Raw genomic sequence first — 72,089 nt, 5'->3', positions numbered from 1 at the left:
ACGAACATTGTGATTCAAACTCTTTGTTACAAGAATACTTTGCGGAACTTTGTGAAGCAAACATTTTTTTTATGGAACTTTTAAGAATCAAACAGTGGAAACCATTAACAGCAAGGCAAACAGTAAATCAAGGACTTGCACAAATTACATGCTGTATTTTGATGTAAAAGTACAGTATTTGTTTTATAAAAGATTCTGGAAATATGGGAAAAGTGAGTCTGCTATTGGGAATTTAGGCTTTAGTTATATTAAGATGAATGTTTGATATTGGTAATTCTGATAACGGTATTTGTTTAATGTTTTAGAAGCTTTAGAGTAATAGAAAGCACATCCCAGAGCAGTAACACATTCCAAACCTGGAAACTAGAGACCAGGATCCAAGAGGTACTTTTAGAAGAGAATTTCTAATAAATAAAGGGATAGTCAGGAACCCAGTTAGGAATAGGTTGTACTTATCTGTTCTTTGTTTACGTTTCATTAGGCACCAGTTTCTACAGAAGTCAGAAAGGGCCGCAGATTTGTGCAGCACTTCAACAGTGGAAACGCAAGAACGGTGTTGTCTCTTTATTTTATTTTATCCACTTCCCCCCTTCCCTTGAGCTTCTGTTCTTAGTGCACTGTTTTAAAAAACTAGTGTGCTGGAACAAGCAGTTTCAGGGTGGGGTCGGATTGTCTTCAACCTCCATCAGAACTGAACAAGGACTCAGGTGAGCTGGGCTTTGACAGAAGCACAAGCCTTAAAAAAAAAAAAAAAAGAATTCAGTTCTGGTGGACGATGAATACCGGGGAAGAAATAGAGGGCATTGACGTCACGGATATGCCGCAGGCCCTAAATGAGGACTTGGCTCATAATGAATCAGTGTCTGGCATCTTGCAACATATGCAAGAGGAAATAGAGAGATTAAAGATGGAGAATACCTCTTTAAAACAGGATTTAAGCAGGTATAAATTTAGGGGATCTCAGTGGAACACAGCTTTTACGCCTTTGTTTAAAACCTCCTCAGAGACAGGGGCGCCATCAAAACATACAACTTTGCCTCCCCCAGTTGAGGTCACTGTTAATGTTCCTAATGCTGTGCCCTTAGCAGCACCTGAACGTTTTCATGGAGATAGTAACAAATTCCATGTTTTTATCAATCAATGTCAATTACACTTCGTTTGTAAGCCACAACAGTTCCCTACTGATGCTACGAAAGTGGCATTCGTCTTGTCTTATTTGGGTGGCACAGCAGCCAATTGGTCAATTCCTTTCGTGGAGAGAGATGATCCCATCCTCCATAATTGGAATCAATTTAAACGCACCATGACTAGCCTTTTTGCAAAACACACTTTCATGCAGGCAAGTGATAATGAGCTTTTAAATCTTAAACAAGGTAACAAGGATTTATTGACCTATCTCACTAGTTTTAATCGTTTACTCACCGAGACACAGTGGGCAGAAGAAAAGCGTGTCTCCCTTTTTTATAAAGGTTTGAGAGACGAGTTAAAAGACGCGCTGGCTCATATCATTGATTTGCCAGAAGACTATTCAGACTTTGTAGATTTAGTTGTGAAATTAGAACATAGACTAGGAGAAAGAAAGGGAGATAAATACAAACTGGAATCACGGTTAACTTTTATTAGACACGAGAAGAAAGACCCAGATAATAAACTCCCTGAACCTGAGCCTATGCAAATAGGGACACTCAGAGGTCCACTCACATCAGAGGAAAAAGAAAGAAGGAGAAAACTTCAATTATGTTTATATTGTGGAAGGGCAGGTCACTTTGCCAGAGAATGTCCAGTAAAGCCTAAAAATCCACGAAAGGGTGCTGTTTCCTCCACCTCCTCAACTGAATCGGGAAACGATTAAGCTCGACAAGGGGAGAGGTTACTTGTTCGAGAAAACATCTTAATCAAACCTCTAATGCTGCAGCCTTCATGGTACCGCACATACCTAGACATTTCATAATTCAGGTCGCTTTAATTGTTACTACCCAAGTGAGGCATTCTCTCCCTGTCCTACTGGACTCAGGCGCGACAGGAAATTTTGTGGATAATAAGTTAGCTGAAAACTTAGGACTTCCTATGTGCCTAAAGCCTTGTCCAGAAGCAGTATGTGCAGTGGATGGGTCAGAATTGACCTCTGGATTAATCACAAAACAAACAAGTCCACTTGTTATGGTCTGTCAGAAAGGGCACACAGAGGTGATTAGCTTTGATCTGATAGATACTCCTAATTTTGGTCTGATTCTCGGGGTACCCTGGTTAACAACTCATAACCCAAAAATTGATTGGGTGAATAGAACTGTTACTTTGGATTCCTCTTTCTGTAGAACCAATTGTTATCAAGAAGCAGGTACAGAACAGAGCACAGTATTACACTGTGCTAGTGTTACACAAGATGAACCAAGTCTCCCTCCTGAATATTCTGACTTTAAAGACGTCTTTGATCCAGTAAAGGCTAGTGTGCTGCCCCCACATCGGTCTTATGACTGTCGTATAGATCTTATCCCAGGGGCCCCTTTACCTAATAACAGAGTATATGCTTTGACTGACGAAGAAACCAAATACTTAAGAACCTACCTAGATGACCTACTACAGTCTGGGTTCATCCGTCATTCCACATCTCCGGTGTCATCTCCACTCTTTTTTATCCCGAAGCCGGATAAATCGCTGCGCGCGTGTATCGATTATAGAGGACTAAATAAGGCTACAATAAAGAATAAATATCCTCTTCCTCTAATACCTGTGTTGTAGGATCAATTAAGACATTCTACTGTATACACTAAACTAGATCTGCGGGGAGCTTACCACCTGGTCCGAGTAAAAGAGGGGGATGAGTGGAAGACAGCTTTCAAGACAAAGTTTGGTTTATTTGAGTACACAGTAATGCCCTTTGGGTTATGTAATGCCCCTGCGGCCTTTCCGTTCTTTATAAATGAGGTCCTACATGAATTCCTGGACGTTTGTGTCATAGTATACATAGACGACATCCTCATTTACTCTAAGAACTCAGAAGAACATACCCAACATGTTTGTGCAGTATTATCAAAGTTAAAAGAAAATCATCTTTTTGCTAAGTTAGAAAAGTGTACTTTTAATGTCAGCAAGGTGGACTTCTTAGGATACTGCCTGTCACCTCAAGGAATAACTATGGATGTAAAGAAAATCAGTGCTATTGCTGATTGGCCAGAACCATCCTCTGTAAAAGATATTCAGCAATTTCTGGGTTTCGCCAATTTTTATAGGAGGTTTATTGCACATTTTGCAGACATTGCGGCCCCAATAACTACCTTGTTGCGGAAAGGGCAACGATTTCTTTGGACTGATGAGGCGGCACACGCCTTTCAACTCCTAAAACAAAAGTTCACTTCAGCCCCAATTCTGAAACATCCTGATCCTGACTTGCCCTTTTTTGTTGAAGCGGATGCTTCACAAGTAGCTTTAGGAGGAGTTCTCTCTCAACGAGATGCAGTAGATGGCCAGTTACATCCTATAGCCTTCTATTCCAAAAAGTTATTACCAGCTGAACAAAATTACACTGTGGCTGAAAGGGAACTACTAGCTATCAAAGTAGCCTTTTCAGAATGGAGGCACCATTTAATGGGAGCCAAGTACCCAGTTACAATCTTTTCTGACCATAGGAACCTACAGTTTTTTGAATCACTTAAAGCACTAACACCACGTCAGATGCGCTGGTTAAATTTTTTTAGCACATTTGACTTTGTAATAACCTATAGACCAGGTGCACAACAAATTCAATCTGATGTGTTATCTAGATACGGACATACCTCAGACATGAAACAAGATAAAATAGGAGAACCCATTATTCCTCCCCAAAAGTTTTTGGCACCAGTACAACAGAAGGATTTCATCACAGATCTATATAATGCACACATGCAAATAGCACCTCAGGATTGGTTAAAGAATTCCCATAACACAATGCAACGAGGTTTATTGTATCACGACATCATGCTGTTAGTGCCCACCTCTGAATTACAAACACAGGTGATAATTTGGCATCACGCCTCACCGTTGGCAGGTCATCCTGGTTGGGTAAAAACCCTGGAAAATGTGCAAAAACACTTTTGGTGGGACACTATAAGAAAGGACATTAAGCAATTTGTCACTACCTGTCCAATTTGTGCAAGACATAAATCTTCTCATAAGGCCCCTGACGGCTTGTTAATACCAATGCCAACACCCAAACAACCTTGGCACACTGTGAGCGTAGACTTTATTGTAGGTTTACCACCTGTAAAATCTTTCACAACAGTGTTGGTTATAGTGGATTTTTTATCTAAAATGGCACATTTTGTACCATTACGGAAATTACCCACGGCGGCAGAATTTGCCAATATTTTTATAAGGGAAATTGTGCGTTTACATGGTTTGCCAAGCAAAGTGGTGTCAGACCGAGGGAGCCAGTTCAACTCTAAATTTTGGAAAAAATTATGTAAAAAACTGAAAATAGATGTGGCATTATCCACTGCTTTCCACCCAGAGACAGATGGACAGACTGAACGACTGAACCAAACCTTACTTCAAACGCTACGTTGTTTATTGGCTGATTATTCTAGTGAATGGTTGGAAGCTCTCCCTGTAGCGGAGTTTGTTTATAATAATACTGAGCATTCAGCTCTACTTTGCTCACCATTCTATTTCTTGCAGGGGTATCATCCAAGAGCTATACCCATTTTGTTAGAAGATTCTCTGTTACCTACAGTAACGGATAGACTAACAAGGTTAGGTGACATACAAGACAAAGCCAGGAAACATTTATTAAAGTACAAGGAAAGCATGAAAAGACAAGCAGACAAACACAGATCTGAGGCCCCAATGTATAAAATCGGTGACAAGGTATGGCTCTCCACAAAGAACCTAAACATAGAGGGATCCCGAAAGCTGCAACCACGTTTCATTGGACCCTTTAGTATAACTGCCATTGTAAACCCGGTAACAGTAAAATTAGATTTACCAAAAGAATATCCAGTACATACTACATTCCATGTGTCCTTGCTTAAGCCGTACAATCCAAAAACCCGACCTGAACCACCACCTCCACCCATTCCAATTAAGGGAAATCTAGAATATGAAGTGAAAAGCATAAAAGACTCAAAAAGAATTAGTGGACGTCTGTTTTATTTAGTAGAATGGAAAGGATATGATGAATCTGAGAATTCATGGGAACCAGCATCATATGTACATGCTCCACAGCTGATTAGACGGTTTTATTTAAAAAATCCAGGAAAACCCCGTCCTGTAGGAGGGCCTTTGAGGGGGGCAACTGTTAGGGTTTGTGCACAGCAAAGAGCATGTCCCCTCTCACTGCACTAGTGGGTTCTGTAATAGCTCCCTTTTAAACTTACTATTGAAAGCCTTTCTTGTTATCTCACCTTCCCCCCCCCCCAGGCTTCTGTGTATGTTGTTTAATGTGCTGTTTTGTTTACACATTGGGCCTTGCTTTTACCAAGGCTTCTTTAAAACACTCCTCTCTAGGCCATGTGTTAATTCAACTCATTTGCATAATAACTGAAACTCTGCACACCTTTCAAGAACATGTGCAGCATGTGAGGACCACACCCAGCTCTTCAAACCACACCCAGCTCTGCACACCTTTCAAAAACATGTGCAGCATGTGAGGACCACACCCAGCCCTGTCTATAAAAGGCAGCCCCGAGCCTCACCCAGTGCTTGTGCTCGTCTACCTCCCGCTTACCTGAGAACAGATCCCTCGGCGCTGGCACTCCTGCTCTCTACAGACTTTCATTGGCTTCAATGGGCGCAGCTGCTGGCTCTTCCTTCTTCCGGTTTCCGGTTCCTCCTTGCCTCAGCCTCTCTCCTACAAGCAACCTGCAAAAGAGAAAGAAGACAAGGTTAGACTGATCAGTATCTCTTGCCAGCAACAAGTAAGTGCAAAACTTTTTATTACCTGAAAGAACTTTGACAACAATTTCTGGATTCGTGTATAGACAATTTGAAACAAGATACCTTCCACGAACATTGTGATTCAAACTCTTTGTTACAAGAATACTTTGCGGAACTTTGTGAAGCAAACATTTTTTTTATGGAACTTTTAAGAATCAAACAGTGGAAACCATTAACAGCAAGGCAAACAGTAAATCAAGGACTTGCACAAATTACATGCTGTATTTTGATGTAAAAGTACAGTATTTGTTTTATAAAAGATTCTGGAAATATGGGAAAAGTGAGTCTGATATTGGGAATTTAGGCTTTAGTTATATTAAGATGAATGTTTGATATTGGTAATTCTGATAATGGTATTTGTTTAATGTTTTAGAAGCTTTAGAGTAATAGAAAGCACATCCCAGAGCAGTAACACATTCCAAACCTGGAAACTAGAGACCAGGATCCAAGAGGTACCTTTAGAAGAGAATTTCTAATAAATAAAGGGATAGTCAGGAACCCAGTTAGGAATAGGTTGTACTTATCTGTTCTTTGTTTATGTTTCATTAGGCACCAGTTTCTACAGAAGTCAGAAAGGGCCGCAGATTTGTGCAGCACTTCAACAGTGGAAACGCAAGAACGGTGTTGTCTCTTTATTTTATTTTATCCACTTCCCCCCTTCCCTTGAGCTTCTGTTCTTAGTGCACTGTTTTAAAAAACTAGTGTGCTGGAACAAGCAGTTTCAGGGTGGGGTCGGATTGTCTTCAACCTCCATCAGAACTGAACAAGGACTCAGGTGAGCTGGGCTTTGACACCCAGCCCTAGGGGCGCATAGGGCACACCTTAGGGATGACTTATATGTAAAAATAAGGTAGTTTAAGACTTTGGAACTACTTTTAATTCCAAAGTCGAATTTGCATGTAACTTCAATTTAAAAGCACCCAGCAAGGCAGGCCTGACTCTAAAATGACACTAGGCACCTCAGCAGTGCACCTATGGGGGTACAACCTATGCCGAGGTCCCTAAATCTACATGCCCTACCATGTACTAGGGACTTATAGGTAGGTTAATTTTGCCAATTATAATTAGCCTAATTTGCATATCCACTTTAGACAGAGCACTGGCCCTGGGTCTGGTAAGCAAGACCCAGGGCACAGCCAAGAGTAAGTAACCACCAATATCTTTCCAAAAGGTTTGGGGGTGACCAGGGCAAAAAGGAGGACTTTTCTACATCTAGTAACAGGTTCCTTTTAATACACTGTGGCAATATGTGTTGGTATCACAATCAATGTTCTGTTGTGTTAAGAGATGTGATTTCAGCACTGATGTGACACCTGGACATCTACAACCACTTCCCCAGATATGAGGATTTAGCTAATGTGGAGGCTGTATTCTATGGAGTGGCAAGGATACCACATGCTGAGGGAGCCATTGAGGGCACTCATATTGCTTTAGTACCACCACTTAACAGGAAACAAGTTTACCCCAATAGAAAGAACCTCCATTCGATCAATGTGCAAGTTGTCTGCTTGGCTGTTCTGTACATTTCCAACATCTGTGCCCGCTTCCTTGGATCTGGTCATGATTCCTTTGTCATGTGGAACAGCACCATACCCTAGCTGATGTCTAAACTGCAACCCGAGAGGGCCTGGCTTGTTGGTAAGTATGATGTGAGCTAACTTTGTGAAGGTGATGTGAGGTATCATTAGCAGGAACTGTGTGACTTACTGTTGCACCTCTGACTGTCTTCCGTCTAGGAGGTGCAGCCTATCCCAACCGGCCATGCTTCATTGAGGCCCATGGAAGGACAAGTTGGCTAGTGGAACAGGCTTTTGGGCTCCTGAAGGCCAGATTCTATTGTCTGGAGAAAGTTGGAGGAGCCCTCCTCTACCTGCCCAGGAAGGCCTGTCTGATCACTGTGGCCTGCTGTTTGTTCCACAACCTAGCCCTGCGACAGAATATACCTTATATTGCAGAGGACAGAGAGCCTGGAATGCTATTGGGTGAAGAACATGGAATGCAAAATGATGATGAAGCACTGGAACCATCTGATAGGGTTACTGGGAGGTCCACCACCATAGCTATTGAACTCTATGTGTTGCTTGGAGGCCAGGGAATGCACCTTCCCTCCTGTGTGCACAAGGTGGTTCCTACTGCATTCACCCTGTCTACTATTCTGGACCACTTTTCCCTTTTCTGACTGAACGTTGTATTTTGGACTTGGGGTCCAAACAATTGTGGTTCTACTCTTCTGATTTCATCCACCATGACTGTCAACTCTGCCTCAGAAAAAAATGTTTTTGGGCAGTGACATGTTCCCAGGATAAAGTGACAGTGCAACAAAAGAGTGAATAAAGGGGTGATACAAATAGGGTGCTGGCAAGGTATGTGGTGAGCAGTAATAGGCATATGATTGGAAAAACAGCTTGCCTTTTCTCAGCAAGCTGTGCTGGATGAGTGTCTGTGCTGCAGTGGAGTGGCAAAGGACCATGGTCTGGAATGGGGTGTATTTTATAGCGTGATTGTCAGGTGTTTCTACTTAGCAGTTGGTCATCAGGTGTGTTGTATTTGTCTCAGTGCATTGGCCACTGTTCAGATGCAATGCTGTGCGCATGCCACGGCAATCAACCGCCGTCAGCAGCAGCTGTCGAGGGACCACCAGTGCCACTGTGTTTTTGTGATCTGGCCGATGGGAACACACTGCACTGACAGCGACAGAGTACTTATGGCCAACATTGCAGTCTACTGCTTTGCTGACAGGCCAACCTCAGTGTCCACGGTTGGGATTTCGAGCACCATGCACTGTAATTGGGCGTGCAGGAGACGCTAACTCTGTGGTGTACTTGCGACCACCGTTGCAGAAGACTGGTAGTCCAACTGCCAAAGTCGTAATCAGGCCCTATATGTAAAAATAAAAAAAAATATTTTAATAACTTTTTTTAAATTTAAAAGTAAGTGTAACTTTATTTAAAAATAAATTAATTAATATAAATTCATTGTACACAGAGTTTGGAAATGTATAATACATAATAAATAAATATAAACATTGTACTTGAGGTAGGAATATTTTTAAAGAAATCTATTGCAAAATAATTGCAATTTAATTTAATGTATTTAAACTAGTTAAATGTTTATTTCAAAAGTTAATGGTTTGTGCATTTTTTATTTTGTTCTGCATTAAAAATAAATATATAAATTACATTTATTTTAACTAATATTCATTATAAAATTATTAATTATAAGTCGTAAATTTGACTTCACCCCGTGGTTTTACATGGTTGGGACAAATAAATCTACACTCTGTAGTAAATTTACATTTACGCTTGTAAATGATGAATAGTCAAAAGTAGCAAATTCACTACTAATTGTAGGGTTACATTTAGACATATATATTTACTCACATGTAAAGTAACATTTGTGTAAAACCCCCAGTGTTATTATTCCAGTAGGCACTGTGACAGACTGTCATTAGAATGTACTGTACTTTTCTGTTCCAAACAAGGAATGTACCAACATGCTGCAACAAAAGAGCAACTGTATATCATCCGACTTACCCCTCAAACATAATACTTTTTCAGAGAGCACCATAAGGGAATGTACCCTTTGTGTATGGGATGCCAGACTTACTTAAGTAATGTCATTCTTTGATTCCTCAATGATGGCAAACATGAATGTATACACGATTCTGAAGTGAACAGGTGATGATGACTGATGAATGCATCATGTAAGGCACTGTTAGCTGAACATGTGGTGGCAGATACTTCTAAACACACATTGTTTATATAGGATCTAACAATGAACCTACTACATTGTCAGACTAGTCAAGGCATTTAGTCAGATACTTCTGGAAGCTTGTGTCTGACTTGAGAGAAGTAGACATGGCTGTATATCTCCTCTGCATTTAGAAATAAAATGCACATTGTTTACACATTACCTAACAATGAACCTAATAAATTGACATATTAGTCAAGACATCTAGTCAGACACTGTCTAGGATATTTGTCTGTCATAAGAGAAGTGGACATGGGCATACACCCCATGTATAAGGCAATCCTCAAAAGTTACAGTCTCCACTCAAAGGAGAAATGTAAAACGTTTTATTCACAAAGCAAGTTTCAAAACAAACAAACAAATGTGTTTCAGCATGTGCTTTCTTCAGAGTCAATGACTGTATCTCACAAAGAATGTTAAGTAACTCATTTCTTTGGTACATCACAGTCATTAAAATAAATGAAGGGCAATACTTTTATCACAAACTAAATGCTGAATAACGTGGCACATTCACATGATATACACAATCTAAACTAAACAACAGAAAATATAATCTTTCATACATTTGAGTAATAAAACTAAAAATTCATAATACAGCCCTGAATTGGCTTTTTGAACTGCTACCCATTCTCACTTTCCTTTAAGAAGTAATGAAGCCCTAAATGGGCATTTAACACCACAGAATTCCAATGACAGTCAGCAACTTGCTTATGGACAGACTGTGACAATTCATGATGTATCACTAAAAATATTACAATTATAAAGTATACATGATTACAAATATACTGCAATCTCCTCATCATGAGTCTCCTTTGTGTGCAGGTCTGCAGATCTATTATGTATCGTGACTCAAGCCTCCTTAGTCTTAAAATTTCATCACCTCCTCTCTCTTCATGTGGGACAAGGTCAATGCAAAATAACTTTAACAAATTATTATTGCTTTGAAGTAATAGCTCAAAGTGTCTGGCTATTGGATATGCAGCATCCCAATTAGTAATTGCCCTCATGTGTTCTAAGATCCGTTTTTTTGTAGGATGTTTAGTATTCCCTATAAATTTCAACTCAGAGGGACACTGCAGGCAATAGATGGTATACAGTGTATTACAGTTCAAAGATTTCTATATCTTCTCAGGTTTACTGCATCCTGGCACAGTGTATTCCAGGACATTGTCACCATATTTACATGCTTTGCATCTCCTACAAGGGTAAAAGCCCTGAATAGCTGTCAGATTTGTTTTACCACTATCCTGCTTAAGATGACTCTGTACTATCTGATCTGATCTTTAAGTAATCCCCCTCTTCCAAAAGTTACCATGGGATGGTCTATAAGTCAATATATATGTATATATATATATATATATATATATATATATATATATATATACACACCCTGGTGGCCTCTAGGTAGTTATAGTGACCATGTTTCTATAGAAAAATAGTTTTTTGACTTGCCTATACCTTTGGCACCGTTTGACAAATCATCACAAGATTTTCCAAATACAGTGTTGCGGTGATTCTTGTTGCACACAGAAAGTTTTGGGGTGATCTGTCAAGCGGGGCCTAAGAAAAAAGAGGCTCCCATGTTAATTCCCGTAGGATTCTCCAGACACGTTTACAGCCCGACCCACTGGACAGAATTACATCAAATTTGGCAGAACGCTAGGTGTTGGTGCACAGATGAAGCTTTTGCTTATTTGGAGTAAATCCATTCAGTAGTTTGTGAGAAATGTAGGGAAATTCAATGTGTGCCCCTCCTCAAACAAGCACATCAGCCCCCCAGTGATGAGGTTCTGCGATCAAAATCTGTCCAGGGAGGATGGCTGTGTGCTCCCTCCCTCAAACAAGCATGCCAGGCCCCTGGGGATGGGGGCAAAAGAGTGGCCCCAGGCAATTCAGTCAGCAGGGTCTAACAAGGCTTGGGGAGGGGCCACATGGCCCCATTCCCTTTAGTTAAATAAGGTGGCCCAGTGGATGGGGTCCATTGTGTCGATCAGCTCGGGGAGGGGCCCAAACATCCCTCCTCCCCTTTAATAAAGAAAATGTCCTTGAGGGATGGGGCACCGAGGTCCAGGCCCTATGGCCACCCCTCACTGCACATGGCCAAATGCTATGTGAAGCTTGGGGTTGGTTGTATGGAGGGGGTTGGCTGCATCAATTATGTCATATAAGATGTTGCCAGTGGTATAATGAATCATGTCATCGAACATGTCATGAGTGATGTCAAATATGCGGTCATAAGCAGTGCATGGTGGGGGCGCAGGTTATAGTTAGTGCTGCTAAATATAACTGGTGAATTTCTGTGTTTTTTGTTCAAAGCACTGAAGTTGTCACTGACAAATTCACTGAACTATAGTGTTATTTAACCTTTTTAGGCATTATGTGAGTTGAACTGATATTATTATTAAAAGTTCAGGCAATATGAAATTCAAATGTGCAATGTAGATAACAGATAACAAAGATTGAGTGGGGCACTTGTGATTTTTAATTAATAGAATATGCCCCCTAGTGGTGTAATTATGGACATGATGCAGTAGGTGAATTAAGTTGCTGCTGCTCTTATGATTTGATTGATGGATCATCCACCAGTGGTGAAATTCATTGTTCAGTTGACGGGCCTTCAATGTCATTGTGAATTATGAAAATTACATTAAAATGAGCCAAATTGAGGGTACAGGACTGATGTAGCATAATATATTCAGACCATAGCATGCACCCATTCAGGCATAATTTTGTAATGAAAGAATAATCTGGCTATATGACATTAACAAATCAACTCTTACTAAAAAAACATTTTTTTTAAACAATTGGGGATTTAGCCCACTAGGGCATACTTGTGTGACATTGTGTCAGTAGCATGCTATGTGAGACAAAGGGAAAACTCACTAATTTGTCATTATTACTTTGCTTTTTTCATGTTTTGTTTTAAATTTGAAAGCAAATTTGGTGGACAGGACCAGGATACATTATTAATTTTGGGGTGATTTGAGTTTTAATATTGAATGCAAAGGAATAATTGGGATGTTGATGGAAAGTCTTTCTTCTATGACGATAATTGTGTAAGCTGTATAAAATATCAACAAAGATGGCGTAGCATGTATATATATATATATGTATATATATATATATATATATATATATATTATCCACCTCACCCTTGAAAATGGAGGCTATCTCTGGGCTATCCGTTATGGGTTCCGGTAACCCACAACATCCCTATATGAACTCCATAGCGTGAAGAAGAGTCCGGAATTCGTGGCATTGCAAAATTAGTTTAATATACAAATAGTATTATGGCATTCATACCAACATGTTTCAGTCATTGCCTTGTTCACAGTAACACATAAAACCATCTTATGCACACATATATTGAGGTTGTCACCATAAATGACGGGCCATCCTAAAAACAGTGTTAAAACCAGTATTCTTGTGGCTGCCATATTGGAACATTGCTGCTAGCATATATTGCAATTCATTAACTACTACTGAAATCACAGAATTCCTTATACACCATCTAAAATGCTAGGTATTTTAATATATTTTCATGATACATGAAATATAAGTATAAAAAAATATTGAATCGTAAAAACCACGTATTCCATTCCAAATGAGAACAAAATACAAGCACAATCCTGCCCCAGTTGGCTGATGTAATCATCCACAACGTCACAATACCCCCTATATGCACATATTTACCAATTGTATACCTCTTTGCTAGAAACTCAATAATTAGATAAATAAAACCTAGCTAGGTATCCAGATGAACTACCAATCCCTTATGAATCACATACCCCTCATAAAGTTATGTAAGAGACACATCAATATATGCACTAGGGGGTAAAAGATGTTACAATCATAAAAACACTGTGGATAAACATGGCCCAAATACTTATAAAACAACCATTAAATATTTTTAAAAAATCATAAAACACATTCGTAATAAAAGAACAAAGACAAATTATTGAATCCATAACAACCCCAAATTATAACCATAAAATGCCAATAACATATAATGGCTAAGCCACCTAAAGTGACTAATGCATGAAATGCTCTAAAGTGCCCAAATTACAAACTGCTACTGCAAATGTACGGCTAATTCTTCATTTGAATTCAGTTCCCTTGAAATAAGGGTCACAAAATCAATAATATGTCTCGACTCCAATACTCTCAAACTCAATTCTCTGTCTCCTTCTCGCATATCTTTTCTCACCTGATCTATCACCACAAATTTCAGTAACCTTTCATCTCCCCATGCACTTCATGAAAATGTCTGGCAACAGGATAATTGTGATCATTGTGGTGAATGGCTCTTCTACGTTCTAGAATCATCTTCCTTGCCCGTTGGATGGCACTACCAACATACAACTTTTCACAGGGACAGATCAAACAGTATATGCAAAAATCAGTGTTACAATTGAAGATACCTCTGATACAGAAATGATTATTCCCCGGTCCTATCGGTAAACTTTTACAGTTGTCACTATTAGAGCAGGCCTTACATTGCAAACAACATACAAACCCCAGACTCATCATGTTGCGAACAGAACTGTCACAGGAAATCATGTTCCGACTAAGAATATCTCATAAAGATTTACTTTTTCTGAACATAATTTGCAGTACATCATGTAGATATTTCATCAGTACAGATTCTGTTTGGAGGATATGCCAGCTCCTATGCAATATCTGGCAAACATCTTGTTATTTATTAGAAAATGTAGTGATGAATCTAATTGTATCATCCCATAATGTCTTCTTGTTTGAGACATTATAGAGCAAACTATCCCTTGTGGTAATTTTCACTTTCTCTACTGCCTGGGATATCACTTGCTTGCTGTAACCTCTTTCTTTAAACCTGTTGCACTTAATACTGCATTCCTGTTCATGATTCTCCACATTACTACATATCCGCCTTGCACGTAGCACCTCCCCATAGAGGATACTGTGTACAAGGCTGGATGGATGAGCGCTGTGAGCGCTCAGTAAGCTGTTCCCTCCTGTTTTCTTCCTAAATAGTCTGGTACTAAGGCATTCTCCCTTCACCATCACCTCCACATCTAGGAATTCTAAACAAATCTCACTGAAGTTTGCACTGAAGTGCAGGTTATAATCATTGTTGTATCAACAAAGGGAGGGACTGGGAGATTAGTTGGTCCAGTGTACAGTCTCCCAATTAACTGAACATACAAAAAAGGTGTACACTGTTCCAAATGGAAACATATAATCACTAGGGGAACATTAAAGTTCAGGAGCAAGAGCCCTCACACATCCGAGAGGATGTCATGCTTCATCATCGGGTAGCTCCTCGTCAGACCGGCGCTGCAATGTCTGACGGGCTCCCCATAAGGGGGCTCTTTGCCGGAGATCTTTTAGGTAGCAGCCGTGGTAGCGGACACTACAAGACCTGGTGTTGCGGTCAGGCGCTAATCCTGGCAGGAGAGTGAAAGCTAAAATTGGTTCCCAGTCTTAATAGGAGTGAGTCAATTTAATTAATCAATGGAATAAGAGCGGGACCAAGATTAAAAACAGAAGGAAAGTGTAAAATGAGGAATAATGCTCAACCACTTTCTGCATGGTGCTGGAGCTTAAGGAGATTATCGTGGGGCTCCTAGGACATGGTCAACATGTTTCGCGTACAGTGGTCTAACAAGATCCTATGACGCTTCCTCAGGACCAATACATAATAAGCTTTTCGGGAGAGCACTTCAGGGTAGGTTCCCCTGCAGACTGCCGTCATCCACAAATAGTGACTGCTTTCGGCATGCTACTTCCCAAGGGGCCCCCCATGTACCAAGGGACGGGTGACCATTAGAGGTTTCTGACAATTAGTGAACTTCAATGTAAGTGACTATATGATTTGTTTGACATTTTTGCAAACTTTCGGTAATATAGACAAGAGAAGTCTTTGGGGCTGGGGCGCGAGATGCAGGGACGTCTCGACGGGGGGGAGATGGTCTTCGCAGGAACTTCAGTTGCATATCAACTGCCTGGAGTTATTGGCGGGGTCATTTGCGATAAAGACCTTGTCGCCCAAGAGAGTTTCGTGTTCTATTCTCCTTCGGATGGACAATGTGGCTGCAGTCAGGTATATCAACAAGCTGGGGGGAACACGTTCGCCTTTCCTGGCGGAGATAGCCAAAGATTTTTGGCATTACTGTCTGGAACATCACCTACAAGTGAAAGCGGAGTATCTGCCGGGTCAGATCAATGTGGTAGCGGATTGGCACTCTCGCTATCTCACGGACTACAGCGACTGGAGGCTTCTGCCTCAGCTGTTTCAGTTGACTCAACAACTGTGGGGTCAATGCAGAGTGGATCTCTTTGCCTCTCGCCTAAACAAGCAACTTCCACTGTTTTTCAGTTGGAGGCCGGATCCGTTGGCGATGGTGACGGATGCCTTTCTTCAGGACAGGTCAGGTTCCCTCAACTATTCATTTCCTCCGTTTGCCATGATTCCGAGGGTGGCGTTGCAAATCAAACACCAGAAGGCAGAGGTGATTTTGATCACTCCGCTCTGGAAGGCACAACCATGGTTCCCGCTGCTGCTGGCACTTGTGTGCGACTATCCTCTTCTTTTGCCTTGGTCGCCGGACATGCTTCCGGGACCGCAGGGCGAAAGACACCCTCTAGTTCTGGACAGGAAGCTGCAGCTGATGGCCTGGAGGCTTTCAGGCAACAGTGGCACTTGCCAGGCCTTTCGCAATCAGCTCGAAAATTCATCAGTGTGGCTTGGGCGCCCTCCACTAGAAAGACGTATCTCTCTGCTTGGAGAGCATGGAGAGGTTGGTGCCTGGAACGGTCTTTGGATCCCGTGGCAGCCGAGCTTGCCCACATTGTGAATTTTTTATTGCAGAAAGCCGACGATGGATTATCTTACAGGTCAGTAAATAATTTTCGCTCGGCTATTTCGGCTGGCCATGTTAAAGTGGATGGTGTTTCGGTAGGTATGCATCCTTTGGTTGTTAAGTTATTAAAAGGAGTCAGGGTTTCTAAGCCCCCTTCCTCTAAGTATACTTCCCTTTGGGATGTGAATCTGGTTCTTCATCTCTTTGAGAGTTAGGCAGAGAATTCTGACCTTTCTAGAAAGCAGTTGTCGGCGAAACTGGCTATGCTGCTGTGCCTAGCAGCTTGTCGACGTTCTTCAGATGTGGTAGCCTTGGATCTTGCAGGTAGAGTTTTTACACCGGACCGTGTCTCTTTTTCCATTTCTAGAAGAACAAAAACTATGTTGTCCTGTATAGACTACTTTGCTTTTTCCTTTTCTAGGAAATTGTGTGTTGTTGCTTGCCTAAAGGAATACGAACAACGGACTAGATCTCTCAGACAAAATTTGACAGGTCAATTATTGATTTCTCTTTGCAAACCTTTCAAACCTGTATCTACAGCTACCATTGCTAGATGGTTGCGCTTTGTCATGGCTCAAGCAGGTATTGATACGCAGTTATTTGGTGCACACTCTGTTCAGGGCGCCATGGCTTCAAAAGCTGTAGGTTTGGGTATGTCGGTGCTGGACATTATGAAATCAGCAGATTGGTCTTCAGATTCCATGTTCAAGCTATTTTATTATAAACCTGTGGGTGATTTTGCATCCAGTGTGTTTCAGGCAGCTTTGAACTAGCATAATCTGAGCCTCTGGTCCTGACATAGAATGAAAAATTTGCTAGCTTTCGTGCCAAGAATTTTCAATTCTATTAAGGACACGGAGGCGAAGATTATCCCGCCCTAGGATTGTGTTGTTTAAGCAATCATTTTCTCGTTAATGCAGTTTCCTGTTAAGATGTGTTGTCATGTTCCCTCCCAAATTTATCCTACGGTTAAGTAGATATACTTATTGATGCTAAAGATATTTTGGTTGTTGTTATCCTTTTCTCGTTATTATTATGATCTTTCTTGTTTATCTAGGATCGGACCAGAAAGGAGAGTAGGACACGGTACTCCCGGAAGCTCGCTGGCTTGTTCTTCTGGTGGAATGTTATCATCAGCTTAAATGTTCTCAGGCGTTCATCAAGTTCGACTTAGGAGTTCTTACAATCCAGTTTGTGTCGCAAAGAAAGAGGAAGTCCTGAAACGTTGATGGACCCTAATATGAGTAAAAGACTGTTGATTGGTGGACATTTGTTGCATTGCTTGTTGGGAAATGTAGTTTGTGTTTTGATTGGCTGCTGATATTTGAGTAGTAAAGAAAGAGAAGCATAATCTTCGCCTCCGTGTCCTTAATAGAATTGAAAATTCTTGGCGCGAAAGCTAGCAAATGTTTCATTCTTTGATAACATCTCTTTCAAAAATGTCTATGGCATCGCAGTGCATTGTTGGTAAAAAGCTTGATTTAGGTTTGAATGGGCCAGGACATTTTTTATCAACCTCAAAATCCAATGTGTCAAGATTGATAAAAGGATCTTCGTGGGCTCCTACATCTTCACACATCCATCATCCAAGAGAGGCCGGTCCCTTCACACACACTATGACATACCTGTCATCTGAGTCAGAGGTCTGTGCGGAGAGGCCAGTCTCTCCCTACACCCTACCACACACACCTGCCACATAAGAGATAGGTCTCAGTAGAGAGGATGTTCCACCCACATACCATTATTTTCCTTCAATTTTGTTGCGATTCCTTGGAACTCTCGTGATGGTAGCTCACAAGCTTCAGGGGATAAGCCTACTGCATGGACACATGCAATCTTGCCAGAGGTTCGTGAGACATGAGGGGAAATTACTGAGTGTGCCACAAAGGTGCTTTGCAGTCCTGCAAGAGTTTTGCTAGATTGCATGGAGGAAAGAAAAAAAGGGCAAAGGCTCAACCAATAGTTACCATTCTTATTGTATGCTTGAAGAAATGCTGTAAAGTGTTTGGGTGAAGAACCAGGGATTGAGCTATCTGTTGCAATGTAAGGATCACTCTGTGATATAAGATGAAGTTTATTCTGGAACCACCAACCGGAGCAGGCAGCTTGGTCTAAAGGCTCACATCAACTGCCAGGAACTGCCAACTCCAGAATTGCACCTCATGCCAAAGGAACCATATGGTTGACAAGGTTCCTCGTGACATACTAAACATTCTGAGAGCCTAATACAATGTTAATGTATTACAAGGTAGAACATAACACACCCCCTCCCTACAACAATAAGCATTTAGAGAAGTACATAAATTGTTAAAAGAAAACAATAATTATATTAAAATTACACAATTAAAATAAAACTAAATAGAATGGATTCAAGGTACATAGTCCTTCAGCCATTGTGGTTTAGATCGAACTCTAGATTCCCTACCCAACTCAGTAGGAACTCTGGAATCAACAGGATAATGCGAAGACCTGTCGGTTCCATCACGAGATGGATTCTTATCGCCAACAGGACCCCTCCACTTTGCAATATGGGATATGCTCCACACATCACCATTCTCTAAAACGACAACATTTCTTCTCACTTCTTTGACACGAAATGGACCAACAAATCCAGATCTTCCTTTCTTCCCAAATCCAGGATTTGTTACCAATACCATCTCACCCACAGTCCATTTAACTCCAGTAGCCCCATGTTTAGAGTCATACCTAGATTTATACTTTTGCTGATACAACATTCTGCATTCAAGCCCCACGTCAAACCTTTCACCACTCTGTTCTACCAACCTGAAATCAGTCTTCATCCATGCAGGATTCATTTTGGTACACCCAACTCTGCCACTCAAAAACTTAAATGGGGAAATCTCAGTAATGGTATTGGAGGTATTACAATGTGCCCACCATATCTCTCTGAGAAGGTCAGACAAAGGAGCTCTGGTCTCAACAGCCTCTTGAACACAAAATGTCACCATCCTTTTCATGCGTTCTGAGAGACCATTGGCTCGAGGTAAATACAAAGCCGTCCTCAAATGCACAATAGTCAGAGATTTCAATAAATCTTGCATTTCCAGGGACGTCAATTGCACCCCATTATCTGTGACCAAGTGACTAGGTACACCTTCACGAGAGAACTCCTCCTTGAGAAACTCAATCACAGTCCCTATATTCAAGGTACTGACACATTTTGTCACAACCCACTTTGAAGCATAGTCAACCAAAAGGATGACATAGTGTTCATTAGCAGGTAACAGCTGGAATGGAACCATAAAGTCTAACCCTAGTTTCAACCATGGCTTATCAGGTACTTCCACAGGAGAAAGTGGGGCCTGAACCACAGTCTTGCTCTTGTCACTGCGTGCACAAGAAACACAATCTTTCACCACTGCTTGCACTTCATGATCCAAACCTGGCCACCAGTACACTTCTCTCAACCTAGATTTGGTTAGACTCCTGCCCATGTGGCCCTCATGAGCTAAACTGATTATTTTGTTTCTCACATCTAAGGGAGAAATAGTCTTAGTACCCCTGAATAACTCATTACCATGGACACAAAGTTCCTTCCTTACATTCCAAAACCCTTTCAAAGGATCTGGAACACAATTAAAGTCCGGCCAACCCCTCACAATAAATTCTTCAAGCACTTTCCAATCCGTGTCTTGTTCCAATACACTCTTCCATTCTTCTTCAGAAATGGCTGTTTCTCTCACCCAATTAATCACACAGCCATCCTCCACTTCATCCTCCCTATCAATCGAAGCTTGTGACAAAAAAATCTGCCAATGTGTTCTTTGAACCCAGTATGTACTCCACTTGGAAATTAAACTCCAACAAACCCTCAACCCATCTTTTAATCCTAGGAGTTAATTCCTCACACTTCCTTGAGGAAAAGATCTGCACAAGAGTCCTATGGTCTGTTCTCACAGAAAAGGGTAAACCCCATAAGTAAAATTTGAAATGCTTAATTCCCCATGAACACGCAAGAGCCTCTCTCTCTATGACAGAATAGTTCTGTTCTGCCCCCTTGAGAGACCGGGAAGCAAAAGCAATTACCCTCTCCTCGTTATCCACTCTCTGGGTCAAAACAGCCGCCAAGCCTTTAATGCTAGCATCAGTGTACAAGATAGTTTTTGCAAATACATTAAAATGCCCCAAGGTAGGCATCTTACCAATACTATTCTTAATAAAAGCAAAGTCAGATACACAATCCCTTGACCAGTTAAATTAATTTCCCTTCTTTAAAAGTGTTCTCAGGGGCCGAGTTATGCTTGAGAAGTTTGCAATAAACTTAGAGTAATACTCAGCTAAGCCTAAAAAGCACCTGACTACATCCTTATCGTTAAGTTCATGAGCTTGGATAATTGAGTCAACCAACTCTAATTAGGTTTAATCCCTTCACCAGAGACAGTGTGACCCAAATAATCCACAGCTGTGACTCTGAACTTGCATTTCTCTTTCTTCACTGTTAATCCGAACAGAGCCAATTTATCCAACACCCCTCTCAGAATTCTGGCATGGTCACTCACGGTCTCACCATGAACCAAAAAATCATCCTGGAAGGACAAAATCCCAGAAATACCTTCTAAAACTTTCTTCATGATGCGCTGGAAGCAAGCAGCCGCCGAAGCTAGCCTGAACAGCATTCTTAGAAATTGGTAAGCTCCCAGGGGTGTTACAAATGGTGTTAAATGTCTAGACTCCGGATGCAAGACGATCTGGTGGTAAGATGAGGACAGGTCTAAAACACTAAAAAACCTGGAACCTCCCAACCCAGACAACTCTTCTGAGATGTTAGGTAAAAGTTGGCGGTCCACCCTTATGTGTTTATTGAGATCTCTAAGGTCAACACACATGCAAATCTGTTTTCCGCCCTCCTTGGGTGCCAAGACAATTGGAGCCAACCATTCAGATGATTCAATCTCCTCAATCACACCTGCAGTCAGTAGCCTGTTCAATTCTTTTTTGAGGGGCTCAATCATTAATTTGGGAACCCTTCTCACCTTATGTACTGAATGAATCGCATTACTTTTAAGCACAATCTTATGCTCAAAACCCTCCAAACATCCCAAACTATCACTAAAAACTGTGGGAAATTCCTCAAAAATGCCCAGGATTGCGTTTCCATCATTCACTACCATGACTTGACAATCTGAATTAAGGTCCAGCCTGATACCCATGTCTCGTTGATGGCGCCAACCTAAAAGATTATCCTCTCGTTTTGCAACATAGACCTTACCAACTGTAGTTTTGTTCTGAAATTGAATTTTCATGATCTTGTATCCTATTACATCAATCTTAGTGCCCCCATAACTCACAGGATTGATATCAGGTCTGATTAAAGAATTATATCCTTCACCAAATATCGCCTGCCATTTTTTATCGCCCACCATGGTATAAGGACAACCCGAGTCCGCTAAAACCTTGATGACTCTGTTGTCCAACGTAACAGAAAATTCAGGCATAATGATTGGCCCCTCATCTATAGCCCCAATACCTCCCGTAACTTGGTTGATGTCAGATTTCACACAAAATATAATTTTGCCTAAATTTTCTGTAACTGAATCTACATTCCATTGTTTGTCACCCTTACATACACTCGCATAATGACCTTTCTTCCCACACCTCCTACATACAGAATTCTTAGCATAACAGTTTGAACTGTTCGCTGTATGCCCAGGATTGCCACAACGATAACACCGTACCCCAGTGTTATCCTTCCCTTTCTCCTTCGAAGAGACAGACATTTTATTGTCAGTGCTTATTTTTAGAACCTCATCGTGGACATGAGGTGTCCATCTCAGGATTAGAAGTACTACCTATGTCATGATCATTAATTTCCTTAGTCCAGTTGTTGGTACTTTCCATCCCTTCAACTATGGCAATAGCTTCCCTCAAGTCAGGATTCTTAGTTAAGAATTTCTCCTGCACTCGTCTGCTGTTGGTACAACATACCAGTTGGTCTCAGATGAGGGAATCAGTAATGTCACCAAAATCACAAGTACTTGCCAGTGTGCGTGAGGCAGCAATGAAGTTCCCACACTTTCTGTTTTAGCCTGAGTCCTAGCAAAAAACCTATGTCTTTCTAGAACAAAATTAAGCTTAGAATCAAAATGTTCTGCTAACTTCCTTACAGACATTTCATGCACATCCCTTGGATCCCCTTCAGCACCACTAATTGGTAAAGATTCAAGACTATCATATATATTTCTGCCCTCCACCCCCAAATTATGTAGAAGGACACCTTGTTTCCTCGCTGGAGAAAACTTCTCTCCACCAATTGCTATCAGGTAGGAATCAAATAAATGTTTCCAGCGTTTCCATGGAAGACTAGGTTCACCTTTATCAGTCAGGAAGGCAGGTGGTTGAGACATTGCAGTTGTGGCCATTTCAAAAGAACGTGAAAAGGATACACAAAGGAAAAACAAATACTCGTCCAAGATGGCTGTTTAGAAACAGGAAATATCCATGTGACCGATGACACAGTTCTGATGTTTTAATATGCGAAAACCTGCCACAGTAACATTAAGAGGAACAAGAAATGCATGTGTACACCGAGAAATTCACCCAAAATGGTGGCCAAAAGATGCAGACTAGTTGTTCCTAAACAGGAAGTGTGTGACTCATGACACGGTTCCTATGTTCCAAGAACTCCTTAAAAGTAAGAGATGCGCGTCGCAAATCATGAAAGGAGTTCACCCAAGATGGCGGAGATCAGGTACAGACTAGTATTCTTGAACCGGAAATGTGTACGCAATCGATGACACAGTTCCGATGTTCTGATGCGCGCACTCAGCGCGAGGCAAGAATGACACGTGGATTAAAATCTGAAAGAATGCCACACGCGTGTGAATTGCTCCGCTGGCAATAGGCAAAAAAAAATGCCGAAAGGGCCCCCAGGGGATAGGTCAGTACCAAAGCCACAGCAGACCGAAAGGCTGCTTCCCAAAGCAAAATGAACGGCGCAGCCAAGCAGAAGGAAATCTCACCGTTGAGATCCAGGGGTGCTTCGGTAAGAAATCGGACATGCTATCTCCATATAACATCGGAGGGCATCGGAGGCCAGCAGGTGCAGTAGAAAACAGCTTCGTGGTGCCAGTGCCATCAACAGGACCGCCTGGCCTGCAAAGAAAAGGTAAGTTCAAGTATCGTGGGTTCCAGGAGAGGTTGGTGGTGACGCCTGTCTCCTGCCAGGCAACTCGTCGCAGTGTTGCAATGAAAGGATCACTCTGTGATATAAGATGAAGTTTATTCAGGAACCACCAAGCGGAGCAGGCAGCTTGGTCCAAAGGCTTACATCAACTGTCAGGAACTTCCAACTCCAGAATTCCATCACATGCCAAAGGAACCATACGGTTGACAAGGTTCCTTGTGACATACTAAACATTCTGAGATCCTAATACAATGTTAATGTATTACAAGGCAGAACATAAAACTATCCCTGTTCTTATTCTTTGTGATTTGGAGGAGAAGGAAGACTGTTTGCTCAGCAGAAATGACAAAATTAGGGATTGAGACAGACCTGTGTCTTCAGCTGTATCTAAGAAACTGCTCTGGGTTCAGGTAATGAGAATTTACTTTATGAACTTTGTTGAGAAGTGTAAGTAAGTGCACTACTGTTGATAAATGTATTCTGTACATTCTTTACTGAGTCAAAAACTGTTTGTAGAGGTGCACGTTTATTAATATAGGTTTTGAGAAGTAGACTGCAGAATGTGGAGAGATATCACGAAGTATTGGCTGTTGTGTTACAAAATAAAATGTACACTCTGTATGTAGTCGTAAGTAAAATGGCAGTGTTTCTGAAATTATAAACAAAGCATCCGCAATCTGTTAATACAAGGCCTGGTGTTTTATGAATTTTACTGTGTACATATTTTACTGCTATAAGATGATTGAATAGAGACATTGCCATTTGTAGAGTAAAACACCGTGTTCACTGTTAGGAAAGGTGTGCAAAGAGGAATGTGTTACTTTACACATTGTTATGAAATCATGTTTGAATGCATGTTATAATTTAATTGTGGCTACAAACTGCAGTGTTTGAGGCTGTGGAGGTTTTAAACAGAAAGTAACATGAAGTTAGTGATACTGCACATATATTTATGTGAGCTGGGTGAAAAATGTAGAAATCTTCAGACAATGTAGTGATGCATCTTTGCTATCACTTACTGATCAGTATGTAACTTTATATTTTTTATTATTTTATCTTTTTTAGGGAGACAATGGAAAACTGAAGCTCTGAAAAACAGAAGTGCCATGCCACACAATACATGGAGGAGTAAAACAAAAAATCTTTACTTTGGAGTAAACGTAAGCAGCAAAAAAGTGTTTTATTTACATAAGGATGGTTAGAATCTGCTTAAGTAGTGAGTACCTGGGAGAGTTTTTATCTGACAGTTGAAGAAATGTGTAGGTCTCTAAGGGCTGCAACATGTCTTATGCCACCCTCACTTAGTACATGCACACGGCCTCACAGCTTGTGTTGTGCTGGTGGGGAGAAAATGACTAAGTCAACATGGCACTCCCCTCAGAGAGCCATGCCAACCTCACACTGCCTGTGGCATAGGTAAGTCACCCCTCTAGCAGGCCTTACAACCCAGGGTGCACCATACCACAGGTGAGGGCATATGTGCATGAGCACTGTGCCACTACAGTGTCTAAGCAAAACCTTAGACATTGTAAGTGCAGGGTAGCCTTAAGAGTATATGGTCTGGGAGTTTGTCAAACAAGAACTCCACAGTTCCATATTGGCTACACTGAAAACGGGGAAGTTTGGCATCAAACTTCTCAGCACAATAAATGCACACTGATGCCAGTGTGCAATTTATTGAAACATACACCCAGAGGGCATCTTAGAGATGCCCCCTGAATACCAATCCAACTTCTAGTGTAGGCTGACCAGCCCCTGCCAGCCTGCCACACACCAAACAATGTTGCTGGCCACATGGGGAGAGTGCCTTTGTCACTCTGTGGCCAGGAACAAAGGCTGTACTGGGTGGAGGTGCTTCACACCTCCCCCTGCAGGAACTGTAACACCTGGCAGTGAGCCTCAAAGGCCCACCCCTTTTGTTACAGCGCCCCAGGGCATCCCAGCTAGTAGAGATACCCGCCCCTCCGGCCACTGCCCCCACTTTTGGTGGCTAGGCTGGAGGAGATAATGAGAAAAACAAGGAGTCACCCACCAGTCAGGACAGCCCCTAAGGTGTCCTGAGCTGAGGTGACCCCTACCTTGAGAAATCCTCCATCTTGAGTTTGGAGGATTCCCCCAATAGGATTAGGGATGTGACCCCCCTCCCCATAGGGAGGAGGCACAAAGACGGTGTAGCCACCCTCAAGGACAGTAGCCAATGGCTACTGCCCCCCCAGACCTAAACACACCCCTAAATTCAGTATTTAGGGGCTCCCCAGATCCCAGGAAAGGAGATTCCTGCAACCTGAAGAAACAGGAAGGACTGCTGGCCTACAAGCCTGCAGAGAAGGAGGAAGATAACAACTGCTTTGGCCCAAGTCCTAACGGCCTGTCATCAACTTCGAAAACCTGCTCCAGCGATGCATCAGACAGGGACCATAGAACTCTGAAGCCTCAGAGGACTGCCCTGGACTAAAGGACCAAGAAACTCCTGTGAACAGCGGCCCTGTTCAAAACCAGCTTTGCAACAAAGAAGCAACTTTCAAAGACTGCACGTTTTCCGCCGGAGGCGTGAGACTTCACACTCTGCACCTGACGCCCCAGGCTCGAGATCCAGAGAACAAACACCTCAGAGAGGACTCCCCGGCGACTGCGAGCCCATGAGTAACCAGAGACGACCCCTCTGAGCCCCCACAGCGACGCCTGCAGAGAAAATCCAGAGGCTCCCCCTGACCGCGACTGCCTGTAACAAGGAACCCTACGCCTGGAACTAAAACTGCACCCGCAGCCCACAGGACCTGAAGGAACCGAACCTCAGTGCTGGAGTGACCCCCAGGTGACCCTCTGCCTTGCCCAGTTGGTGGCTGTCCCGAGAAGCCCCCCGACCATGCCTGCACCGCTAGAGTGACCCCCGGGTCCCTCCATTGTTTCCTCACTGAAACCCGAAGCCTGCTTTGCACACTGCACCCGGCCGTCCCTGTGCCACTGAGGGTATGTTTTGTGTGCCTATTTGTGTCCCCCGCAGTGCTCTACAAAACCCCCCTGGTCAGCCCCCCGAGGACGCAGGTACTTACCTGCTGGCAGACTGGAACCAGAGTACCCCTGTTCTCCATAGGCGCCTATGTGTTTTGGGCACCTCTTTGACCTCTGCACCTGACAGGCCCTGAGCTGCTGGTGTGGTAACTTTGGGGTTGCCTTGAACCCCCAACGATGTGCTGCCTATGCCCCAGGACTGAGACTTGTAAGTGTTTTACTTACCTCCTAATCTAACCTATACTTACCTCCCCCAAGAACTGTTGATTTTTGCAGTGTCCACTTTGAAAATAGCTTATTGCCATTTTTACAAAGACTGTATGTGATATTGCTTTTATTCAAAGTTCCTAAAGTATCTAAGTGAAGTACCTTGTATTTAAAGTGTGTAATGTAAATCTTGAACCTGTGGTTCTTAAAATAAACTAAGAAAATATATTTTTCAACATAAAAACCTATTGGCATGGAGTAAGTCTTTGAGTGTGTGTTCCTCATTTATTGCCTGTGTGTGTACAACAAATGGAAGGAGAGGGAAGGAAAAATGTAAATTGTTTGTAAAGTTTGTTGTTTTGTTCTTACTGCTGTTGTTGTAGCTTAATGTTGTTACTATTTGTTATTTTGTTAATTTTTTAAATAAAATGTTTGAAGTTACTACTGATTTCTTTCCTTAACAGCCTTTAAAGGTTTGGAAATTATTGCAGTCCTATAATGTTGACTTATCGTGGCAGTCCATTCTTCAAGAACTGTAACTGTTCTGTCATATGTATATGTAGGTTTAAGGTACTATAGAGAGATTAGTGACTCTTCCCACTGTAGAATAAATATTTTTTTTACAAGAAACAGTTTTAGGCACAGAGACAAATGCATTCTCATGGTATACTATGCACTGCTGTCTGCTGGTGGAGAGGGCAGTTATTTTGCACATCTAAGTATATATGTTTGTCATGAAGGAGAGAAGTTTCAGCCCAGAACTCTGTCTGTGTGTGCACTGTACTACAAATGCATGTCCCCCTAAGGAGATGTCTGAGCGGGTGTTGCCAAGATGGCGGCCAAAGCGGACGCTTTGTAAAGATCTCCGCTCGTGGCCCACCAACTATTCGGCACTCATCCGGCCCTGTGGGGCCCTGGCACCCACTGTAAGCGCGTGGTGTCCCCCCGCGTGACGAGGGGGGGGCCTGAGGACAATCGGAAACAGGTGGATCGCCCTCGGGAGGGAGCAGAACCTTCAGGCGGTGCTGCGTGTCGGCGCGCCCTCCGCGCGGCCTCCTGTGCAGCTACGGGACTCGGCCGAGCAAGGGAGGCTGCCACCTGAGTTGGTGGGGACGACGAGACTGACAGGGCCCTGTTCGGAGCCAGAGGGGCCCAGTGGATGCGGATGCGGCCCTCGCCCTTGAGTGTGGTGGGCTCAGGGCTGCTCACTGGAGATCGGGCCGGCTGGCCCCTAAGCACGCATGGCGGCCGCTCCTTGACGGGACATTTTTGAAGAGGGACGTTTCCTGACATATGAAGGCTGGCGTGCGCTCACAACCTGGGACAGGGTTGGTTCATAGCATACAGTGCGTTTAACTTATCCTGGATATATAAAACACTACTTGCTTGTCCTGAGGAGGTACAGACTCAGGTGAAGGCTAGGTGGGACACGGTTCTGTCCACGCCACTGACACAGTGTGCATGGATTACAGCACTCACTTCGACACACAAAGTATCACATAATTCTCGATTCCGGTACACGCAATTCAATTATTTACAGCAACCTTATTTATCCCCACACCGGCTTAAACGTATGTTCCCACAAGTTACCCTGGAATGCCCAAGATGTGGGGATCCGGATGCCACTTTCTTTCATATACGTGGGATTGTCCCCTGGTGCTGCACGCATGGCATGATGTTACCTTACCATGAAAAGTATGCTGACAATATTGCTGAAAATGTTAGTTGCAACCACTAAGAGGCTGAATATTCTCAGCCCAAACATTGTTGCAGTGGTTATTTTTTAAGTATTTTTAAATATATTCTTATTTTTAAAAAAACTAGAAATTCACTGAAAAAAAAACAAAGGTTAAAGTAACATTATAGTTAGGTGTCATAAAAATATGAGTTTTGAATTAAAAAAACCTTAGAAATTCACTGAAAAATTAAAGGTTAAGGTAACTTTGTAGTAAGGTAAACTTCTCAGTCACGACGTAATCTTTTGAACTAAAAAAACACAGAAATTCACCAGTTATAGTTAGCAAAACTAACTATAACTTGCCCCTACCATGCACTGCTTAACACCTCAAATATGACATCACTCATGACATGTTCAATGACGTCATTTTTTACATTACTGATAACATCTCAAATGAAGTCATTGATGACCACTGATGATGCAGTAAACAGACTGTAATAGGCTATTTAAACACCGTATAGGGCAACACCATGGAAACTTCACAAGCCAAGGCCCTTGAGTGAGGTGAATACCTCAAAGACCCCAATACATTATGCAATCAAGCACTATAGATGTGCTACTCATAGACATATGAGGCCCTTTATGATGTTTAAATAGACTATGAGGCTACTATACCCAAAGCAGCAGAGCCTGGTGCTGAAATTACGTTATTGTAATTGGGAAATGCCTTTCATTTATTTGTCTCATTAATGTCAGGCAGCTATGTATATGTGCAAGTTGTTCACTACATAAAATGATCAATGTTGCAAATGTTGTGATGACATTAGAAATAATTTGTACAGATATGTGCTTTGGTTATAATTTAAGTTTTTATGTGTTTCAAGCACATTATTTATGTGATTTAAAATATACCACTGATATTAAAATCATATTGCAATGTTTACTTTACCAGTCTATCATGGCGACCATTGACTGTAGTATGTGGATCCAGGAACCTCCATTACAGCCTGTTTTCTGTGTTTACTGGACCTCACTCTATATATTTACTGATACCAGCATCTTCTGTAAACTTTGCCAGTAAGCAATGGGAGCAATCCTTGAAATGTGTTGGAAATCCATGCTGTTGCCTAAATAAACACTTTGCATTGTTGCCACATAAGAGCTTGTGCCTCCGTGTTTCTTTTGGATGCCGTTTATAGATTATGGTGCTTCCCATGCCCATCAGCACAAGCTGCTGTTCTAAGCAATTTGGAGGTCTGTGGACAAGCCATTGTTGGGTTTTTATATATATAGGACCTAGTTTTCATTGGAAAAGCATTTTTTTACCAATAACTTTGACGCCCCTTGACGAATCCTCACCAAATTTTTTTAATTATTAAGACAGTCAGTTCAGCTGCTGTCTTGAAGGTTATGTGGTGATCCGTCAAGCAGGGGGAGTGTCCCAAAATGCATTAACCCCATGCATTTTTGGCAGGAAGCCAGATCTTGCTGTGCAGATCATGTTTTTTTCATTTGGTGCAAATCCGTTCAGTAGTTTCTGAATTATTAATAACAGGGAGTGCAGAATTATTAGGCAAATGAGTATTTTGACCACATCATCCTCTTTATGCATGTTGTCTGACTCCAAGCTGTATAGGCTCGAAAGCCTACTACCAATTAAGCATATTAGGTGATGTGCATCTCTGTAATGAGAAGGGGTGTGGTCTAATGACATCAACACCCTATATTAGGTGTGCATAATTATTAGGCAACTTCCTTTCCTTTGGCAAAATGGGTCAAAAGAAGGACTTGACAGGCTCAGAAAAGTCAAAAATAGTGAGATATCTTGCAGAGGGATGCAGCACTCTTAAAATTGCAAAGCTTCTGAAGCGTGATCATCGAACAATCAAGCGTTTCATTCAAAATAGTCAACAGGGTCGCAAGAAGCGTGTGGAAAAACCACGGCGCAAAATAACTGCCCATGAACTGAGAAAAGTCAAGCGTGCAGCTGCCACGATGCCACTTGCCACCAGTTTGGCCATATTTCAGAGCTGCAACATCACTGGAGTGCCCAAAAGCACAAGGTGTGCAATACTCAGAGACATGGCCAAGGTAAGAAAGGCTGAAAGACGACCACCACTGAACAAGACACACAAGCTGAAACGTCAAGACTGGGCCAAGAAATATCTCAAGACTGATTTTTCTAAGGTTTTATGGACTGATGAAATGAGAGTGAGTCTTGATGGGCCAGATGGATGGGCCCGTGGCTGGATTGGTAAAGGGCAGAGAGCTCCAGTCCGACTCAGACGCCAGCAAGGTGGAGGTGGAGTACTAGTTTGGGCTGGTATCATCAAAGATGAGCTTGTGGGGCCTTTTCGGGTTGAGGATGGAGTCAAGCTCAACTCCCAGTCCTACTGCCAGTTCCTGGAAGACACCTTCTTCAAGCAGTGGTACAGGAAGAAGTCTGCATCCTTCAAGAAAAACATGATTTTCATGCAGGACAATGCTCCATCACACGCGTCCAAGTACTCCACAGCGTGGCTGGCAAGAAAGGGTATAAAACAAGGAAATCTAATGACATGGCCTCCTTGTTCACCTGATCTGAACCCCATTGAGAACCTGTGGTCCATCATCAAATGTGAGATTTACAAGGAGGGAAAACAGTACACCTCTCTGAACAGTGTCTGGGAGGCTGTGGTTGCTGCTGCACGCAATGTTGATGGTGAACAGATCAAAACACTGACAGAATCCATGGATGGCAGGCTTTTGAGTGTCCTTGCAAAGAAAGGTGGCTATATTGGTCACTGATTTGTTTTTGTTTTGTTTTTGAATGTCAGAAATGTATATTTGTGAATGTTGAGATGTTATATTGGTTTCACTGGTAATAATAAATAATTGAAATGGGTATATATTTTTTTTTGTTAAGTTGCCTAATAATTATGCACAGTAATAGTCACCTGCACACACAGATATCCCCCTAACATAGCTAAAACTAAAAACAAACTAAAAACTACTTCCAAAAATATTCAGCTTTGATATTAATGAGTTTTTTGGGTTCATTGAGAACATGGTTGTTGTTCAATAATAAAATTAATCCTCAAAAATACAACTTGCCTAATAATTCTGCACTCCCTGAAAGAAAATAAATATTGATATGTAGGAATGTTGAGCCTCAGCAGATCCAACCGTTCCGTGTTGGTATTTGATTTGCTGCCAACACTTCAACCAGGAAGTGTCGGCAGCCATTTTGGGACTTGAGACCCAAAAATAAAAACATTGAAAAAAAGAAGAGGGGCAAGGTAGGAATACCCTAACACCCTAGCCTTGGTGCTGGGATCGTCCAGGGACCCAGTCAGGGCAAGTAAAGCATTTTCTTAATTTTCACCAAAAATCATGGAGGATGCGTGAATTTGGCGAAAATTGAAAAAAAAATCAAGTACGGTCTCCCTCTCTTGTTCAAAATGCAGTCCCTGGGTGGGCCAGGTCCTGGGTTCTGGTGGCAATGTAAAAAAAAGAAGGAGGTTGTGAAAGAGGCCCCCCCTACAGCTCTTTTTCATCCCTGGGACCACCACCTCCCCAGGGGTTTATTGTAGTATTGGTGGGAGGCCATGCGGACCTCCTTCCATTAGGCTCATATAAGCCCTGGGGACCACCACTTCCCCAGGGCTTTATTCTACATTTTGAAGGAGGCAGTGCGCCCCCTCTCTCCTGAAGCTTAATCATCCCTCGGGGACCATCACCTCCCCAGGGCTATATTCTAATTAGGGCTGGGCCGCACAGATCACAGGTATATTAATAAAAGTGGAAGGGGGTGGCATGGCCCCCCTCCTAGGCCATATACAACCCCTGGGACCACCAACACCCCCCGACCGGTCTATATACAAGAAAGGAGGGGGTCACAAAGCCCCCTTACTGGATCCATTATTGGCCCACCATTCAGGGCCAACTCCTCCTATCCCCCGGGGTGCCCAACTTCAGGAGATAGCTTTTGCTTGGCAGGAGCTGTGACTGCTCCCAACAAGAGAGTGCAAACTAACTCTGCTCTCAGCAAGCAAGAGCTGTCAAACTACTCCCACTTGCTGGGAGTGGAGTTTTCTTCTTTTTCCTTGACCACTGTCATGCAGGCAGGGAAACAGATGAAAGATTGCTCCCACATCAGGGGACCTGCATATTTAGCAGTTCCCTATGTGCTGGAAAAATGCTGGCTCCCGCAGGAGGTGGTTAGATGACTGAGACCACAGGCCCTTCAGGGTCCCCGTGGTCCTGATCAAATCGCACTGGGTTCCCAGGATGGGAGCAGGGAACCCAGGCACTAGTGGGCAGGCCCTGGGGAATTGGGTCCTTAAAGTAACTATGATTTGCATCCTCGCCATGCACTGCTAATTACCCCACACATTACAACACTCATGCCATCTTTGTTAATATCATTGATTATACAAATGTAACACTTCCAGTAAAAGAATTGAGGAGCAGACTGTGCATGGCAAGGGCGCGAGCTATAGTTACCTTAGGGTATGAGTTACAGTTACTTGACCTAACCATAACCATAACTGCTGAATTTCTATAGTTTTGTGCTAGTAAAATCTGAACCGAACTATAACGTTCCTCCTAACTTTGTTTTTTAAGTGAATATGTATATACATATATATATATAATAAATAAATATATATATGTGTATATATATATATATATATATATATATATATATATATATATATATATATATATATATATACCATGAATATGAATCGACTCATCAAACAGGAGACATAGCACAGCAACACATGCAATCCACAGAAGAAGAACACTTTCTATGTGCAATGACTAACAGCCAGGATGATTCTTAACAGCCTCCAACTGTGAATGTCGTTTCAGCCAAGGTGTTTTCAAGACCCTCCTGTGCAATGGAGGTGGGGATCATGTATATGCTGCTAGGGGTATACCCTGAGCATATTGTGTGCCTCCAATTGAGCCCAGTTTACTGCACTCCATGGTTTGCTGGATTGGAACCCCCACTGCACTTTGTGCCTGTAATGTTTACCCAGATGTACAGATGTGCTGCATTTTACAGCTGGGTTTCCCATCTCTCACAAAGCTGAGGACATTTTCATAAAATCCATCCCTGGTGACTTCTACTTCCCCTGTGTAGAATTTGTGAATCCTCTCGTCTCTTGCCTCAGCCACTTTGGAGGCTTCTTGGTTGAGATAAGCAGCACATGAAGGTGGATTTTTCTCTGGTGCACAGATGTCTCAGGAATGCCCCCACTTCCTTTTCCTGTATGTCATTTTTTTGTTTGGTCCTCCACTATGTAATTCTACATTGCTCAATCATATAGGGAAAGAGAAAGTAAAGGGGACAACATTGCTTGGTCCATGAATGGCACTGTAGGAGTACCACAAAATACTTTCTGATGAAATTACAGACTCAAAAGAACTAACTGTAGAATGTGAAAAATAAGTTAAGAATGTCAAATTGTACATGCCTCTTGTGTTTTTCTCTGCAAGCTTCACATGGAGGTGCCCTGATGTGTGTGGAAATTACAAGTATGAGTGACCAATGCATGTGTTTATATGATTAAATGTATGAAAAAATAGGTGAGTGTATAGTGTGTAAATGCATATTACAATATCAAGTTTGGTTTCGGTATCATAGTCATGCAACATTGGTTTCTTGAGACTCACCCAGTCTGTAAATTCATCAGAAAGTATTTTGTGGTACCGCTACAGTGCCATTTATGCACCCAGAAATGTTGTTTACTTTACTGGTACACTCCTCTGGTGGTGTATTTCATTGCCTTCCATAAGCACCCTGATTGGCTTTCCAAGGAGATGTCTAATTTGTTCCCCATGACTCTCTGGAAATATCCAGCGAACAGGAGGTGGACTACACCCAGTTTTTGACTTTGCCTTAGATTTTAGCTTTCGCCTGAGACAATGCACGCAATGTCATTACCATCATTTACCATTAGTTGGCTTACACGTCACTCTAATTTTCTTGTTTCTCCTTATATGCTGCATCCACTCTTCATATCTTTCTGTCTGCTGTGGAACATGGATTAAGTACAGCTTCCTGTCTGTGGCCAGTGTTCTTCCACTGGATATGCGCTTATAGAAGTTATTTTTTTATTTTTACACTAGCACTGCATTAGAGTGCATGTGTTTGGAGACCTTCTCTACCCATCCATTACCTCCCGCCCCTCCCCCATCCATATTACTTGATCCCAGGTCACGAAGATGGGTTATTGTCTAGCCCTCTGCACCATGGCCTATGTGATGCTAATAGCAAAGAGACAGACGTCCATCAATACTTGAAACATTTTTAAAAGGAAACACAAAAAACACACTTCTTTAAACAAACAAAAATGCAAACACATTTTGGGGCTATAGTAATTTCTGGCTACTTTAGCAAACTGCAGGATAAAAGGTAAGTGTGCTTCCTAAGCCAGGTAGCATTGGTCAAATCACAGTGTATTCATGGTTAACCACTGTTGTCTTCCAAGACGTTGGCCCGCTGTCTCTGCTTCACCCGGCGACCTACTGCCCTCTGCCAGACAGAATTGTGATGGAGCACAGCACAGGAAACCTTTCACATTCCCTATAATTTAGGATAATCCCAGTATTTCATTAATTCAGCATGAACATAGCATAAACCGTTCCATATTAGGTTTCATTTCATATCAATATGGATGACTTCAAGAGAGACAGCTAGTGGAAAAAAAGTTGAAATATTCAGGTGTGTTTCTTGTGTATACAGAGTGTATCGGTTCGCAAAAATTACTTTTTTGTTTTTTATTTGGAAAGGTTCTAGATAAATTAACATACACAGGAGCAGATTACGAGTTTGGCGGCCTTGTGACTGTCATGTTGGCGGTCTGACCACCATCACTCTGGCAGAGCAGACTGCTGTATTATGAGTTTGGCATTCGAGGAACTATAAGACAGCCAGCGGTCTACTGCCACCACCAAGCAACACAGACCGCCGTGGTCTTCTGAGGCACCAGACATATTAAGAGATTGCCCACCACCAATGTGATCGCCGTGTTCCAACCACCACGGATCAGCAGGCGCAAACAAGCAGTTTAAAGGGAAACACTCATCTGCACACAGTAACACACGTCCAGAGCTGCCATGGAGCCATTCTTAAACGTCATGCAGCTGCTCATGCTTGCCGATAGACAACAAATTCAACACCAACGACACCAACCGTAAGTACATACACCTGCCTGCATTATTAACATGTATAACAAAATTGTAATGCTACCAAACACATTATGGTGGGGGGGGCTCGAAGGCCCGCAGCTACACCTATCATGCAAGACACACACACTCCCAAACTGCAATACAGACACCCACACATTCATAACATGCACATTTCAGCAAGCACACACACACTGCATGGCAATACCATACATATATTCATGACTACACAGGATGAGGGACACTGAAGGTCACACAACATACACACACAGCAACAACAACACAACTAATGCACATATACAAATACATTCCACAAACTCACACTCAACACTGGCCAGGGACTGGCCATACAAACAACACACATATACATCCATCTGCCATGGCACACGCACAACACCATCATCAAACAACATTGCAATCAACACACACAACAAACACACTCATATCACAATGGACCAACAATGCCATGCCCAATGCACACAGAGACAAATAGACAAAAGGCACAAAGCACACCTTCATAATAACACCTGCACAGCTGCGATGGGAGCAGCAGGACCATACTTGGAAGGATGGTGCAATGGGACACACATCATGCTGAACAAGGCCTCAAACAACATGTGCACAGCAGCCGGCCACAATTGAATCTCAGGGACAAGCAATACCAATATCACTTGTCATGCACAGTTACATCGTAGGGGAAGGGCAAGGCAACAAAGCACACACAATTCACACTCCATGAGACATACCCCTACACCAACCAGCTGTGAGGGACACACACCTAAATATACTCATGCACACTCAAATGCAAAGCAAACTACCACAAATCAACACACTCCAGGTCTGCACTGACAAAACTCAAGAACACACACACCACATGTAGACAATAGCCATATCAAGGGACAAGTCATACACCATACATACCCACATCACACAACACAAAAAGAAGCACATACCACCACAAACACAACACAATGCAAATACTCCAAATTTCAATCTACATACACATACCCATAGCACAACACACACCCTACCCTTGGGGGACAACAGCACAGCACACAAACTCACACACCTTAAAAACACACCACATGGAGCAGCTAGCAGCACAAACACACACAACTACAGGCATACAATCAATGTCAGCCAGGAAGAACAGAAACCTAGGGAAGGAAATGCAGGGCAAAGGTGTATCCTAAAGTCCAAGGCCATAGACCAGTCCATAATAAATAAGGCCCAAAAGGCACAATCCTGCACCTCTAACTCAACTCTTGACTGCCAAGTAACCTCCACGGGTAGAGGCATCAAGGGGCGTTGCAGACACCTCAGGGATTACCGGTCAGGGTTGGGTTTGGGGGGGTTGGGTTTGGTCTTGGGAAGAGGGGAACCTTCTTGGGAGGGGTCGACTTCATCTTGGCAGGGGGAGCGGCATGGGTGCTTGAAGGGAGGCAGGGGAGGCCTTGGAGGTGAGAGGGATGGCCTTGGGGAGGGAAACAGACCTTTCCGGAGTGGCACAGGGAGGAGAATAGGGTTAGCTTGCTCACAGAGGAAACATATCTTTGATACACGGGTTGGTCATCAAAAGTGGGTCGGGATTTGGAGGTTGAAGGAGGGGTTGTCTGACATGGTGGTGTGGATGTTTTGGGTGCATGTTTGAGGTGTGCTTGTGTGTGGTTGGTGTCTGTTGGGTGGGTGAATGCGGCTGTTTATGTGTTTGGGGCTGAGGGGGGTGGAGGTGCTGGTGGATGCTGTGGTGGGTGGGTGTCCGTTGGGTTGGTGACTGCCGGTATGGTGGATGTGCTACTTGTAGGCGTCTCTGTGGTTGTGGTATCAGTGGGTATGATAAGTATGGTGGCTGGATCAGTGACTGTTGATGTGGTATCTGTAGGTATGCCAGATGTTGTGTGTATGATGCTAGAGGTAGGGGGAGGTCAATGGAAGTTGTGACTGTTGATGTGTCTACAGGTGGATGATGTTTGTGTGCATGCCAGTGATGTATTTTGTGGTGCTTATGTTTGTGTGCTAGCCTGGCCTGTTGAGTTGGATGTCTGAGTGCTTTGGGTGAGTCAGGGAAGGGTGGATTTGGACTGGGAAGAGGTTGGTGGAGGGGGGACGGAAGACAAGGGGTGACTGGCTGCCATCAGTGTGGAGGCCAGAGCCTGAAATGATCCCTGTAGGCCAGAGATTGCACTGTGAATGCCCTCCAGGAATGCATTGATTTGCTGGATCTAGCTTGCCAGTCCCTGGATGACATTCACATTGGCTATCTGACCCACAGAAATCTACCCCAGGAGGTCAGTAGCTTCCTCACTGAGGGGAGCAGGAATAACAGAGGCTGAGGTAGAGGTGCCTCTGACAAAGGAGACGCCCACCCTATTGGGTGAGCAGGCACAGCCAACTGGGTGGGGAGCAACAGGGAGGGTGGTGATAGAATAGGGGGTGGCAAACAAAGATGGTACCAGGGTCGTCCCTGATGGGTCTGCCACCACTAGGGAGTGGTCACTGGAGGGGGAATCCGATGATGTAGAGCCAGATCCAGCTCCCCGTGGCACTCCCTTCGCCCTCAGGGCCACTGGATCCCTTGCTGTCGATGGTATTGTGACCTGAGGTCCCATGGCTAGATGCTTCCCCACTTGGTTTGGCCTAGCCTCCTTGGTATGCTGGTGCAGATGCTGCAAAAAGAAAGTGAACTAAGGTCATAACATGTACAGGATGACACATCAATCACAACTCTGAGAGACAAAGCATACCATCATGTCAACTTGCCCACCGCATGAAGTGACAGCAAAGTGGCACCATCATGTGCCAACACAAAACCATGCATACCATTTGGAATCACAAAGGTAACACATGAGCAAATCTTCATCTCAAATAACTACAATAACGGATTAAGTCTAGCTACCACAGTAACCATAACACAACTAGGTGACCACTCCACATCATGCTTGTGCCACATGCAGCCCACCACGCGGAACCAGCAGCCAACATTTGGATACCATTGTAAGGTGTTCTACCAAATACACTGACACAAGCCTATGCACCCATTTAACTTGCAAATATGATGTCTCAACAATAAGTGATGTTGGTAAGGAAAGGCAGACAATACTGTTTCAAACATGCCATTCCTGGATTAGGTGACATGGAAACATCCATGTCACTATGGACACCTCACAATTATGTACAGCTCCACAAGTCACACCTTTCCAAAATGAGTGAAGGAGGTAGTAGCAAGGTCACCCAGATGTGTACCACATGTTGTTTTGCATGGAACAACAATGAAGTCAGGTCCCAAACCTTATGGAGAGAAGTTTCCAGAATACATTCATGAATGGTCCTGTCAGGCCCAGGATATCCCCCACCAATGTCTCAGACCCATTGCGATGTTTACTTCTGAGTGTGGTTGTAGTAGACAACTGTACCATGCAGGAAGCAGGGGCACAGACTTTGCAATCACTATCAGGAGGATACCAATTTTTTATATAATCAGAAGCAACATCACTACCCACATTTCAGACATGACAAGCATGGCATCTGTCCATGGATTAATCCCTGACCCCAAACACATGTCATGCAAACATCACTGCAAATTAATCCATGATGCATCCATACAGTCAGAGCACAATTCCATAACACACAGGTGCTGTGGATCTACAACCATCACACCACATCAAGGGTACAAACTATCAACAAGTGGATCAACACACTGCCTCTACCTGTCATGTCCATCATAGCTACTGCAGTTACACATGACTAATGACATACTATGGGGCATGAATGTTTCAGTCTGACTACATATGATGGTGACACAGGGGGCATCACAGTAACTGGATAACCACTGCAGATGTATCATTACGACAACAGGACCCTATGAACATATATGTATGAGTTTTTTGGCATCATCCCATCTGCATGGCTAGTACATGCCTACATGTACTGCATAGGTGGAAATGGAACACATGCAGACAAGTAGGCACAAGGTATGTTTGCTACATTGATGACACATCGCCCATGACAATGCACATCCCCTACTTACTGAGGGAAAGTAGTTTGCTACAGCTGCCAAGATTTGGCCATGTAAGTCATGTCACATTTATGATTGACAACCATGCATCACAGACTGCTGTGCAGCACCAGCACCCAAAATACAATGGAGAAACACTTGCACCTGGTTTACGGATGTCAACCAACACATATCCCCAGACACATGACAGAGGACAGTGATCCACATCCTACTTACCAATAATTGAACACTTATCACAGACATATCTGCTCCATGCTGGGCAATTCGACCGAGGGTTCAATAGTTTAGTCCTAGGTCCCAGCTAGAAAAAGATGAGCACACCAGTTGGAAACACATGGCCTGTCTACTCCAATTTGATCCCAGAAGACATCTGACACATGCCACATTGTCAGGGGGAGCAGTCTGTCCCTTACTCAATCACCTGCTAAAGGTTTAAGCATGATTTTTCCATGTACTCACCCACTTGTGGCTGCTGTGCTGCCATCAAATGCCCATCCAAGGGTGGACAGGCCACCACCAAAATGCAGACATTTAGGGGGGTCATGGTCTGACGGTCACCCGTCCTCGTTGGGAGGACATCCCCAGCTGGACCTCTGCGGTGTTTGAAGCCAAACGTCTCAGGTCCTCCTACCTCTTCCAACAGTGGGCGCCCCACCAGCTGTTAATCCCCAGGGTCCACACCTACTTGGTGATGGCTCTCCAAATCTCCTTCTTCTGATGGGTGTTGACTTGCATGAATGTAAATGACAAGATAGAATATAATGTCCACAAGTACCATATAAAATGGTTGAGTCACGTACATGTCAGTGTACCTAGATAATGACATCCTGTCCTGACCATCTTGGCACATAGCTTGCACTGGACACAGGGACAAGGCTACATACACTCCCCAATAGGGTGCACTACACACACGCCAGCTCAGGCCCTGCACTGACCAGGTAGAAAAACAGTGAATTTTTGGGTCAGGAGCTAATCACATTACATTGACAAGTAACGCAATGGAATATATCTCACAAAGTGGCAAGTGACAGGTAAAGACACTGCAAACAATGCACAAAAACATCCACTATCTCTAAATGTCACCCGCTACATACAGTCCTGACATGTCACAGTAAGCCTACATATAGAACCATTGTGCTTCAACCTCATTGAAGGGAGTAACATGTTGAGCACAAAAGAGGCAAGCCTGTCCATGGGTAGACATGTGCAGATACAGATGCAGGCACCTGCTAATTTTGGTGGTTGTGGTCTATGTGTCACATCAGCTTTAAGGTACACATATCCTCAAATGTGTTCACAAAATCTATAGTACTGAAAGAAAAACCTGCCCATGCATTGTACATGTTCCCCTTCATAACCATAACCACAAAGTCCAATATCATGGCACATCATTCAAGAACACCCTGCCTGCAGATATGTAATATCCAAAATAAAAGGCACCTGCTCTGGACACATCAGAGCTGGATGAAAGAAACAACAGGGCTGTGGGATCAAGGGATTTGTCAAGGCTACGTGACACACCTTGTCAGAGATGATACGAACACATCAGTCACAGATGTTGACCCTGCCCCTGATGCAATGCCCATACTAATCAGTGGACATGGGCTCAAGAATCTGCATATAGGCAGTGAGACATGATTTGGCACCATCACATGCTGTTCAGGGATACAGGGAGTGGGCACAGTGTTACACTTGTAGTGGAAAAGGGAATCAATGCCAGCCTAGATGTTCAGTTTTGGAGTGAGTGAAAATACACAGGCCCCCTTCCCTGCAAGCTGAGCAGACATACCTACACAATACACCATGTCTAATAACTCACATGCATTACAGTACATTATGTAGCCTACAGCCAATTTACAGTGGCTGCCTATGTGCAGAGCTGAGGGGGGAAGTGAGTCATTATCTGGCTTCAGAACAACAGTCTAACAAGGCAAAATGTGGCCAGAGATCACTGTGCAAACAGAAAAAGAGCTGAAATGGTTGCCAAACAACACATACAACATGTGTTCAACCCTCCTGCTTTCATGCAACCACATGTGACTACACATTATATACATCTTTGGCAAGATTATTCTGGGGATGACTCTCATGACACCTCACCTAGCCATATGCATCAAACGCAAGTTGGTTCAGGGAACACTCAATGCACACTCACCACATTGTTTCAGGATTACAAACCTGGGACTTGACATAGATACACAATCAGACAAACTAGGTTTAAGCCTAGGATTCATAAAGCTAAGGTAAGTAGAGGCACAGAGAAAAGTGTGCACATGGGGCACTTACCTGCTCCTCTAGTGGACCATAGAGCTGTTCATACAGGGGTAGGACCTCCTCCACCAGCTTCTCCAGCTCTTCAGGTGAGAAGGCAGGGGCCCTATCACCTGTAGGACTCAGTATTATTTCTCCAGAGGCGGTACACAGCAACTTAGGTCATGGAGGTCTTGCTAGCAGCAGTGTCAGGAGTCAAGTGAGAAATTCAGTAGAAAATGGTGGTCATGTCTGCCATGTACACAACTGTCACTGCCTGTGGACACTGCCATTGGCCCAAGACTGTGATAGGCAGCAATGTTATCTTTTGGCAGTGTCCGCCACCGTAGGATCCACCTACTACCATGATGACTTCTGCTGGTGGTCACAGGCAGTTCCTAATGTCCAGTGGAGTAGGACAGGCAGCCACCATTTTAGAGGCATACAATGAAAATGCACAATATATTTTGATATTTCACATTTATAAAAATGATGTCCTGGCCTTGTCCTGTCATGTAGGTCAATTGTTTCCGTTATCATATAGGAATGTGGTCCTGCAGATGTGACAACATTATTGAGGGTACAGCTACCACCTTTTCCCCCATGTGTAATCCAAGATTTGTTGCATCTCATTTCAGGCTGTTTATGGAGTAATTTGGACATGAGGTTGTTGTCCAGGTAGAGGTTTTGTACACATATGTAGATAAGCAAGGCGTTAATGTTTTAAAATTTGAGATGTAGTGATTAAATTGCTAGGGGCACATTGAGTGACTGCCTTTTTTCATTTTGGCCCACATTGTTACCATGGGAGGAGAAGGAGCAGACACCCTCCTGTGTACTGTACACTAGCAGACAGATTACAGACATGTCATTCAGATCTACCCCCTGGATAGGCAGACAATCATGGATCTATGTTGTCAGCTGGAGCCATTCCTATGCCAGCCATACATCATCCAAATAGCATCCCACCCAAAGTACAAGTCATGCCAGTGTTGCACTTCCTGGCCACAGGGTCCTTCCAAAACACAGTGGCCCTATCCGCTGGGATGTCCAAGCCTATGTTTAGTTTGGTGTTGAAAGGTGTTCTCTCAGCAAAGTTGAAACACCTGGACAGCTACATTCGTTTTTCTCAGCATGAGGACTTTGCCCATGTGAAAGCAGAGTTCTGTGGTTTGGCACACATCCCACATGTTGTGGGAGTCATTAATGTTACCCACCAAACCGGTTCCACCCCCTGGCAATGAACAGGTCTATTGGAACAGTAAGAACTTCCATTCCATCAATGTCAAAGTAGTATGTTTGGCGGACCTCTACATTTCCCAAGTCTGTACCCGGTACCAGGGTTCAGTCCATGATGCCTTCATCGTGTGAAACAGCATAATTCCCCAGCTGATGACACAAATGTACCCAGACAGGGCTTGGCTGGTTGGTAAGTAACATGTCATGTGTGTTTGTATGATAAGTCTGCTGCTAGTGAGTCATTGCTCTGGAATGATGGCTTCACCCATGTCACATTTCCATACTGGGGAATCTGCCTACCCAATAGTCCCTGCTTTTTGACAGTAGTGAGGAACCCAACTACGCCAGGGGAAGTCCGCTTCAACAAGGCACATGGAAGAACATGCTGTGTCGTGGAGCGGGCTTTTGGGCTCCTGAAGGTAAGATTCCAGAGCATAGACGAATCAGGTGGAGCCCTCCTCTATTCATCCGCAAAGTTTGTAAGATCATTGTGGCCTGCTGCATGCTCCAGAACCTTGCCCTGAGGAGAAACATCCCATATATCCCTGATGAGGGAGAGCTGGCAGTGCCACCGGGTGAGCCTCTGGAAATGCCAAGTGAGAAACACAGTGAGACAGGTGGAGACATGTGGGCAGATCTCATCAATAAATACTTCACTTGAGTGTAAGTATGTGATGTTCTGTGATTACTGTGGCTGCATAGGGTATTGTAGGGGTCAGGATTTGTGGAGAATGGTATCTCTGTCACCATGAACAGGGAATCTCATGCTATGCATCATACAGGCAAGGTTTGCTGGCTCATCAGGCTTGTGCCTCTCTTGAGGATCTCCTTTGTTTGGGGCAGCCACATTGCACTGTCAGAGAAACAACGGGAGATTAAAATAACTTTTGTGTCTCATGTATGCCTTTTCCTGCCTAAACTCTTTGTCTGTCACATTTTCCCTACAGGTCTCCTTATGATGCCATCCTCATGTGGGCATTTCAGAGTTGTGGCATTGGCAGGTGGCTGTAGCTGGCCTGACACGTGAAGGGGGCATGAATTGATCCAGGTAATGTTTGTCACAAATTTGGGTTGTGTAAGTTCCAAGCCCAGGTCCCTGAACAGTGGGAGGGCAGTTATCTGAGCTACAGAATAGACATGTTTGCCCAGGTATGTTTGTCCAATGGTTTCATGTGTGTGATCATGTGGCATTGTAACATGTCATCCTGTGCAATCCATGCATTCTACTTCACATTGTGTTGATAATGATCCTTTATGCCCTGTATGTAGCTGTCAATGTGTTTCCTCATTGCAGGCCTTAGTGCCAGTGCCACAACACTGACACTAGGGGGCAGATGTAGCAAGCATTTTGCATTGTGCAAACTGCGAAAATCGCAGTTTGCAGCATGCAAAATGCAAAACACGATGCACATTCACAATTTGCGAGTCGATACCAACTCGCAAATTGTGAATGCAACTCGCAAATAGGAAGGGGTGTCCCCTTCCTATTTGCGACTTGCATCGCAATGCTAAATTGCTTTGTGACCACGAATGCGGTCGCAAAGCAATTTGCTGTTACCACCAGTGTCACACTGGTGGTAACCCATTCGCAAAAGGGAAGGGGTCCCCATGGGACCCCTTCCCCTTTGTGAATGTTGCCCAAAATATTTTTTCAGAGCAGGCAGTGGTCCAATGGTTTCGTTATTTTTTTTATTTTGCAACTCATTTTCCTTTGGGGAAAAAGGGCTGCAAAAAAAAAAAACTGCTTTATTTAAAAAGCAGTCACAGACATGGAGGTCTGCTGTCTTCAGGTCCCTGTGAGGGCAAGGACTCGCTATGGGATCGCAAAATGCAAATTAATATTAATGAGGTGGGTCTTTGCGACCCCATAGCGAATGGCAGACGGTGTCTGAGACACAGAATTTGCGATTCGGAACTTGCTACATGTGGCCCTAGATGCCTAACTATTGTAATAGGATGGACCTCTGACTAGGGACTGTTGTACTGTCCTCTGTCTGTGCCATGGGGTATGTTAAGTTGGCTGGCCCTGGATTTGGTATGTGATAAGAGTCAAGCTGGTGACAACAACCAATCTGTTCTATTTACGGGACAGGGTCTGACATAGACCTTTCTTCTGTGGCCAGGGAGATGGTACTTTGCGATATCTATCCAGGGGCAATAATGTTTATTTCATTCTTGGAAATGACAGTCCAGACATTTTTGCAGTCTATAGGCTGTGAATAAACATTTTGGGGTGAGTGACCACTTATATTGTTGTGTTGCTAGGAATCCTCAGCCTGACACTGCCTGTGACATATCTCTCCTTACATTACCATCTTAAAAGTACCTCATTTGCATCACATGAATTTCACATTGTACACCCAAAAAGGATGAAAAATCACTATTGGACCTTAATTGTGTGCTAGTTGTGTTTATTCACACGTGTTCTGAACATAAAGGTGGAAATTAAGTTAACAAAAAGTCAAAAAGTGAAGAGATCAGTCATGGTAAATGTAATCATTACAGTAGCTGCCACAACATTTGAAGTTTAAAGTCCAGTGTCCTACTATCCTAGAAAATGAACAGTGTTTGAAGAACAGTCAACAAAGTAATTCTGGGGCACACAAAGGGGATCAATCAGGAAGAGGTCACTTCCTGGCAGTGGTTGAGGTCTTGGCATCTGCACCTCTTGGATGTTTGGGTGGACGTCCCCGCTTGCAGGGGGTTCTTCAGCTACAAAGGCAGGGCTGTCTGAGGCAGGTACTTCCCCTGGCAGGGCCTCCCTTTCACGGGCTGCCACAGAGGCGAAGGGGCTGATGTTACGAGGCCAATGTATGGAGTCTGGCGTTCTCGATCCCTGCTCAGGGTGGTGTTGATGTCCTTCAGCACCCCTGTTAAGGAGGCTAAGGTGGCATTGTGGGTCTCCGATTGTTGCAATATTTAATGGTGGTAATCCCTCTGCAGCTGCTTAAACTCTGTTTTGTGATTACCTGACCGATCACTCCTTGGGATTGTTGGTAGGCTCCCAAGACTTGGGTGATGGTATCCTGAACCGTCCCCAGCAGCTTCATGCTGCTGGTCTGCACCATCCCTCCCACGTACCTTACCTCCACGTGATTGCACCCTTGGCACAGTTTGTCCCCTACCACAGGGTCCAGGTCCATCAATGTCAGGGGTGTCTAGATATGACTCAGGTACCTGGACTGGGGGCATAAGATTGTTAATTCTGTCCTTGGGACATAGGTTTGTGGGTGACTGGTTGCCTGAGATGTTGATGCAACAGGGCTGGGAGAAGTCGATGTGGTCAGGGTGAGGCCTACAGGTGCTGTCTGATTAGGTTCCCCAGATGGTCCAGTGCTGTCCTCAATGTCCACATGTCCAGGAGTGTTATCCTCACTGACGGCTTCATCCATGGGAGGAGTAGCAGTCTCTTGATTAGTGTCTGTGTACCCAGTGGCAGGTAGACATGTTGAAGTGAGAGACAGAATGTTACAGGTCGTATTGTAAAATGTACCTCTAACAGTTTACAGTGACATTTGATTAAGGCCATATACACAATGGCTTTGCATTTTTCCCCTATTTGAGAGGCACACCTGCTATCAACTGTATAAATCTGACATTTGGGGAACAGACTAATTCCATTTCAAGTCACCTTGCTACAGAATGTCTGTCAGGGAGACCGGATCCTCGGGGTTTGCGCCTGTTCCCAATATGTCAACCTCTTGGCAGCTCCAAACTCTACTAACTATCATAGCACAGAGTTAAAGAATGGCCAAGCGGGGATGGGGTTTTAGGTTGGGAACAGCGGGGAAGGAGACCTGTGGAAGCAAGAGTTAAGAACACAATAGCAAGATTATTCACATTGACTTTCATAAACGTTGTTCCAAATATTTATATGCTGATAACATGAATGATCAAGAGCTTTTCTATAACATTACTTTATTAGCTCTGGGTACCTGGAAAATAAAGAAGGATTTTGCAAACTTTCACATGAGCGTTTTTAGAATAACATCTCATGCTCTGAACATTGAATAACACTCTGTTGGATCTGGGTTTCAAGATTACTATGAACACTGAATAACACTCTGTTTAATCTAGGTTTCAAGAATACTCTGAACATTGAAGAACATTCTGTTGAGTCTGGGTTTCAATAATACTCTGAACATTGACTAACACTCTGTTTGATCTAGGTTTCAAGAGTACTCTGAACATTGAATAACATTCTGTTGAGTCTGGGTTTCAATAATACTCTGAACATTGACTAACACTCTGTTCGATCTGAGTTTCAAGAATACTCTGAACATTGAATTTCACTCTTTTTGGTTTTGAGTTTCAAAAGTCAATTGTCTAGAAACTTTTGCACACCTTAATGCCAGATTGTGCAGCTAGACAAAAAGGCCTGAAATTATCACGCACTCTGCCGATCAGTACTGCAAGGGTTAAATGCCATGAAATGATTGCGCACTCTGCCGATCTGTACTGCAAGAGTTAAATGCCAAGAATGAATCGCGCACACTGTTGCCAATTCATACATCAAGGTTCAAATGTCATGAAATGATTGCGCACTCTGTCAGTCTGTACTGCAAGGGTTAAATGCCATGAAATGATCGCTCACTCTGCCGATCTGTACGGTAAGAATTAAATGGCAAGAATGAATCGCACACTCTGTTGCTGATTCGTACATCAAGATCCAAATGTCATGGAATGAACGCACATTCTGCCGATCTGTACTGCAAAAGTTAAATGCCAAGAATGAATCGCGCACTCTGTTGCCGATTCGTACATCAAGATTTAACTGTTGTGAAATGATCGTGCACTCTGTCGATCTGTACTGCAAGGATTAAATGCCATGAAATGATCGCACACTCTGCCGATCTGTACTGCAAGAGTTAAATGACAAGCATGAATCGCGCACACTATTGCGGATTCGTACATCAAGATTCAAATGCCATGAAATGATCGCGCAGCCAAGAAAACAATCGCACATGTGATTAACCAAAAGGCCCAAAACTCGAATATTTCTGAAAACTGAGCCGGGGGCCTAACCCGACCTCCGCCTTACTGCCCTGCTTGAGGATCACCAAGATAATGAGGACAGGGCCTGGAAAAGTCTAGGTAGGCCACCGGAACAGGAGCTCAGGAAAATGCTGCTGCTCTGCACCTGGACCTCTGAATAGTGAGCATGTGGAACTGGGCTGGGTCCCTTAAATAGACCCAGACCCTGCACACATGCCACACCCAGCAGAAAAAGATTTTCGAAGGGTTCAGAATAGGGACCACACCCTAACCACTCTCTGTAATCCTGCAGCAAAGCCTTGAAAATGAACAATACATTGCAAACAGAATTTATGACATTTCAAGCTAAATCTCTGCAATGCAAAAGGTTAACATACTGCATCAACACACAATGCATGAATTATTACAATGCATAAGGATTCGTTTTTTGGATTACGTCGCCCGTAGAGCGCGCACTCTCCTGATGTTGACAATGTCTGAGTTCTTGGCACTTGGATGTCTGTTCATAGACTCCTATTTTTCCAGCAGTGCAGTCAAAGCAGTGGCTGGGCATGATGTGGCTTAGGTCATATCAAGACCTAGTAGACTGTTATGTTGGCAGACCCGGATCCTTCTTGTTGTATATGTTAGTTGTCATCATGTGGTCAGTGCATTGTGAGTGTGTGTTCAGCCACAAGCATTTAGATAATGCAAATGGTACCTTTGCGTTGTCTTTTATTCATTGAGCACATAGGTTGGGCTGTCCTTCCTGTCCACATTATTTTCGTCTTGGCGTATCTGCTCAAGATGGATCTAGTTGATTAGGCACATCACAGACTGTACCATGATATGTATGTTGGTCCCTCGCAGGTAGGTAACCTGCATTCGTGAATTAACAGAAAGCAGCACAATATAATTGAGGACAGTGTCCTGGTTATTGGAGTTAGAGGTACTGTTCTTCCTGGGATTTACAGTCATGTTAGAGTACAGTACAGTACATAGCATACAAAAGTCATCCTCTCAGGTGAGTGGACTTTCATAGCGAGTTGATGTACAAGGATGTTAGGACAGATGAACAGTGAGCAGGTTTTTGTATTGAGTAAATAGTGCCTGCTGAGTCTGGCATTGCTATCTTTGCCTGTCCTACACACACACACACACAGACTATACAGTTGATATCCCCATGCATGAGTACATGGCAAAGGCTGAGTATAGAAAGAATGGTCCTAGTATCAGATAATAGTATTGGCTGAGTGGAGTGACATTACCAGTGCCTGCTGACCTATCATTGCTGTCATTGCCTGTCCTACCCATTCACTGTACCGTTTAAATGCCCTCAGGTGAGTACACTCCAATGTGGATTTGACAAAGGTAATTGTGATTGGGCTACACTGTTCTGGTATTAGTGATCGTAGAACAGTGTCTGCTGGGAGTTTTAGTGCTGTCAATCCCTGTAATACACCCATTATACAGAGATGTGGTTCCCCAGGTAGATGTAATTTTCATGTTGGAGGCCGGACAGAGGTCTATGGACATATGGCCACTGGACTGTTGAGTGGGTCGACATTGTAGGTGAGGAAAGGTGATCATTGATCATGCATGTCAATTCATTTTGGTGAGCTGATCTTGTTTTTGTGACTTACCCAACTCCACGGCCCCAGGTATTCCTATCAAGCCCTCAGGATATGGGATGGCCAAGACCTTCTTCTGTGAGGGAGGAGGTGGGGAACCAACGTCAGGCTTATGGATTGTCAGCTGATACCTGGCGGCCATGGACAGACCTTCCTCCTGAAGGCATTCCACCTCTTCCTGATGTTGTCCCTTGTGCACAGTTAGCTGCCTACGGAATTCACTCTGTCAACTATTCTTTGCCACATTGCCATTTTCCTTGTGATAATAGTCTGCTAGACTTGGGCTCCAAATAGATGTGGCTCTATTCTAATAATTTCATCCACCATGACTCTTAACTCATCATCTGTGAAACAGGGATGTTTTTGTGGTGACATGGTTGTCCTAAAGAAGTGAGGGAAAAAATGGTAGGTGCTGTGTGATGATGGGGTGATGGGGAGTTAATAACGTAATAGGGTGCAAATGTGTGTGTTGGGAGTGTTGTGAGGATGTGTAATATGGGCTTTGTGAGAGATGGTTGAGTGCTTAATCTGTGGTTTGGTTTGTTCTGATGTCGCTCTGGCTGCTGTGTTTAGCTGGGGAGTTGCAAAAGATTGTGGTGTGCGAAGGGGTGTGCTTTATAGTGTCATTGGTAGGAGTATTGAGTGTTTATGTGTGTCAGCTGTGTTGTTTTCAAATTTAGCCAGTGTGGTGTTGTGTATTACTGTGGGGACCGACGACTGCCGCAGTTTGCACCTCCATTGGAAGACTGCCATGGCAAGATCGCCATGCGATTTTCGACTTGGGTTATGGTCGGTGGTTGGTTGACTGGCCGGCAGTGCCAGTGGTTGGATCACCTCTTTCCCGCCTCCAGAATCCTGGCAGTGTTGGGATTGCTGCTGTCTTTTGGCTGGCCTGGCTGTGTAACGCGTAATATGGTGGTCTGTATGACTGCCATCATTGGGGTCTTTTGGCGCCTGCCACTGCAGCAGTCTGGCAGTCAGACCGCCAAACTGGTAATGAGGCCCATAGTTCAAAGTTGATACAGGACAGCAACCCCCGCTCTTGAAAGCGTTATGGCTGCAAACATATACAAAAATGAATTATTCAACATATATTAAAAAAAAACCTTGGAGTTGTGGCCTATGGGTTCTTGTACAAACAAATAAAGGGAAAAAAGTAACAAGCATTGGCAAAGCCAATGAGTTTGTCCTGTGCGAAACCTATTGGCTTTATCAATGTTTTTTAGACATCTTGCACAGCAGCGACCACACTGTTATGCAACATGGCTAAAAGTAAAGCAAATAAAAGCGCTGTTATGCGGTCAATGCTGCCCCGTCACAGCTCAACTCTTTTCTTTACTTTCATGCTTGTTTTATGTGGGCAGATTGTGTGTGATTGGTTGAGGATGTATTGAGGTTTACCTGCTGATGGGTGGGGTGGAGTCCTGAACTTTAGATTCCTCATCTACTTGCAACAGCAGGTGGCTTGAGTGGTGATAGAAATGGGGTCTTTGGTTGGCAGTTAGGTTACCTGCTGTCCAAGCAAGGACCCTCACTCTAGTCAGGGTAAGTCACACACAATCCAAATTATCCTGTGCACACCCTCTGGTAGCTTGGCACTGAGCAGTCAGGCTTAACTCAGAAGGCAATGTGTAAAGTATCTGTGCAATAAATCACGCAATAACACAGTGGAACACCACAAAAATACACCACACAGTGTTTAGAAAAATATATAATATTTTTCTGGAGAAATGCAGGTCAAAACGATTAAGATGCAATAAGTGTTGAGATATCACTGTAAAAATGATGTAAAGTATCTTTAGTCTCTTAAAAGCAACAAATGTCTCTTGCAAGCACAAAGTACCTGGTTTGCAAGGAACCGCAGAGGAGGAGATGTATGGAAAACAGGGAGGTGTGGGTCGATTTCTTGGACTGCACACAGTGATGCGTCATTTAGTTTTCACGCATGGAAGGCTTTGCGTTGATTCACGGCACTTGGCCTTGGATCCTCTTTGGGTTGCGGGGTTTCCAGATGCCCTGGGGACGATGCGTTGAAATCCGGCGCAGACAGGACAAATTTCTACAGCACGGCAGGCGCTGCGTCGATTCCTCTCAGGAAGTCGGCTGCATTGTTCCGGCTCAGCTGTGCGTTGATCCAGTGGGCCGTGAGTCGATCCAGTGGGCTGTGCGTCGAATTTCCAGTCACTACGCTGGCACTGCATCGATCTCCTTGTGAAGTCGGGCTGTGTCGTTCCGGTTCGGCATGCAGTGAATTTCTCACCGCGATGCAGGCTGTGCATTGTTTTATGCTGGCTATACGTCGATTTCTGCCACACAGGGAGTTCTTCTTGCAGGAATGAAGTCTTTTTGGTCCTGAGACTTCAGGGAACAGGAGGCAAGCTGTATCCAAGCCCTTGGAGAGCACTTCTCAGCACAGCCAGAGAGCAGCAAGGCAGCAGGGCAACAGCAAGGCAGCAGTCCTTCCCAGAAAGCAGTCAGGTGAGTCCTTTGGGCAGCCAGGCAGGTTGCAGGTTCTGGTTCAGGTTCTCTTCTCCAGGAAGTGTCTTGATGAAGTAGAGTGTCTACCTTGGAAGTGTATGAGTTTCTGAGTTGGTAGGGGCAGAGGCCCTGCCTAAATACCCAAATGTGCCTTTGAAGTGGGGGAGACCTCAAAGAGTAGCTTAGAAGTGCAGAAGGTCCCCTTTCAGTTCAATCCTGTCTGTCAGGGTCCCAGTAGGGGGTGTGGCAGTCCTTTGTGTGAGGGCAGGCTACTGTCCTTTCCACATGTAAGTGGCAGGCCCTCCACCCTCCCAACCCAGGAAGACCCCTTCAATATGCAGATGTATGCAAGGGAGGTAGAGCATCCTGTGTTTGGGGTTTGTCTGAGTGAATGCACAAGGGAGCTGTCAACAGAGCCTAGCCAGATGTGGATTGTAAGGCAAAGAAGGATTTAAGTGCAGAGAAATGCTCACGTTCTAAAAGTGGCATTTCTAAAATAGTAATATTAAATCCAACTTCACCAGTCAGCAGGATTTTGAATTACCATTCTGACCATACTAAATATGGTCTTCCTACCACTTTCAGATCAGAAGCTACCGCTCAAACAGTATATGAGGGCAGCCCTAATGTTAGCCTATGAAAGGAGCAGGCCTCACAGCACTGCAAAATTAATTTAGGAGTTTTACACTACCAGGACATGTAAACTACATAGGTATATGTCCTGCCTTTTATCTATACCGCACCCTGCCCTAGGGGTTAGCTAGGGCCTACCTTAGGGGTGACATAAGTAAAAAAAGGGGATTTTTAGGCTTGGCGAGTACTTTTAAATGGCAAGTCGAATTGGCAGTAAAACTGCTCACACAGGCTTTGCAGTGGCAGGCCTGAAACATGGTTAAGGAGCTACTTAGGTGGGTGGCACAATCAGTGCTGTAGGCCCACTAGTAGCATTTAATCTACAGGCCCTGGGCAAATATAGTGCACTTTACTAAGGATTTATAAGTAAATTAAATAAGCCAATTGGGTATGATCCAATGTCATCATGTTTAAAGGGAGAGAGCATATGTACTTAAGCTCTGGTTAGCAGTGGTAAAGTGCGCAAAGTCCTAAAACCAGCAAAACTGTGTCCAAAAAGTGAAGGGAGGCAGGCAAAACGTTAGGGGTGATCACCCTAAGGCTGTCAGGTCTAACAATATATCATTCACACTCGATAGTAGGAACCAGGGCTGGGCCATTTTTCCAGAAGTGTTTGAATTTATTTAGCTGGGCCATCGGAAAGACGATATGGGGAAGAGGAAGGCCGATGATGTATCAGTATCCCACTCTCGGGTTAAAAAAAACCAAAAACGTTCTGTGGGGAAAGTGGAGGGATGTTCTACCACAAATTTACAGCAATTCAAAACAATTGATTCATTGTTTGAAGAGGTTGAGGCAATACTGAGGAGTCCCTCTGTTGCTGGCCCTTCTATACTGGAAACCATTCCTTCAAAAAAGATTCCTGATCTCTTTAAGAAAAAAACACAGATGCATAAAGTAGAGGTCAAGGCGGATCTACACCCGCCACCTCACTCCCAGGGTGTAATTTCTTCACTTTTGGAGACTTCACCATCTTTGGTGGAAACAAATGGATGTTTACCTGCAGAAGGTGCACCTTTTTCGAGGTGCACGTCTCCGCCTCTTATTACCATTCCTTGTTCTAACAGGTTTTCGGTTTTATCCTCTAATTCTGTAAGTCCTGGATATTTACAAACCTTATTCGCAGAAGGAACCGACAAAGACTCCCTGGATAGGAAGATGGGCAACAACGAAGCTTCTCAGTTAGCTATCATTTCTCAGAAACTAGATGATGTTAAGTGTCTGCTGGTATCTTTGATGAACACAATTTCTGGACTTCATGATCAAAAGTCTGGTTGTAATTGCATTATGCCGTTTGAGTCTGTACCTTCCTCTGATTCACTGCTGGAAACCAAAAAACCTAGTTTTTTTACTTTAGGTGACAAATCGACATCTCTTTCTACACATAATATCGTTAGGGGAAGTAATGGCAGCTCTCCAAGGCATGGCAGGTCTGTCTGTCAGACCATGTCTACCATCAATGAGCAAGTTCCAAAATTAGGCGCAAACAAGTGTGGATCCACCTCTGGAAGGGGGGACAAAGGTATTCCCTGTTTTAAAATTTCTCAGTTAAACTCAGGTGGAATGCCTTCTGCAGCAAGTTGTCGTGCTAGTCCCGGTTCAGCTACACACCCTGACAATTTGACATTTCTATAGACCCGTGACTTTAAGGGAAGATCAAGAAGGAGGAGGGAAGATGCCATTATATATTTGACTAGGGTGCCAAAGCTACTTCAGGGCAATAGAGAGTCGAGTGACTCTCTAACTAATAAAGTCATTCATTGGATACGCTCCCAGAGGAACTGTCTCTCTGTTATCAGGTCTGATATATGCGAGGTCCATAGATACAATCAGTTAGGGTCGGAATTTGACTATATTTCGATTCTTTTTAATGATAGTAGTCTAGTCAATGATCTCCTGGCCTTCGACACACGGACAGGTACATTAAGTTCAGGAAGGAAATCAAACCTTAGACTTAGTAGTCAGCCGCCTGGGGTCTTTTCATGCAGAGGATGCTGTACATCTGGAACTATTGTAGCTGGGGTTATTCCTTCTTCAGACAACTCTTTAACATCCAAATATGAGAACCCTTCCCCCTTACTTTCTGAACAGGACTGACTGATTGCCCCCTGCACAGTACTTCCTAAAACAGTAAACGATGAGTGTCAATTTACAGGGACTCCATCTACTGCCTCTCTATTGAGAACTAAGTTAATATCTACGCCTCCCAAAATCAATATTATATCTTGGAATGTTGCAGGAATTAAGTCAAAGTTGGGTGACCCGGAATGGGTAAGCCTTGTTAATAAACAAGATATCTGTCTTTTTCAGGAAACTTGGACTGCAGAACAGATATCCATTCAAGGCTTTACAACCTATTTTTCTGCTGCCCAACCTGCTTCTGGTGGCTTTGGAAGACAGATAGGAGGGTTAATGATTTTATTGAACAACAAGCTAGAATGTCATCACTCTATGATAAAGTTTAATTCCTATGATCTGCTGGGTGTGCAAGTCACATTCCGACCTGGATTTAGGATGATAGTTCTGAATACTTATGCAAGATCCGTTCCCCGTGGGTCGGAATCAATTATTCTCACCCAGCTGACGGATTATATAGAGCTTTTGGACTCTTCTGATTTTTTGATTATAGCTGGTGACTTTAATTGCTCTTTTGTGTTGGACAATACCATCAGCAATCCGACTACTGAGGAGGACGAATATTGGGGTATTCCCCAATCCAAGGAAATGGCGTCTTTGCCAGCTTCCCGTGTTGCATCTCAATTGTCTTCCCTTTGTCTGAAATAGGGCCTGAGAGAATGGAATGGCCGCACTAAATCAGATCCTGAGCGAGCTATTACTTTCAAGCAAGGGCTTTCCTTCAGTACTATTGATTATATTCTGGTGGACATTAGGCTATGGTCAAGTTCATTGGACATGGGACTATTACCTCGCCTGGACAGTGATCATAATCCCTTGTGCCTTGTACTGACCAACCATGCATTTTTAAGAGTCCAGCACACAACGATTACTAACGTCTCACTCCCTTACCTGAATCATAGACGTTCTCGGGTCTGTTGGCCGAAGGTTGAATCCAACCCGTACTTGATTAGGGAAATATATTCATCATTTTTAAAACTTTTTGTAGATTACGAGGAACAAGAAGTCTCTGATATTCCTATTAAGGCTATCCACAATAAATTGGTGGATTCCCTACAGGGTATCTTCTATAGGGAAATCCCTTCTAAACCAAGACCTGTTGACATCCCTCGTAGGGATTGGTACAATCAGGATTGTGTGCGAGCAAGATCTAATTTAAACGAGGCTGTAAAAAACTCTACTCAAGAGGTTATTAAAGAGGCCCGACGTAGGTATGTCAATGCCCTGAAACAAGCAAAAAAAGACTGGGATAATGAGATATGGCAGAAGCTGCTTGAAGCAGTTAAACATCAAGATGATAGTTCCTTTTGGCGGCTGTTGACCTCCAGCTCGAAAAGGGGTAATGATGACATTGGCATGTATATTCAGCCCGAAAGATGGGTGTCCTATTTTTCTGGAATTTATGCTCTGCCTGCACCACAAGCTCTGGAGGTCCCTGGATATGATGAGTGTTGGGCTGTTACCAAGACTTCAACTGAGAGCATTGTTTTTACCTTAGCCGAAACAACAGCTGCAATTAATTCTCTGAGGCCAGCTAAAGCCCCTGGTCCAGATAAGATTCCAGGGGACCTGTTTAAATCAGAACCAAAGATATGGGCATGGTATATTAACTTATTGTCTAATGCCATAGCAGCTGGTAGCCCTATTCCAGATTCTTGGCGTGGTGCAGAAATAATTCCGATTCACAAAAAGGGTGATGTAGGTTCACCTGCAAATTATCGACCAATCAGCCTTATCGATATCCTTCAGAAGACGTTTGCTAAGCAAGTCTTAGATAGGCTTACTGATTGGATTCAGGATAATCAAATTCTATCCCCCTTACAGGCCGGCTTTCGGCCTAAAACTAACACCATGGACCAAGTTTTCAGGCTGTCATTACTATTTTGGAAGTATGTCCCCCTATCTAAGCAAAAACTCTATGTTGCTTTTGTAGATCTAAGATCTGCGTTCGACTTTGTCCCAAGAGAGAAACTATGGGGAGTATTAAACAAAATCGGTATCCCAGGAAACTTAGTGCATTTAATTCAAAGGTTACATGAAAAAACATTTGCACAAGTTAGATGGGGCAATCGGGGGGAACTCACCGACAAAATAGATATTAGGAGAGGAGTGCGCCAGGGCTGTGTTCTTGCACCAACTCTATTCACATTGTTTATTAACGAGGTGGTGCAAGTCGTTACCAACTGTCAAAATGATGCTCCATCCTTGAATAACTACAAAATTCCAATTTTGCTATTTGCTGTCATGACCACACAAACATGCCAAGTCAAAACAAAGAAGTGCATGAGAAAAGCAAAGAGATATCCTCAGTGGAGACAGCAAAGCCCAAACTGGAAGAAGGTTTGCAGAGTAATCTTGCGCTTATTTCAAAAGAAGAATCAAGAAGAGAAGATCCAAGATGGCCGCTGTGAGTCCTGAAGGTTAGTTACAGTTCTAGTCTTGCAATCGGTTGGTTGCTAGGTTACGAGCTCTCCAGCTGGAAGCCTTGCACTTCAACTGAGGTCTGACAGGAATCAGCTGTGTGGAGAGAGAGCGCGCTTCAGAACAGAAACTCCTGTGAGGTAAAATTACATTTGAAGATTAAATTACAGAAAAAAGATAAATATAGTAAAGGTTTATTCAAAGAGTTTGATAGTAGACCGTTCCCGTGGAAGTCGGCAAGGCTACAGAGTTAATGTATGAATTAACCTTATGTTTACAAGGTTCTTGTTTAAGATATTAAAGTCAAAGAAAAAACGAACTTTAAAAGAGCAAGTATCTACAAATGTCAAGGTTATAAACAAAGGCCAAGTTTAAAGGAGAAACGAACTGTTAACAAATAAGCATTTACAAATTCAATGGTAATAAACCAAAACAGAGTTTAAAAGAGAAACAAACTTAAATAAACAAGCATTTACAACTACAAGTTATCAACAAATGTCGAAGTAAGAAAGGAGAAACGAACTTTAATAAACAAGCATTTACAAATACAAGTATTGACAGAAGTCACAATAAGACAGGAGAAATTAAATAACATCAGCTGATTTGAAGAACGCATTATCACCAACTATATATATATATATATATAGCAACTTAAACCCAATCTCTAACAAAGGTTGAGAAGTTCTTCCAGAATCAGTAATAAGCATTTTTTTTAAGAAGAGCTATCATTTATAGAGAGAAGCAAGGCTACAGAGAACTCAGGGTGAGTGAAGAAATAATAGAATTAAGGAGAATTAAGTGTTGAGAGTAGAAAGTGAAAAAACTGATGTTTTATGTCCCTAGTAATTGCGACTGTGACTCTTGCAGGTGCTGTATCCAATCTTAGATGTGAAGAGGCAGACTGAGTACTGGCGTTCATCATCTCTGTGGCAGTCTCTCTACCATCCCATTCCCCTTTCCCCCTCCGGGGTACTCAGCACGAAGGATTAATATTCGTTGTGAGTAGCTCGGGTCAGGACTGAGGAGTTGTCTTCTGCTTCTGAGGAAATCGAATAGAAGTATCCTGACATTTGCTGACGATTCCCTCCTGATCTCCAGAACTCCTATGGGTCTCCAGGTACTTGTGGATAAGTTTAGTTCATTTTGTGGTGACTATGGACTTGAACTTAATCATAGCAAAACTAAGCTTATGACCCTGGGCTGTGGCCCTACTAAGAGATATTCAATTTTCTATAATGGAACCCCCCTAGGCATGGTAAATTCCATAGATTATTTGGGGGTGAGGATTAGCAACAATCTGCATTGGGGGGCCCAAATCGATAAAAGTTTAGCTCTCTTGGCCCAGAGATCTGGGGCTATTCTACGCTTCCACAAGTCTACCTCTGAGAGAGTGATTACTCCAACCATTAAAATCTATTGAGCTAAGGCACAAAGTGCTGCGGTGTATGGGGCAGAAATCTGGGGGTCCTCGAACACTGGCAAGTTGGCAGTGGGGGAAAACAACTTTGTAAGGTCAACTTTGGCTTGGCCTCGTAATACCCCACTGCTGCCAATGTTCTGGGACCTTGGCCTGTCATGCATCTCAGATGTAATTGCCCTACGACCATTGCTTTTCTGGGTCCGTCTATGGACTTCCCCTGAGCTATCTACATATAAGGAGTCTATTCAAGACATTCTAGATAGACCAAATGTTCTTACTATTCCTTGGTTTAATCACATCTCAAAATGGTTTTATAGATTGGGTCTTAATGAGTTTTGGAGCCATCCAGAAAGTATAAGGAAGGATCAGAAGAACCATTTGAAAACTGTTTACTGGATATATGTCAGGGAAAACTACCTGATGTGTTCAACACACAGCAGATTGACCTCACAATTTTTTGATTTCAAATGGTATCCATATCTGGAACCATTTATGGATACAATTCTTGACCCATTAAGTAAGAGTTTATACATTCAGTTCAGATATGGTTGCCTACCTCTTAAATCTTATGGTAGTACACGGAGTCTGACTACAAGATCTGATCCCTGTCCTAGTTGTAATCACACTTCAGAATCTATTGTACATTTTATGTTTATATGCCCTGCATATATGATTGCGCGACGGAAGTGGTTACGACCTGTGTGTAGAAATATGGGGATAAGACACTGTATGGCTGCCTTGAGGATCATGATGAGGGATACTTCCCTCTCTCTATCTTGTGTGGTTAGCAAGTATATTGTAGCTGCTTGGCATATACGTATCAGTTCCCTGGGGAAAAATGATGATGAGGAACAAATTTTAAAAGGAAAAAAAAAAAAAAAGGAAAGTGTTTTACCTGCTAAATTTTAACTATGCACCTAAGACTGAAATGAAACCCTATGTTTAATTTAAATGATAGATATTAGGGGCTCAGGTGCATTTTTGATGGAATGTATTTTTATGTGTTTTAAGGCTGAATATATGCTATTCTATTTTATTCTTATCCCTTTTTTAACTAAACTTCTTCTTCTTTTTTATTCAATTGTTGGTTGTTTGCTTTTATGGTTGAAAGTAACCGAATAAAGCTATGTGAACTGAAGTGGCAATGTAGCCTTGGTGTTATGAGCATTCTCTAATCAGATCGAAGTGAATAGTTCTGCTTATGTTTACTGCTATGTGCTTCTCTGTGTGCTTTTACTTCTGTAGAAATGTATCATAAAAAATCTTTTAGCAATATTTATTATGCATTATTTCTACATGATTATTTCTTTCTATTTTGTCCTACTTTTTGCTGTGTGCTGGTTGTGTTATTCCCTCACGCTACTGATTTGTACGTGACTCTCGTGCAGTTCCTATGGGTGGTCAGAGGTTGCTACAGGTGGAGTGTGACTTACTCCAGGACTTGCCAGGAGTAGATCTGAACTTGTTTCGGGAGTATTACTGGAGGAGGTATCACTGTATATTTTGGCAAACAGAAATGAGCTTACTCTTCTATGTATGTTTTTAGTTTACATGTGTAACTCCTTAATTTCACATTTACGCCTCCTATTTTGAAGTAGGTATACCTCATGTTTCCACCACTGTCCCTTTCCACTCCCATATTTAAACCCAAGAGTGGCACATACAGTATTCTCTCCAATAGTAGTGGAGAGCTCCAAACATACACAATAAGCATAGTTGAACATTAGTCAATAGCATTTGTGAGTACATACTACTTTACGTACTGAAAAATGCTTGGATAAAAATGCCATGTAGTGTGTATCACTTTTGTTAGAAGATGTGTTGCCATGACTAGGAGTGATAAATTTGAATGGTAGAGCAAGTTATCCTATTTTTCTTGCAAAAACCCATTTCCCCAGTGAGTGGGAATTTCTTGCAAATGCTAGACACAGTGTGTTCAAGCAAATCCAATTAGACCTCACTTATTGTTTCTTCATAGATCTAGGTTGTTCAAAGCTCAACTGGCTGCAAATGAGACTCATTTTTTGGAACAATTACATTACATAAACCCCTTCCTACTAGTAGCTCAATCTAGTGGGCATTTGGATGATAGTAAAAACCTGTGATCCTAGACAACTTAAGCAATTGACTGGAATCTCTTAAGTGGTTCCCTCGTAGGATTATACAATAGTCCTAAATGTCATACTGGATTTAGGGGATGACTAAGAGGTCGGCAGATGCAGACAGGCTGTCAAAAATCTGTTTACTTGTCTGCTACTATGGAGGTCTGTCTTTCTGATTTAGACTATAGCAGTGTGACGGCCGAATGTCCATCAACCATCTGTTGTCTCCACCACATTTTTCTTCCTTCGTCAATGGAGTTCTACCCTAACAACAACAGATGGAATAACAGAAAGTCACTACACCATCCACCATATTTACAGAGGTGTTGGAGGGAAAAAAGCATAAATAGCCCATACTCACCTATAACCAATCAGTATGCGAAGGCACAATTTATTTTTACAACCATACTGACATAGAATTATAACACTCTATAACTTATATATTTAAAAAAAAAAGTATTTTAATCCTATTACACATTTGGAGTGTTTATCAGAAAACACAAAATCATTGTAATTTTAACCTTCATCCCACTTTACCTACTTACCACATACTCCACAATCAAATGAATCATCTACGTATCCCAAGTACAGATGTCCACTAACTAGTCACAAATACGTTATGTGTAAAAGCATGCCACATTGCATAAATGGGCTGGACACACACTCACATGCCAGACATTGCTCTCATATCCTTAACCTAGGCGTAGGCATGCATAATCTATGACATGGACAATACATGAAGCATAGCATCTCAAGCTATTTTTATATTTTCTTGAAAGGAATATTGGTGTTAAATGTAGTCACACGTGCTTCACTTCCTTTAACAAACATGGGAAAGAGAATGAACTACATATCCCTCAAAGCAACATGTTACATATTAAGACAAGTAATGAGAAGAAACTATGCAACTATGCAATATTGGAATATACAGTCACATTTGACAAATATTTTTGCATTTTTATAACACAAAATATATCCAACAACAGGCACAAAATGTTCCAAATTGCTTTTGCATAACAAATATCTTCCTCCTATAGATGGTATAATATATTCAAGTTAAAAATGATAAAAAATAAAAGTCTGGGGGTAAATTAGTTCAAAATAATGCCCTATCACAGTCAATTTCTGCAAGTAGTCCGCCAATTATTGATCTAGCATTCCCATCTTTTATAGCAATTTCCTCCTCGGAGGCTCACCTTCCTACTGGAGATGATCTTCTCTCAGTAATCTACTTCTTGGATTGGGGTGGGGATTTGTAGGGGAGCAGGGCCAGGTGGTTCTGGGGAAGAGGCCTGACAGGAATAGTGTGGTTTTAGGGTATGGGAGTATTGGTGGGGATTGGAATGGTTATGGGTTTTGAATGTGGTTGGGACAGGTGGAATGGTGGAAGGAGATGGAGGGATTTGGTCCGAAGGCAAATTTTGAAGTGGAATGTGGAATTAGTTAAGAGCTGTGGATGGGGGCAGGTGACTAAAAGGTGTCAGGGGAATGGGGCAGAAGGGGAATAGGAACAGGTATGCTGAAGGCACTAGAGAGAGAACCTATCTCTTAGGCAGATAGGGATGGGCAGACACATTCAAGGATCTCTGTGTCTTGGGGGAGATGCTGACCAACACTCTGGATGGCATACAACAAAATCATCTGCCAAACAGAGAGGTTCATTAAAACCTCCGCTGCATTTTCTGACACAATTGCGGGCACAATGGGGTGGGGGAGAGGTACCCGGGGTGAAGGACACTTTAACCAGTTTCCTGAGAGGGTGCTAGGTCTTTTCTGAGAGACATAGGTGAGGGTGCTGATAGTTTTAATGGTGGTGCTGGACATAGGAAATGATGGTACATTCTGTGTTGGTACATCTGCCACCAAAAGGGGCTGGTCTGAGTCAGAGGCCTCAGATTCTGGAATTGTAGTAGCCTCATTGTCGGCTCCATTACCCTCAGTGCCACTGGGTCCCTCAGTGTAGGTGGCTCCATTCCAGTGTCTCTCCTGGGTATCCCCTGAACTCTGGCCAACATCTCCCTCTCTAGCTTCTGCAAATGTTGAAAGCATACCTTTGCACGCATCAGTGACATACTACAGAGGTCAAGTACAAAAGGTGCACATATCAAAGAGGCCCAAACATAATACCTTTGACCATACTAATCAAAATAAAGGCCAAACAAAGGCACATTAGAAAGGGCCTGATTGTGATTTTTAAATACCATTTCCTCCTTCCCAAATGTTAAGCATATGCTGTCTGCCTTATTACAAGTGTGCTATTTTATCTAGCACTTGTAGAAAGATTTGCGTGATATCTGTCACATTTGTGACAGTGCTGTATTTATAGTTTGGTGGAGAGGGTACTCCAATGCAAGAGCAGTAGAGCATCTTCTCCGCCAAACTGGAGCTCTGTCTGCCTCACTTAGATCCACATACACCTTTAGTATGTGTGAGGACGGAGACTACACCATCTCTGCCTCCAACATACACTTCTGATGGCCCGACAGAGTAAGGGACTTCAGAAGTTTGGCCATTTGTCTGCCCACTCTAATGACAATGGGTGGACAAATGATCAGTTTTCACTGTCCATCACTCTCTTGTAAAACTTGGCAGTAAAGGGAAGTGAAAACTGCAAAATGACCTTCACACCATGGGAGAAAAGTCCCACAGTGAGAGGGTCATTGGTTCTTTTTATTTTCAAAAAGAAAATCCTACTTTGGGGAAGTATGTAGTGCACACCTGCACTTTACGAATGAAATAAAAATAATTATTCATCCTGAAGACTCAAGGTCTTCTTCTGCGACTGTGATTGTGAATACAATCAGAGACAACTGTGGGAAAAGAAGATTTCATACATGTATATATGAAAGGTTAAAGGGGCGTTATGATTAGGTGAAAATGTCAGCTAAAACATACTATTTTTAACGGACAAAATCACTGAAGTTTCCCAGTTATAGTTATCTCAAGTAACTATAACTCATACCCTAAGGTAACTAAAACTCGCACCCTTGCCATGCACTGCTAATCACTCCACATCACTCATGATATATTCTAGGACATCATTGATAATATCACTGCACCATTTGCAATTGCATTAGTGATCATAAAACTGTGCATAGCGGGGTGCAACACCATTGACTCTTAGCACTACAGTTTCAATTAGAACTGCTGCCAGACATAAGAATTCATACTCCTATCCCATCTTCTTTGAAGGTTATTGCAGCATCCAGTACACAGTTTGGAGACTCCAATGGGATTTCAGAGCCAACTTTTTCAATTGTCCTCAGCCAGGTCCAAAAGTGTTATGCTCAGACATCTGGATGACTACATCCAATTTCCATTAGATAATGCTACATTTAACAATATCAAGGCTGAGTTCCATTGTTTCTAAATGTTGTTGGTGTTATCTAAAGAACCAACATTGCTTTGGTGCCACTCGATGAAGGAGGAGCAAGAGCACAGCAATAGGGAGCCTTGCCACTCCATCTATATTCAGGTAATGTGCATAGCAGATCTTTAGATCACCAGTTTGTGTGTAAGATTTGCAGGTTTTACCCAAGACTTGCTAGTGGTATGCAATTGCTCCATACCAAAACATATAGAAGAACTTCAACAAGGAGAGTCTGGCTTATTGATAAGTGTTAAAATTAGTTTGTGACTTTGTTTAGCAAAGTTGTGGCCTTCAAGACATAATTTCACTAACATTTGCTTTTTTGATTTTATTTTACAGGATACTAAGCTTACCCTAGCTTTGCATGGCTTTTAACATCACTGAGAATCCCAACATTGATGGGGAAGTCAGCTTCAGTGAGTCCTATGTGAGATCTAGCGGGCCTTTGGAAAGGGATTTAGTGCACGTCAAGTCCTTGTTCCTGTGCATAGACAGTACAGGAAGGGAGGTCCTTACTCTTGTGGGAAGTTCTGAAAGATTCATAACCTTCATCCCTGATTGTTATGACCTGTAGGAACCTAAGAGTGATTGTGAGATGCCTCTGTAGTGACTAAAATGAAGGCAGTGAACTTGAGCATAAATATATTCGAAGCATCCTTGTCTGACGGTAAGTGATTTAACGGAAAATGTAAATACAAATAGAAAAAACGTACAATATAGGCATAGCCTCTTTTAGAATGTATGCTACTAATACACTACATTTTGGGCTGTTTTTGGCCATTGCATTAAAAATGGGTTTGTTTGAGTACAATTATGTATAGTCTAAATGTGACAAGTAATGATGAGCATACTTTGGGGGATTTCAACTGTTACAACTCTTGATGTGTGGAGACACATGAAAAAGTTAGGTATTTGAAAGAATTATTAAAATGTTTGTCACAAGTTATTAAGATGTCTACTTAATCCTTCTAAGGTCATGTCTTCCTATCACCTGCTGGGGCATTAGAAAGTAATTTGTGGGTACTTTGGAGTCTTGCACAGATACTGTTGATGGAGAGATCTACGTGTATGTTGTCCCCTGGTCACACAACCCTAATGGATCAGGCTGATCTTCAGGATGTCTCTCATCGGTAGGAGTGCTACTCCCTCTGGAGGCTTCTGATCTTCTTTTCTCAGACAGAGACACAGTTGAACCTGGTGAGTGACATCTTGCTGCTGGAACTTTGAAAACTAGAAAAATATAATGAGTTATGTAATGATATGGCATATTAGTTTTAAGTAATATATTAACTCAATATTTTTGGGCCTGATCTAGAGTTGTGCTGATGGGTTAGTCCATCACTAGCTTGACATATATTCAATCCTGATCCAATTTATGGTATTTCTCATTTGTATTAATGTACAAACTTTATAAAAATATTAATACTGTGTGAAAGGAAGTTAAATGTGGTTTCAGAGTTTGGGACTGAAATTGTGTGTGTGATCTGTCAAACCTGGAGTTGGTTGGCTGTCTTGTTCCGTGGTATATAGTACTATGACTTAGCAACAGTTTGTATGTCAACATTGTAAAGCTTGAACTATCATAGATGTGTTAGGGGCTTTATTGAACAAATGCAACACAATATGATTGCAACATTGGTCATCTTGTCAATTTAAAATATGAACAATCACAATTATTAATTTGTATTTGAAGATAAATTGCAATATTATAAGGATAGAAAACATGATTTAAAATAATATCTGATATACAATATGCAGGTGTGATTCAAAGACATCCGTCTTGGCTGATGCCCTGTCAATCCAGCAACCCCCTTTGTAGAGCAGGAACTATTAAATAAATATATAGTGGAGGTGCTGCAGTACCCCTATTTTATTACAAACTATCTATAAATTTATTTTCAATGAGCCTTGAGTGGGACAGCTGAAACACTCTGGTCAGCAGACACAGGGCACTGTGCAGTGTTTTGAGAGATCTATAAATACAAAACTCTAATTCAACGTCTATGTACAAAGAATCAGTTATGCATGTTTGTTATTTTATTCAAAATGAGTAGTTCTTCGAATTTTGAAGAAACTAGTGAATCGTTATTATGTATAATGATAATGTTTGTAAATTCAAAGTGTCACTTAATATATAAAATAGGAAAACATCATTCTGGCTCCACTTTGCCATTCTTTAGCTTTTAGCTATTATTAAAAATATATTTGTTTGAACATTGTGCAGAAACATGTGTATAAGTGTTCACCCACAATGTAGTGATATGCAATATTCAACACCAGACCTGGAACATTTTAGAACTAGGAATAGGGATTCATCAGTTCTAACTTCTATTACTACAAACTACTTGCTTTATATTGTATGATATCAAGAAATATAGTATGTGGTATATGAATGAGATCACAGTGGGTGGAGTTTATATTGTATGAGTAAAGTGTTAGATATAGGCATTGCATGGGATGTGAGTTTTGCTCAAAATATGATGAGACATCAGTTTGAATGGGTTTCGCATATGAGGTGTATTAAGGAAAATGATGTAACAAAGTGATTAGAAAGTGGATGCAGTGTGTTGTGATAAACATCATTTAGCATACTTGTGTCAATGGTTTGCCATTAGTTGAGACATTTAAGTTATGAAATAGAAGTGCCAGAGTGTGGAGAGAATTCATTTGTTAGGGACTGAGAGCTAGCTTTTGTACTAACTAGCCTCCACTCCATGTGGATCTCCCATATTGCCTTTATTGAGGAGTATTGACAACACTTTCTCCTTCCAGCGCAGAGGTTGAAGGGCCTGGGTGAGTCAGCGCCATTTGCTAGGATGTCTCGGTGTGCCCTGGAAGCAAAAGAATGGACGTCCCCCTCCAGATCATTCCACTGCTTGCGGACGTCCTCCTAGAAGTGTTTGACATTGGAACCAACATGAATCTTACCCTATTTTGTCCCACATAATCATTCTCTGGAACATGGTTCATGTGGAGACCACGGCTTAAACCAACTGTAGCTTAAACATAATTATCACATTCGCCGTGATAGTTAACTCCTTCTTAGAGGGTGTGGGTTGTCTTTTTAAGGACACTGCGAAAACTAAAAATGACGTAGGTCTGCTGCTTCTGCTTTATGTTGCAAGTGGTAAATGGTTTGTGTAGTTGAGTGTGCTTTGTAGTGTGTGCTTCAGGCCTTGTTGATGAGTTCATTTTGAGCAGGGGTCTGTTGATGGACGTGTCTTACAATCTTGATGGACGCACCTTCAGTCGGAAGCCCTGTCCGACATTGCTGTCCTCTGCTGCGAGGGTCCCTCTGTCCCACTCTAGTAGTAAACAGCTCTAACTAAATATGCCAGAGGGATGTTTACCATACTAATTTTGATGGCATTTTATTCAGTACCTGTGTGTAGGGGGTCAATGACAAAGGATTGAGGATTGGCTGACTATCTTGCATCTTAATGCATGTCAGTCTTTGTAGCCAAACCCTAAATATGGCGGATGGAAATCTTCCTGCAGATGAATCAGTCACTCGGTGTCAGAGAAGCAACTTGTTCATGAGCTAATCTCTTTGTCAGGCCCATAATGTGAAACTGTAGCATAGGTATTCGTGACTGATGTACCTAAACTGTCAGGGAAGTTGATTCTGCTGTGTGGAATAATGTCAGTCAGTAGCACAGATAAGGATAAAAGTCAGTAAGCAGAATACAACATTATGATCAGCAGTTCTGAAGCGGAGAATAAGAACACATAATATGGTACTTTCGATTAGGATTTCCCTCCGGGGGCACAGCTATTCACTGTTAGACAAACTACAGCATATAAATCAGCTAAAAGATCTGCAATAATTCTAAAAATAAGGTTGGAACGTGCGGTTTGAAACATCCATCATTTTAATAACATACAGTACTGTGTTTAGTACCCCATGTCTGTTTTGGAATTCTGCCACCCTCTGGAGGGCAGATGGGCCATTTTTAAGCCAATTTGCCATCTGGGAGGGAGAGGAAGCTACTAGACATCAGGAAAATTGTTTTGAACGGGAGCGACCCATTGGACAAGGGTAGCTGCCCTTGGGGTTATTTGTTTTGGTAGCTTCTGTCTCCGGTCTCTGTGCCGGTCCCCCTGCTGCACAGCTTCTGATGACTGCTGCCTTGCACTTAGTCCTCGAGGCGCCGGTTTGATCCCTCAGTCCTGCTATTCATATTGGCAACTGTCAAGTAGCCCAGGTGTAATTATTTAGCCCCTTTTTTGTTGCTTGTTTAAACTTCTTTATTTACTTACTGGGTATTGTTTCCCTTTTTTGTTGTTTGCTTAAAACTTGTTTATTTTTCTTGCTGGTTATTGTGCACCTTGCGCTGTCATTATTTTTGCTCTACTGTTATTTCTGCTGCCATTTCTTTCCTGCTCCCACCCTTTCCTGCTCATTTCCCTCCCACCTCTCTGCCAGCCCCTCCCACCTCCCAAGACTACCTATGGAGGCCGCTTCACCGCTGTGCTGCTGGTGTGCTAAAAGGAAACTCATCTGCTCATGTCCATGCCTGGATCGCGCCCAGCACCAGGAACCCTGTGTCAGGAACTCTCAGGGGTGCTGGATAGGCTGGTGGCAGGGAAGACAGAGAAAGCAGAAGACTGAGTACAGAGCTGCCCAAAATCACATAGAAAGTCAGAGGAGAGAGGGAAGCTCCATTCAAAGGAATAAGAGAGATAAGGTTCAGAAAAAAACAGGCTTTCAAGAGGCAATGTGGCACCCAAACTAACTAACACCCCAGGACGAACATGCAAGATATATATATATATATATATATATATATATATATATATATATATATATATATATATATATATATATAACAACATAATCAATAAAGGGAATGTGAGGTAAGGCACTCAGGAACTCTACACTGTAAGACTGAAGGTCAGTAAGTTCCTCACCCATAATTGCTGTTACAAATTCTGATTGCTAATACCCATATATTGGCTATACATGCAAAAGCAGGGTCTGTGGAGCTGACCCCTGTGGTTAGGTTAAAAAATAACTGAAAAACAATACACACAGTGGACAAGAAACACCACCTAGGTTGTCAGCTGAGCCCACAGATCCTGACGATCAAATAATGAACACACAAGGCGGTAACAACAAGGGTGGAGAACTAAATGCAACTAGGATAGTCAAGAGCTAGGAAGGGGGAGTGCTTTACAGGAAAGAAGGGAAAACAAAGAGCACACTTGGCAGAAAGCAAGTACCAAACATACAAGGAAACTACAAGCAAGACAGCAGGAAAACAGCCAACTGGGAACTGGAACAAGGAAGTGGAAAGAAACGCAAGGATTGTAAAAAAAAACACAGAAGGAGAGGCTTCAAGGGAGCACAAGAAGTGCTAGTGCAGAATAAGGAAACACAGCAGGTAGAAATAGTTCAAGGAACAAGGAATAGCTAAGGCTCAGAAGTGGCGTAGCACTGTGGGAAGTGCTAGTTCAGGAAAAAGGATTTGCCACAGCTCAGGAACAAGGCTAGCTACAGATCAGAAACAACTACAGATCAGGAACAAGGAAGAGCTTTGGCGCAGGAGCTCAGGAAATAACTACAACTCAGGAAATAAGACTAACAAATCCTCAGGGAACAAGGGAGGAATAACTAAAGCTCTGGAACTTCAGGAGACAAGGGTCCATCTCACTGGAAAACAGCTACAATGAGCAACACTGGACTGAAGGGAGCTGAGGATTAAAAGGGCTCAATGCAATCAAATGCATCAGGTGCCACAAGCTAGCACCAGCCAGCCACAGGTGTGCTTAATCCCTCCACCAATCCTTTGCCTGAAGGGGTAGAGATGAAGCAGTGAGCAAGGGATTATAGGTATTGGCGTTCCAAGCATGAGCTGACCAGCTTCCACAACCCGGAATGGTTTGGGAATGGATGGTAATTTCCAAAGAGGTTCTAAATGTCTGGAAGTCAAAATATGCATTTAGGGGAAGGTCTGGCAGTTTATTAGAGCATTGAAAAGTCAAAAAATGTGGCACCCTGCTGGTGGGCTTGAGAGCGCAGGGAGTGAACCGTGACAGTATAGTCCTTCCCAAGACCTGCTCCCGAGTCTGGGACTGGATTCAGAGTCTTTGCTCCTATGTAATAAGTTCAGTTTCATCAAAGTTGTAGTGCAAGATGCAAGGGGATGGCTGGAAAAACATGATGTTCTTGGAGGTGGAATAGTAGACAGTAAATAAGCAGCAGTATTAGAGGCAGAGCTTTGAAGAGGGAAGCACCCTGATGCAGGAGGCAGAATTGAATGCAGACTTGAAGAGTCCAGAACCAGTAACTGGGGCTTGAGGTCAGATGGCAAGCTGGAGCAGCACTCCGATAATAAAGGCAGATTAACTGTAGGGTCAAAAGGAAATGGCAGATTGGCATGAGGCACAAAAGTCGAAAGCAAGCTGATGGAAGACAAATGAAGTAACAGAAGCAGGCTTGAAGCTTTTGCTTTGAAGGAAAACATATAGAAGACTCACATGCAGGAGACCCTAGAAGTAGGTATGCAGGAGAAACAGGCCCTGGAGGCTCACATACTGAGAGTTTTGTCTCTGAGGCCACAAACTCAGTCTCTAAAAGTATACGTTCTGAAGCCACTGAAAGCTGACAGACTAGAAGCACAGGGTGAGAAAACAGGCAAGCTAGAGTCTTGGGATCTATAGACAGACAGGCTGAAAGCTCAGGTCAGAAGTCAGGTAGGCTGGAAGCTCAGAATCAGAAGGCAAACAAACTGTAGGTGCTGGCTCTGCAAGCAGACCCTTGGAGCCTCTGGCTCTGTAAGCAGGCTCTTTGGAGCTTCTGGCTCTGTAGCAGGTTCTTTGGAGCCTCTGGCTCTGTAGCAGGCTCTTTGGGGGCTCTTTTTCTGTAAGCAGGCTCTTTGGAGGCTCTGTCTCTGTAAGCAGGATCTTTGGAGGCTCTGGCTGTGTAAGCAGGTTCTTTTCAGGCTTTGGCTCTGTAGGTAGGTGAGCGGAGGGCTCAGGCTCTGAAGGCAGACACTCAGGAGACTCAGGCACAAATGGCAGACAGGCTGCAGGCTCAGGCACAGACGGGAGACAGACTGTAGGCTTAAGCACTGATGGCAGGCAGGCTGCAGGCTCAGGCACAGATGGCAGGCAGGGTGCAGGCTCGGACACAGATGGCAGGCAGGCTGCAGGCTCTGGCTCAAATGGCAGGCAGGCCGTAGGCTCTGGCTCAAATGGCAGGCAGGCTGTAGGTTCAGGCCCAAATGGAGGCAGGCTTGGGCTCAAATGGCAGGCATGCTGCAGAATGAAGTTCAGGAGGCAGGCTGGCTGAGGACTCTGGCTCTTAAGGCAGCAGGCTGGCTATGGACTCAGACTCTGAAGGCAGCAGGCCGGCTGAGGACTCTGGAGACTCTGCAAGAAGACAAGCTGAAGGCAAAGAGGCACAAGGTTGATTACATTTAAGCTTAGGGAATGGTAGAAGTTCATGAACAGTAGATTCCCTATTGTCAGTAGTGAAATCTTCACAGTCCCCTGGCACATTGCAATACAGAGAAGCTCTTTCTTCAGGGTGGCTAAAAATAGTGCTTATCTTAGAGTCTCCGATTACCAAACCTCCGTTCCCATTTGGCAAATCACAGCTCTTAGTCAGAGGAAATAAGTCAGAGAATACTTGATCAGGGGAGATCTTTTCATTTTCTTCTGCATTAAAAGATGTTACAGATGCATCAGAGCATAGAGTAC

The sequence above is a fragment of the Pleurodeles waltl genome, chromosome 2_1, assembly GCF_031143425.1.
Source record: "Pleurodeles waltl isolate 20211129_DDA chromosome 2_1, aPleWal1.hap1.20221129, whole genome shotgun sequence".
NCBI lineage: Eukaryota > Metazoa > Chordata > Amphibia > Caudata > Salamandridae > Pleurodeles > Pleurodeles waltl.
This window is presented reverse-complemented; position numbering follows the sequence as displayed.